The sequence below is a fragment of the Arvicola amphibius genome, chromosome 10 (genome assembly GCF_903992535.2).
Source record: "Arvicola amphibius chromosome 10, mArvAmp1.2, whole genome shotgun sequence".
Taxonomy (NCBI): domain Eukaryota; kingdom Metazoa; phylum Chordata; class Mammalia; order Rodentia; family Cricetidae; genus Arvicola; species Arvicola amphibius.
The window spans coordinates 18,764,031-18,836,119 of NC_052056.1; the positions used below are offsets into that span (position 1 = coordinate 18,764,031).

General features: G+C 38.5%; 1 pseudogene; it reads left to right on the forward strand.

Moving 5' to 3' along the window:
- Window positions 1–43,542: 43,542 nt before the first annotated feature.
- On the forward strand, window positions 43,543–44,737 carry LOC119824548 (annotated as a pseudogene).
- Window positions 44,738–72,089: the final 27,352 nt, after the last annotated feature.

Here is a 72,089-nt window from a genome sequence, read left to right on the forward strand (position 1 = left end):
CCAGGCAACTGAATAAATGGAGAAGCTGAACAAACAAAATGCAAAGAAGAAATCAGACCAGGAAGGAAAGCCACTTAATACTTACAGGGGTTAAGGCCTCTTGTGAGGACATAACCAAGGGCCTTCTGATTGTCACTAAGAACAAGAATCAAAGTACCTGTCTTTAAACTACCCAAACAGTTCCCATCACCATAACATATACACAATTACCTTTGCATATATATGTTAGAGAGATTGCACGTTTGTGGCAGAATGAATGCTTCCTTAGGTTCAACACCTAATTTTTAAGGCAAAACAAAAAAAAAATTTGCTTTGATTTGTTAAGTCGCATTGCTTGCAGTTGTTTTGATTTCTGCCATCAGCATCATTCATGGAAAAAAGGGATGAAGTGATAGCCTGTTGATCTCTTCGTTTTATTTTCTGATGGATTGCTGTATCTCTTTGATTCTTTTATTCTAGGCTTAGAGTAAATGTGCCAATTAATGGGCAGTAAATCAGTACAAAAACAATCCTGTTATTTCCAGGCAGATAATGCAAAAAGCAAAAGAGATCATCTCCATAATAATGAAGATATTTTAGAAAAACAAAGAAACTGGCATGTAAAATTAGAATCCTTTGACTGAATTTACATGAAAAAGGTGGGATTGCATCAGAAACTTTTAAGCACTTGAATTGTATTAAAAAAGAAAACCATTACTTCTTCATCCCCTCTTCGGGCTCATAACATTCCCAGCTCAGCCTGACCTGGGCGCTGGGACGGGGTGGTGAGTGCAACCAGGCAGGCTGGAGTTTCTTTGTTTCAATAGCCTGCCTGCAGCAAGGTAGGCCCTTTGTCTGCGAAATCCCTGGCCAGCAAGGACACCTGATCTTAGTACCAGAAGATACATCCGAGATGGTGGGGCTGATCTAATCAGAGCTCACCAAGGCCAGCTGGACTGGGACTGAAAAAGCACAGGATAAAACCGGACTCCCTGAACATGGCAGACAATTGAGGGCTGCTGAGAAGCCAAGGACAATGGCACTGGATTTGGATCCTACTACATATACTGGCTTTAGGGGGGCCTAGCCTTTTTGGATGCTCACCTTCCTAGACCTGGATGGAGGTGGGAGGAACTTGGACTTCCCACAGGGCAGGGAACCCCTACTGCTCTTTGGACAGGAGAGGGAGGGGGAGTGGAGGGGGAGTGGAGTAAATGGGAGGCGGGGAGGAGGTGGAAATTTTTAATAATAATAAAAAAAGAAAATCATCAAAGCAGTTTAAGTACAAAAAGGAGCCATATTGGTGTAACCTTAAAAACACATTGTTAGAATTATAGCCTGAATTTATTGAAAGAACACCTATAATAGAAAAGCCACTAAAGCATAAATGATGTATCTATAAAAAGCAATGTCAGTCATTGAGGAAGATTTACAGTTTTAAAAAAGTGGGGGATGGGTGGAATGTGATACACCATGGAATATTGTGATTTTTTTTTCAGATGGTACTATGGAGGAGTTATCTAAATCATTGTTGTGTGGCTTTTTCTGGGGGGATTTGAACAAATGTCTGTTCGCACAAGATAGGACACCTGTGGCAGGCCATAGAAGCAATTCCATGCAAATCTTGCTGAATGAGCCAGGCAGATTACTGGAAATTACTTATAGGACCACAGGAGAAGTGTTACTCATAGGCACAGGTGATTCCAATCTCACCCCATCATAGGTCACAAAACCCGTGTCTCTGCAGCTATCTGCAGTTTTCAAGGAAGGGCAAATAGTAGGGGACTCTTCCTTGAAATTGTTGCAGGTTATGTAACCTTGGGGAGGGACTTTATGAATCCTGTGGCTTCTTGAGTCTTCTAAGATTTGGGTACTTTCTGGGCCTTGTATGTTTACTTACCTCTTGAATTTTATGAAGAAAATGTTTCAATTTGGAGGAAATCAGGCACACAACCGAGGTGTATTAGAAAAGGCTTATGCAGGTTGTAGAATTTTGAGGACTACACAGACTTTGGCTGACTGGAGGTGGGAAACAGCTTGCAAACTTGATGCATAAGTGTATGATGTAAAAGGAGGAAACAGATATTGAAAGAGTGTAGTCTCTTTTCTATCATAGTCTTTACAGACAGAACTGCTTTGAGTTTTATCTTGTCCATGTTGAAACCAAGGACTTGTAAGCCTATATTTTGCTTTGTTTCTATTTTTTTTGTTTCTTTTGAAAATTTTTTTATATGTATGCAATGCATTTCGATAATATCCATTTTCCCATTTTTCTCCTCCAATGGCCCAACCCAGTTACACTTGCCAAATTTTATGGTCTCTTTTCTCCTCCCCTTTGTTCCCACTGAATCCAATCAGTGCTGCCCATTTGTATCTAGGTATCCACTGGAGCCCAGATAACATGCCAGTCTCCACACATCCAAAGGAAAATGACTCATCTACCCATACCAAGGTCGTGATTTTTGATGTCTAGCTCTGTTGCTAGAAGTCAGTTGCTTCTCTTTTTCTACTGAGCTTCCATTTATGATGCTTAACTCTCCCCTACACACTTGTCCACTTTCCCCACTCTGCTGCAAATTGAAGTTCTAGACAATGTAATGTGAAGATTGTTTTCATAGGAAAGAAACTAAAGCAGGGCAGTGGTGGCACATGTCTTTAATCCCAGAAGCAGAGGCAGGCAGATCTCTGTGAGTTCAAGGCTAGCCTGGTCTATCTACAAGGCAAATTCCACAAAAGCCAGGCTTGTAACACAGAGAAACCTTTTTTTGAAAAACCAAAGTAAATAAATAAATACATAAATAAAAATAAAAGAGAGAGAACTATAATGTAGTATAAAAATATATTCAGTAAGACATCAGTGCAGTGTGCTACATACTTTAAATATATATCATCATTTTCTTAAAGATCAATGCAGAATTATTGCCTATCTTAGTCTAATTGTATAAAGACTAGGCCATTTAAATGGGCACATGTCCTTGTCCTCATGGTTCTGTGGGAGGGCCTTCCAAGATCGAGGACTTTTCTGGTCTGTTGAGGAGTCCCAATCTGCTTCCAAGATGGCAAGCTTAATTTCTGAATTCTGATATGTCATGCTACTTAAGGTCAAAACTTTGATCCACTAGAAGATAGGCTTCATGGATATTTGTCAAGTTAGTTTTCTCTTTTGCTCTTTCATATAAAAAGCCAGTCATGGATATTATTGCATGTATTTTTATTTTGTAATATAACATCTTGTTAGCAGCTTTGAAGGGCTAAAATTCTATGCTACTTGCAAGCCAAGATATTAGACACTTCTTTGGTAAATGTCATCTGAAGATGCAGACTGTTGGGTCAGAGAAAGGACATTTATTATTCACAGAGAATCAACAATATAACATATCTGAATAATTTTTGGGAGGCCAGGTTGAACCGGTTAATAAGGGGAAAATTTTCCAAAATTTATCGAAATCCTAGAAGAAAGGATGTTTTCTGCGGTATCTTTTGGTGCTCACTTTCTTCAAAAGGCCTTTGAAATAAACTGAATAAACAAATTGAATTTTACAAAAATGGAGAATGTCTTTCTTAAAGAATTTTGGTATTATCTTGGGCTGTGGAAAATAAGGTCATAGACTTACAAAACTTTGGAGCCTGGATTTTTGGTGAGCCTTTTAAAAATGAGGTCTAATTGGGAGTGGGAAATGTATACAATATAATAGTTTAGGAATAGTGGATACAGCAAGGTAAAGGTTTTGAAGTAAATGTTGAGAATTAACAACTTTTGGGAAGCAAGAATTTCATGCCTTTGAGCTTCTCATTTTTCTCAGGAGTAGCTACTTGCTTATGAGCTTTTGGGGGGATGAATTTAATAGCATGGAATTTCAGATTTTTGCAATTATTTTACTGGGTAAGTTTTCCTTATAATAGAAAGACCACATTCATGTTGACTGTCTTTGTTCTTGATCCCATTAATATTTAAATGCTTAGCTGTAGCTTATTTTGATTTCATAAAATGTTAATCTGAAGATTTCATTTTATTCATTAAATGGAAGAAATACCTGTGCAGGAAAGAGAGCGAAGTAACATGAAAAGTTGTGATATGGGCAAGGTACGGGAGGTAAACAAGGGTGCAAAGGCAGAATTACCAAGCTGTGAGATGAACAGCAAGAAAGACAGAGCTAATGGGATGAACATCAGATCTGGAGCAGATGGGCTAGTATACATAGTGGGCAACAGGTCAAGATGGAAACAGATTAATAGCTGATAAAAGGCCAGAGGACCAGTTGAGTACAAGTAGTTGAATAAAGAACTCATCTAGTCTTTTTTCTGGCTTCTTGGTATGAATTTCCTGAGTGGCAGGAATACCTTTGTTATAGTAATATGGTGGTTAACACCATGGCAGTTTTATAATTTTAAGAGAGCATTGCTCACAAGAACTCAAGGGAGAGCAGAGGGTTGGGGATTGATCTTTACCTAGCCACCAGTCACTAGATCAACCTTGCCTATGTAAGTGAATACTTTTTATCACTTTTCTTTCTTTCTTTCTTTCTTTCTTTCTTTCTTTCTTTCTTTCTTTCTTTCTCTCTCTCTCTCTTTCTCTCTCTCTCTCTCTCCCTCCCTCCCTCCCTTCTTTCCTTCTTTTTTTCCTTTCTTCTTTACTCCCTTCTTCCTTCCTTTTTTTCTTCCTTCTTCATTCCCTTCCTTTCTTACATTTTCTGAGTGTGTGCATGTGTGTGTGTGTGTGTGTGTGTGTGTGTGTGTCTGTGTGTCTGTGTGATGGGTGTGGGTGTAAGTGACATGGTGTTCGAGAGGAAATCAAGGGGATACATATAGGAAAAGAAGAAATTAAAATTGCTTCCTGGTAAACTGTCTCAGTGTTCTAACTTCCTTTCTAAGAAGGGCATTACACTGACTCCATGACAGAGAACACAAAGCTGAATTACCTGCTCTAAGTCTCTTAATTTGTCTGCTATGCCTATGTGTATCTCTTGTCATTAAGACTGCAAAAGTAAGTCTAGCACTTTCCTGCCTTTGGGATTTGTTCTAGTGTATACAGACTTGAAGGAGAAATGAGTCATTCTGGATGAGTGGTCGACTGTGTGGGTGGCCTGGGTACCCCTCGTTCTAATATTTGATTCTGGTTGCCAAGGAGAGCAACTTTGTGCCTCATTAGTCCCCAAACTCATGGAATTTAATGGTGACTTGATGTCATAACTGAATGGTAGCAAACCAACTAGCATTAGACTCCTGAGATAGAAACAGGGTATATTTATATAATATTCCATGGATAAAGAAGTAACTTACACAGTATAAAGAGGGGAAACAGTTCCAGCTGCCTTTGTTGGGAAGACATAAGAAGCAGGAACTGGCAAAAACATGGCAAATAAAGAAAAGATAAATCTAAACACTTAAAAAAATAGCTTTCTATTATAGATTAGGAAACAAAACCCAGCTGGGTATGTCAGTGCCTGCCTGTAATCTCAGCTCTTGCTTTAGAAGCAGAAAAGTCACAAGTTTAAGGTCATTCTAGGTCACAGGATGAGTTCAAAGAAAACCTGGGATATACTGAGATCATGTTACAAAAAGGAAACAAAACAAAACTAAAATAAACACACCAAAAGTTAGTGAATCTTTTCTTTCCTTCATAATTATTACAATATGTCAATCTAGAAACAGAGTGTGGTCTTGCTTTAAAAATGACCATTTCATTTCTTTCTCTCAATAATGCCTAGTGCAATGTTCCAGTAGTGTATAGCTTTAATTACAAAGCTAATACTAAGGATGGATTTTAAGGATAACAACAACACTCTATGATTTACATAATTCCCTCAGGCATTTGCCACTAATGGAGAGAGGAATGCTGGGAGCAAGTTCAATCACTGGAGGGATTCCGCTGCTCTTTGCACCTCGAGCTATAGAAAGCGGTATCTCCCTAGCTAATTGAAATAAAATAATACCGAAATTGCTAGAGGTGAAATGTCCAAATTGCACATTTAGCTGCTGAAATCATATCAGCAGTGTTTGAGTCTTCTTTCAAATTTGTTTTTGTTTCTATGAAACGGAGAAATACTATCTGTCAAGACAATAAAAAGAATAAAAGATGAATGTTAGCAACCTCTTTGCTTCCACACCATTTTAGAAGATATGTAGAAATTGTAGAACATTTTATACCCACTCTTGTCATTAGCACAAAAGCCCCAGGAAGCGCAGTATGAAAGCATCTTTGTCAACTCTTGTGCAATGAAAATGCACAAGAAAATGTTTTTCAAGCAGTCATCCAAGTTATTTTCCAGTAGACTAGGACTTGTCAGTGACTTCTTTTTCCTTGCTTTGCATCGTGGGAAGTCTTCTCTGGAAAGCACCACCATACTTTTATGATTTCACACGTTAATCAGAATTGCTGCCCATTTCTAGAGAAGTGTACCAAAGAAATAGTAGGGAGATAGGTGAGGGTAAGAAATGGCATAAAATAATTAGCTCAAGAAGGGTAATGGCTCTTAAAATGTTTGAAAAAGAAATACAAAATTGTTCTGTGACTTTTCTGGGGAAACGGGAACAAATACCTCTCCTAGGACCAGGCACCAATGACAGAGAAAGTATTTTGCCCAAGCCTAGCTTGTTTATCCAGTGAGGTTCCTGGGGTTACTCACAGGCAGCTACATCACTGAAAGGATCACCCCGGTATGGGGGACGACTCATGGAAGCTGCACCTCTCGACCTTCCTGCTCAACTGCCTGCAAGCAGCTCTGCTAGAGAGTGTCTAATTTCCTCAGACATTTCCACTGTTTTCAGAGCCTTGGATGTGGCCAAGCAGCAGAGCTTCGCAAGCTTCCTCACCCTGTTAGAATTAACTGTTTTTTGTTTTTTCGTTTGTTTGTTTTTTTTTTAGTTATACAGGCGTTTCCCCCTCCCTCCACGAGGAATATTTTAGTCCAGAAGAAAACAAAACAAAATGTCATTAAAACTTAGGTTTCACCAATTGCTGATTTTCCCCTAATACCGCTATTATATTAAAGGTGGAAAATGGCTACTTTATGATTATCCCTTCATTTTCTAATTGATATGGCAATCTTCTTTAGGGGAGGTCTTCTCCCTGCTCCAGCTTTTGTTTGTCTCTCCTGGCTAGATGAACTAGGGCTTTTAGTGTTATGATACATTACTGACATTATTTATTGTGGTATTGAAATTCTCAGTTGGTGCCTCAATTATTTCCACAAGGTCACTGTGATGTAATTGTCCATACCTTTGTAGTTTCAAACATGTTAATGACAATTGCTGCCCATTTCAAGAGACATGTGCCAGGTTGACTTCATGCAAAAGAAATGGGAGGGGGATATTTCTGGAAGGCGGCTAAGAAAGATTAAAACCAGGAGTGGTTTTTCTGTTATTGTATGTTACTGAATTGCATACATAGAATTACAGTATGCATTTGTCTTAATCTGGCTGATTATGCAGAATAATTGGAGATTCATCACTCTATAATCAATATCAATAGAACGGTCAGTTTTATTGATTACTAATCTGTTATTTGGCTATGTAAGTTTGTATATACATTGACAATAGTTGGCACTTTGGCTTTTTTTTTTTAAATTTTACCTGTTAACAATAAAGTTGCTAAGAACACTCTTGTGCAAGTCTTTGTGTGAACATATTTTTAAATGTCTTGGGCAAATATTTAGGATTAGAATGGCTTATATATATGTAGCTTGTTTATGAGGCTCTCCAGAGAAGTTTTACTATTCTACATCTGCGCCAGCTGCAGATGAAATCCCCTGTTTCACCATTATCGCATGCAGCACTTGGCCATTCATCTTAAATTTGACCTTTCTAATTGGTGTACAGTTGAATATTATTATGATATTCATTCACTTCTTTGGCTGGAGTCATCAAGTATATTTTAAATGTTCTTACTCCCTAGTGAAACTTCTTTGGTTAAATATCTATCCACGTTTCTTGTCTTTATCTCTTTATTGGGTTGTTTGTTTTCTTTTTATTGAGTTTTAGTGTTCTTTCTGTATTTCAGCACATATCTATTATCAGACATGTAATTTATAAGTGTTTCACTTTAGGATATGGATTGTCTTTTTATTCATTGAGTAGCATTTCTAAAGCTTTTATAGGTGTGTATGAATTGTACAAAGTAAGGACTTATGTCTTGGCACTTACATGCATGTAAATAGTTATTCTGATCATATCCATTTCATGTTTTATCTTTGCTAGCTTCCGAGGCTCTATTGCCCTTCGTCTTTAGGTTCCTCTCTGCCCCTGTCTTCATTTTCTTTCTCTTTTCTCTCCCTAGGTGGCAAATATGAAAGAATCATCTGACAATATGTTTCTTGGGCCTGGCCTATCTCACTTAACATGATGCTCTCTAGTTTTACTCATTTCTCACTAATGAGGTAAATTTATTTATTTATTTTCTGATGAATGATTCCATCGGAAGTACAATCAACACTCTCTTGATCCAGTCATCCATTGATGGGTATTTTGCTGATTCTGTATTTTTGTGATTGTAATAGGCGGGCAGGTATCCCTATAGTTAGCTGTCTTGGGTTCCATGCCCTGGAATATTATGACTGGATGATATAAAAATTATAATTTTTAATTTTTTGAGGTACCTTTGTACCTATATCCATAATGGCTGAATAAGTTGGCATTCTTACCAACACTGAATAAAGCCTCTTCCACCTCTATTTGCTTCACCACCTACCTTTGCCTGCGTTTTTGCAGCACTATTCTAAGGGAATGTAGTAGGACCTCTATAGCTTTGGTTTACATTTCCCTAATAGCTAAGGATGCTGAACATTTCTTATGCATTTATTGATGATTTGTGTGACTCCTTTTGAAAAATACTTGTTCAGTTTCATTGCTCACTGGTTGACTGGGTTATTTTCCTTTTGCCAACTTTTTTGAGATTTAACACATATATTCTGAATATGAATCCCCTGGCAAATCCTTCCCTCTCATCCTGTAGACAACCAATTTACTCTCTTAGTTGTTTTTCAGATATGTATGAGCCTTTAAATCTGATGGACTCCCACTTGTCAATTCTGGTTCTTATTTTCTGAGATGATTTCCATTCAGAAAACCCTTGCTTACACCTAGACCTTGAAGCGTTAGTTCTGTTTTCCTGTAGTATTTGCAAAGTTTCAGGTCTTACATTAAGGTCTTGGGTCTACTTTTGTTATTTTTGTTTTAATCTTGGATGAGAAGCATGGATTTAAGTTTATACAGGACCACTTTTTATGGAGGCTTTCCGCCCACTGATGTATGTTTTGGAATTTTTGTCAAGAATCAGATGACTGTAACTACTTGGACTTGATTTGGAATAGTTTATTTTATTTTTTCGGATACATGTCTCCTTTGTGCTAGTCTCATGGTGTTTCTGTTAATACAGCTTTGTAATTTAGTTTGATGTCAGGGAACTTCCAGAATTGCTGCATATTTTTCAGGATTGCTTAGGCTATTCTGGGTCATTTGTGTTTCCATATGAACTTGAAGATTCCTTGTCTGTTGATGTGAGGAATGCCACCGCGATCTTGATATTTCTCTCTTACTTTTGCCACCATGGCTCCTCTATAGGACTCTGTGGATCCATGAAAAAGGGTATATTTCCATCTACTGTTTCTTTTAACTTCTCTCTTCACTGATTTATAACTTTAATTGCAGAAGTCTTTAATACCCATGATTAAGGCACTTGTTGGGGATTTTGTTTATATATAGAGGCTGCTTTGTTTTTTCATAGTTTTAAGGATCTTGTAAGAATCACTTCTTAACAATGTTTTGAAGAGCATTTGCTTTATTTTGGTGAAGTAAAATCACGTTTCATATACTGGACTTTTCACTGTAGTATATAAGAGTGTTGCTTAATTCAAAGTTATGTATTTTTTTTTTAAAAAGTCTTGCTAGGGTATTTTATTCCTGTGGATTAATTGTAAGTTTCTGAACCATTTTAGTTTAGTTTTTGCATAAAGTAGAAGCTATAAATGACAGTTCATATCATGCATATAAACATTCCATTTTCTTAGCATCATTTTGAAAGACCTTTTACTTTTACATCTTTCTCAGAGCTTATTGCCCATGTAGATGAGTTCTTATACATGAACTCTTTTTATTTGTTCCATTGCTTTGTAGTCTCTGTTTCCATGATGAGATAGTATTATCTTGATTACTGTGGCTTTATAAATGATCTTTACTGTTCCACAAATTCTTGTTGGTCTTAATAATAAAAACCCAGAGTCAGATATAGGGGTTAATGCTGAAGATCAGAGAATCAGAGAGGCCAGCCACTGGAGTTCTTTTATGTCTACCAATGCTCAGACTGTCCTCAGACTGCATCTCCAGACTGCATCTGTCTCCACCAAAACTCAGACTGCAACTGTCTCCACCAAACCTCAGACTACACTGAGCTCCTATCTCCTTCTACCTTATATTCCTCTCTCTACCTGGTCATATCACGTCTGTGTCTACCTCCCTAATTCTGGGATTAAAGCCCAATTGTTGGACTTACCTTTGTGTGAGTTCTGTTTCTCCTTTAGACAGATTCAATCTTGTGTAGTCTAGGGTGGCCTTGAACTAACAGAGATCCTACTACCTCTAGTTTTACAGGTGGTTGTGAACTTCCTGAGCTCTAAGGTTAAAGGTGTTTGCCACCACTTCCTGGATTCTAGTGGCTTAGCTCTGTACTGATCTTGAGGCAAGCTTTATTTGTTAAAACATAAACAAAATATCACTACACATTGTTTTCTACATTGTACATTCAAAAATTGTGTTACTTAATTTATTTTAGTATTTTTTACGTTGTATAAATAGAAAAATTATAGATGCTTGCTGTGTGGTATATAATGTTCCAATGCATATGTATATTTCATGATATTTTCATAAACTTAAACATATTTATTTCCTCAGAAACTTTTCATATTTCAAAATTCACTCTCACTCTGTGTTGAAACATATAGTGCATCATTATTAGTCTAGCCCAAATACTGCGCAGTAGAAACTCCAGAACTTACTCTAACTGTAACTTCGTACCCATTGATTGATGATTTCTCTCCATCTCTCTGCTACTGCTGCCCTCAGCCTCTGATAATCACCATTCTTCTCTCAACGACAGGAGAGCCACATTTTTGCATTTCACATATGAGTGAGAAGTTGTAGCACTTGTCTTTTATGAATAGCTTACTTGGTTTATAATAGTGGTCTCTAGTTTCATTCATGTTGGTACAAGTGTCAGGATTTCATCCTTTACCATGGCTGAATAGCATCCTAGTTTCCATATATTTTAATGCGTCCATCAGGTTTCAGACCCTTAGGTTGCTTCAGTTTCTTAGCTGCTGTGAATAACGTGCAAAGAAATTCAGGCTTCTCTTTGATCTACCAATGCCATTTTCTTGTGGATTTCTTGTGGAGGGCAGTTGAATTTCTGAATCACATGGTAAATGTTTTAAAGAACCTCCATATAGTTTCTCACAACCTTAGTGCTAATTTTCATTCTTACTAGGATGCACTAGGGTTCTTTTTCTTCTGTATCCTCACCAAATCGTTATCTTTTGGCTTTTTTAAAGCTGCCATTCTTATTGGGGTGAGGTGATACTTTATTGTTGTTTTGATGTTCATTTTCCTTATTATTAGTGAATATGAAAATTAATTCATATACATGCTACCTATTTGTCTTCTTTTGGATAATGTCTCCTTAAGTCCATTGCCAATTCCATATTTTATTTATATGTAAACCTGTGTTTCTGTGTGTATGCCAAATGTGTGTGGACTTCTGGAGAGGCCAGAAGATGGCTTGGATTTTTTGTAGCTAGCTTTACAGGTGGTTGTGAACTTCCTGATGAGGGTGCTGGAAACTCAAGTAGGGTCTTCTAGAAGAACACCAGGCTTTCTTAAACACCAGACCTTCTTTCTAGTCACTACCATTACCAATGATTAAACTAGATTGCTCCTCATTTGTTTTTCTTCATTTCTATTTCTTTAATTTGCAATTTCTTGCATATTCAAGATATGAGCATCTTGTCTTATATATAGGAGACTAACATCTTCCATTTTGTAGATTATCTCTTCACTTGATTATTTTGTTTGCTGTGTAGAAATTTCTATATACTGATTAGTTTTGCTTTTGCTTCTTGTAGTTTTGAGGTCTTTTCCTTTATATTCATGCTCATTCCAGATGTGTAGTTATTTCCTCTAAAATGAAACACCCCTCCTGCAGGGAGAAGAGTGGTGTGGGAGGTCCTTCTGTCTTTGTGTTGCTTTTATTGGTTAATGAATAAAGAACTGGCTTGGCCTATAGCATGGGAGGAGGAAGTCAGAGTTAGAGAGAAGCCATGGAGTCACTGGAAATAGATGCTGGGAACTTTATCTGGTAAGCCTCTGTCACGTGGCAATACACAGATTAATAAAAATGGGTTAAATTAACATATAAGATTTAGCCAATAAGAAGCTAGAGCTAATGGGTCAAACAGTGATTTAATTAACACAGTTTCTGTGTGATTATTTCGGGTCTAAGATAGCTGGAAACCAACAAGCGGCGCCCTTCTCCAACAGGAAAGAAGCTTAAGTAAGGAAGTTCAAGAAACTTATGAAGCTCTTGAAGCTAAGATCACAAAATTTACAAGGCCTCTTCCCAGGATTGTAAGAGAACAATCCATAGAGAGGGAACTTTGGATGGATCTTCCTGCAAGGTACAAGATACAATTTTGTATATTGTCGCTCACTCTGGCAGTGGGGTTTTCAGGGGAAAAGCTGCCATTGCATCATTCATGCTCCTGTAAGCAGCTCCATGCACGTGTTGGCTCGCTAAGCTAGATTTGTGTGGAGTCATGCATTCTGTCTGTCATTGGTGACTTACCTAGGTTAACAGACCCTGGTTCCCACAGTTAGTCATATCCTGACTGTTTTACCTTCATTCCGTTTTGGTAATTTCTTGAATTTAGGTTGTACATTTGAGTTCTTTTTTTTTTTTTTTTTTTTTTTTTTGGTTTTTCGAGACAGGGTTTCTCTGCAGCTTTTTTAGAGCCTGTCCTGGAACTAGCTCTTGTAGACCAGGCTGGCCTCGAACTCACAGAGATCCACCTGCCTCTGCCTCCCGAGTTACATTTGAGTTCTTTAGGCCATTTTGAGGTGATTTCTATGACTGGTATTTGAGATAGAGATTTAGCTTTATTATTTCCCATGTGGGTATTTGCTTTGATTAACATAATTAAATCAGCATTTTCTCATAACTTTTGGAAGCAGTTTATAATTTCCCCCCAAACCTAAAATTTTTGTTAGTATTATTGAAATATATGTCTGTATTGAAATATAGATAAATTTGAGCAGAATTTTAATTTCAACTACATGGATTCTTCTGACTCAAGAACAGAATACACTTCTATTAAATTTTCATGGCATTTAAAAAATATAATCCTTCCATGAGTAAGTCATATTTTTGGTCACTATTATTTAAGCATTTCATGTATTGTGGTGTTATCATAAATAATATTTTCAAAGAGTTCAATTGCTGCTTGTTGTATTAGATTTTTCAAGATTGATTATAAGATGCATATGCCTGGCAACACTCCACTACTTGGCCACACCATTAATTTCTAAATATTACTTATTAGATATAGAAACTCAGTGTATGTATTTTAATAGATTTTCTACACAGAAGGTGAAGTTGTTAATAAACAGCTTTTCCTACTTCCCAATCTAGACAGCTTCTACACTTTTCTCTTAGCTAATTGGCACTTCCTAGACACTCCACTACAAGTATGAATAGCAGAAGGTACATTGGATGTTCTGGCTAGATTTTATTAACTTGACACAAATATAGACCCACCTGGGAAGAGGAAACCTTAACAGAGGAACAGAGAGACTGTTAGGCCACATGGTTCTTATAACTGATTTTGAGTGAGGTTGGACGTTTGTGCTAGGGAAGGCCCATAGTGCTCTAAGCCTTGCTCAATGGGGGATTTGAGTGGCATTTTGGGGGGCAGGAATGGTGATGGAAAAATAAACAGCAAAGTGACTTTGCAGATGGGAAAGCTCCATATAAATAAAGAAGCAGAGAAAGAAATCAGAGAAACATCACCCTTTACAATAATATAAAATGCCTTGGGGTAAATCTAATCAAACAAGTAAAAGACCTATATGACAAGAACATTCAGTCTTTGAAGAAAGAAACTGAAAAAGCTATCAGAAAATGGAAAGATCTCCCATGCTCTTGGATAGGTAGGATCAATGTAATAAAAATGACAATCTTACCAATAGCAAACTACAGATTCAATGCAATCCCCACCAAAGTCCCAGCACAATTCTTCACAGACCTTTAAAGAAGAACACTCAATTTCATATGGAAAAACAAAAAAAAAAACCCCAACAACTCAGGATAGACAAAACAATCCCGTAAAATAAAGGGATTCCAGAGGCATCACCATTTTTGACTTCAAGCTATTACTATAGGGCTATAGTAATAAAAAGAGTTTGGTATTGGCATAAAAACAGACACATGGGGCAATGGAATCAAAGACCCTGACATTAATCTCAACACATATGAACACCTGATTTTTAACAAAGAAACCAAAATTGTATGTTGCTGGAGGGGCCGCTTGTTTTTCCCTGCCACCAGGCTATCTCAGACCCTAAATAATCATACAGAAATTAATTATACTGGTATTAATTATACTGTATTAATTATACTGATTGGCCCATTAGTTCTAGCTTCTTATTGGTTAACCCATTTCTTTAATCTGTATATCGCGGCAGCGGCTTACTGGCAAAGATTGGGTATATTTGACTCTGGAGGCTCCATGGCGTCTCTCTCTGACTCTGCATTCTTCCCCTCTGCATTCTGTTTAGTTTTCCCCGCCTAGCTCTGTTCCCCTACAGCTCTGCTATAGGCCCAAAGCTGTTCATTTATTAACCAATGAAAGCAACACATAGACAGAAAAGCCTCCTACATCAATGGTACAATGGAAAAAAAAAAAGCCTCTTCAACAAATGGAGCTGGTATAAGTGGGATGTGGACGTGAAAAAGAATGCAAAGAGATCCATATCTATCCCCATGCACAAAACTCAAGGTCAAATGGATCAAATACCTCACCATAAATCCAGTTAGACAGAACCTGATAGAAGAGAAAGCGGGAAGCAGCCTTGGATGCATTGGCACAGGAGATCCCTTTCTAAATATAAGATTTTATTTATTTATTTATTTATTTATTTATTTATTTATTTATTTAGTTTTTGGTTTTTCGAGACAGGGTTTCCCTGTGGTTTCTAGAGCCTGTCCTGGAACTAGCTCTTGTAGAGATCCGCCTGCCTCTGCCTCCCGAGTGCTGGGATTAAAGGCGTGCGCCACCACCGCCCGGCCCTTTATTTTATTTTATTTTATTTTTTTAAAATTTTATTTATTTATTTTTTTTTTTAAGATTTATTTTAAAAGATAGATAGGATTCTAGGGTAGACAGACCAGAAGGGGGTTTCTAGGGAAGTGGTTTTTTTCCCAAGTCAGACACATGGGGGTGCTTAAAGGGTACTGCAACAATGCAAGAATGGGCCTGGTTACTGCATGAGCTGGAAACAGTTATTGGTTGGCATTTATGTGGATGGTGAGTTATATGGTAACTGAGTCATGTATCAAAATGTCTAAGAAGAGCTCATGGTCAGGTAATGTGTAGCAGGGTTGGGTTTCCCACAAGAGACCACGGACAAGGTGTTATATGCTATGTTTTATTATTGTCTTTGTTCAAATTTCCTTGCTGTACTTCAATACCTCCATTTAAATTTTAAACTTTTTCTTCTCTCATATATTAAATCATGACTCCATTTCCTCTCCCCATTCTTCCCAGTCCCTCTATCCACCTCCTCTCTCCACCAGATCAGCTTCTCCTGTTTCCCTTTAAAAGAAAAAAAAAAAAAAACAGGCCTCCACTGAACACAGACTAACAAGATAAGACTTCAGTACCTCCATTTTTAGTGGGACTATTTTGTGTGTACCATTGTATATTGGAAATATGTGATTTGTGTTTTATTTTGTAAGGGCTTACAAATAAGATATTACTTAGGGTCTCAATATATATGTTAGACTTAAACTTTTGAACAGTGCTGGAACTGTTAAGAGTCTCCGGGGAGCTTGGAGGACTAGAGGCAGAAGAAACTGTGGTCAGGATGTATTCTATGAGAGAAGAATCTATTTTCAATAAAAAGAAGTTAAAAGCCTATTCAGCTCACAAATTGCTAAATAATGAAGCCAGATTTCTGAAAAAAAAATAGTCTTAGAACTAGGAGCTGAATTGAATGTATTTTACATAATAAGATGGCATCAGCCTTTGCGGGTTAGAGTCAGAGTGTCTGGTTTAAATCTGAAATGTCTCCTGGATGCTCCTCGTTTGAATACCACCTCCCCAGCTGATGGCGCTATGCGAGGCTGCTGTGGAAGCTTGAGGAGGTAAGGCGTAACTCTCAGAAGTAGGTCAGCAAAAAAAGGCTCTTGAAGTTTATATCTACTCATAGTTCCCGCCTCACTCGTTACTCATTTATCTGCTGTGATGTGAACAGCCTACATAATGCACTCCTGTCTATGTCAAGTGAGCTGCTCTGCTACAGACTATCCCCACCCCGGCACCACTGTAAGGTTCTTTGACTCATTGACTCATGTTTTCCTTTCTTTCTTTCTTTCTTTCTTTCTTTCTTTCTTTCTTTCTTTCTTTCTTTCTTTCTTTCTTCCTTCCTTCCTTCCTTCCTTTCTTCCTTCTTTCCTTCCTTCCTTCCTTCTTTCCTTCCTTCCTTCCTTCTTTCCTTCCTTCCTCTCTTTCTTTCTTTCTCCATGCTGTGTCAGTTAGCATTTTCTAGAGGAACAAAATTATGTATGTATGTATGTATGTATGTATGTATGTATGTATGTATGTATCCATCCATCCATCCATCAGTCATCTATCCATCTGTATCTTCTATTTATTGACCTAAAAATATATAAAGAGAATTTATTAGAATGATATACAGGCTGTGGTTCAGCTAGTCCAACAATGGCTGTTTATTAACAGAAAGTCCAAGAATCCAGTAACTATTCAGCCATGAGGCTGGATCTTTCAGCTTGTCTTCAGAATATGCTGGAATCCTGAAGAAGCAGGCTCTAATGCCAGTGGAGAAATGGACCTGCTGTTAGGCTGAGAGCAAACAAGAAAGGGAAGCTGAGAGCAAACAAGAAAGGGAAAGCAAGCTTCCTCTTCTATGTCCTTTACATAGGCTGCCAGCAGGAGGTGTGACCCAGATTCAAGGTTGGTCTTCACACCTCAAAAAAGATCAGGATTAAGTGTAGCTCTTCCCACTTCAAACAATTAAGAAAAATCCCTCACAGGTGTACCTAGCCTCATGGATTTTAGTTAATCCCATACACAGTCAAACTAACAACTAAGAATAGCCACCATACAGGTCATTTGTTCTCTGTGTATATATAATGGCTTCTGGTTTTATGTTTTTGTAGAATACCTGTGGTTATGAATGTGTTTTTGTGTATATGTGTGTTTATTGATCTTTTTGTTTGTCTTTTTTTCTTTTGTCTTATTCTGACTTGTTTTTAATTTTCTTCTTTTATTTCTATTATTATTATTATGTTGATGATAGATGCCTGTTTATATTCTTATGACAGAGTGAAAGAAAGTGTGTAGTTTTGGGTGGGTGGAAAATTAGAGGACCTGGTAGTAACTGGGAGAGCGAAAGCTATAATCAGAATATATTATATGAAAGAAATCACTTTCCAACAAGAAGACTAAAAATGTAGAAATAAATTTGAATTTAATAGATAGTAATTCTTGAAACATCAGTCTGGTATTACCTGAACTTACTCCCTTTCTAGCTCTGTCAGTTTAATCCCGTTTCATTATAGGAAAAATATATTTAAAACTAGGAAGTGATTTTCTCCCTGCCATGTCTCAAATGCAAGCTTGAGGGTCTGCAGAGGTGTCTCAGAGGTTAGGAGCACTTGTGCTCATGAAGAGGACGCAAGTTTGGTTCTCACCATCTACTGTGGGTTACTCACAACCTTTCTTCACTTCCAGGCCCTCTTCTGGCTTCCATGTGCACCCTCACATACTTGCATGCACATACACAAAACAAGAGAAAACAAACAAACAGAATAAAATAAATCTTCAAATGTGAACTTGAAATGTTCCCTTTTTTCTTTTAGTATATCACTTTTGCTGGAATTTTTCATTTGAATAAGACTTATCTAATTGTTTTAACACAGATAAAACATTTGCATCATTACAATGTGGTATAGTTTATCTTTTCCAGTCCTATACTTGGACTTCCAAAGGGAGCTGCATGCCAATGGAGACTAGTTACATACTTTAAGTCTTCAGTCCTTATTATTCACTGTCTTGCTTGTAGCCCACCTGCCATATAGCAAGTCAAGAGTATTCTCAAATGCTAAACTATTAGAGTGGTGGGAATCCATCACTCTCAAAAACTGCATCAGTTTGAACTTAATTCTACAAGTTTGATCTTGCATAAAGTGTTTAAACCTTTCTTTGATGCAGTTTTTCATTAAAAATTTCCAGGCATGCACTGATAAGCCTAAGGATTTAGAACCTTGTCTTCTGGCAGCAATTTGGGTTCTTTTCACTGAAATGATACTAGCATCATTGTTACCATTGTGGACATTTTTATTAGCTTTTGTCAGGTACCAAAAGATACGTCCCCTTCAACATTTGTGATAATGTATTCTTACTGTGCAGGTGATCGCCCCCTCTAATCCTCACTCTAATTCTGGGGATTTAAACCTCTTTTGTTAAGTTATTATTGAGAGAAATAACTCATGAATTCTTTGTGAGCCTACTTATGGAAAAAGGAGATTTTATTTCTCCTTTTAATTAAAAAAAATACAACTGGTCTTTCAGAATGAATCTAATTTAATGTTGTAATAAAAAGGAGGTGCTATGGGGGGAAATTTTTATGTACGGTTCCTAAAATTATACTGAGAAACAGAAAGCAAATCTTATCTGGTCCTGATCCGGTGTTTAATGAAATGTTGTGAGGGTAAGAGGGAGCAGAGAGTCCAGACAAAGGAATACATGTGGGTGGAGTTGTTTCTTTAGAATGAAGAGTTTCTTGGCTTAGCTAGCAGGATAAGTCAAACCATAAACTGAAAGAAAAGAACATTGTAACCGGTAAGAAACAGCTCCGACAAGGGTGCATTTTAAGTTTGGGAGCAATTGTTGTTGCTCTGCCTGGAAAGTTACTGTTCACTTTTTCTTACTAAACCAGGGAACTGTACTGACATGCACTCAGATGTAGGCTTGCAGCCTTTCAAAGTGACTCTCCCTAATGCTGCAAATTCTTGGCCACTTTCCAGTCTAAGGAGAGGTTAGCCAAAGACTAAAGATTTACTCGGACCACCCAAATGATCAGGCTGCACCTTTCTTCTGAATCTCTGCCACCAGGGCACAAATAGAGAAAACTCAGGGCGGGAGGCGGGGGTTGATGTGGAAGGCAGATGGCAGGGAGAAAGAAGAAAGAGACAGAAAAGAAAACCCAACTTCTAATCAGAGGAAATTAAATTCTCCTTGCTTTCTTTCTGTTGCCCTGGAGTATGAAGATACAAAACAGCTACATCAATCACTCCTCAAAACAGATCTTTTTGTTTGCTGCTCTGAGCCAGAAGCACACACTGTGATTTTTCTGTAAACTGCAATGGGTATTTCTGCTTTGTTTCTCTTCAATTTCAGATGAAAGCTTTGTATACTAGCTCTGAGTTTGGAGAGTAACATTTTTCATAGCTGCGAACTATAAAAATGTATCTTATGGCATCTTAAAGTTTTATGGAAGATTCTCACATATTTAATAGAGCTGTTGTGTTTGGAGATTTTTGGATCAGGTCGCTAGGTCTTGCTGAGTTCTAACTGTTTTGAGATTCTTTAAAGACTTGCCCAGATGTTTCTGAGCATTTTTCATGACTCTCTGATTTCTGCAATCAAAATTTCTTTTTTAATTATTATTTTAATTGTACATATTTACAGGGTACAGTACAATAATTTGACAGATGTGTATATTACAGAATGATCAAATCAATGGTCAATTCTTTCATCTCTTTAAACATGAATAAAATGGAAACTAACATAGAATAGTTTTACAGTCTTCATTGTCTCTCTCCAGGTTGTGTGAACCTAAAGGTAATTGTAGGCACAACCCATCTTCAGGGGCACATCTCCTTTGTTGCTCCTTCTTGGAGGAACAACACACAGTACCTCTTCTCCTGTGGGTAATTTGGGGGTCAGGCACTTCATGATCAAAATGAATATAAACAAGGCAAGTTTAAGCCAGAATTTGGCTCAAACTAATTAAAGGCTGATCTGACCTTAAAGTGACCTGCCAATGGAAAGCCTGCATCTACTATCTCATGAGTATACATAACAGGTCTTACAGATGCTTAGAATTAAGGGATGTGTGACCCATGCATGAACAGATGGTCCAAAGTTAAGTAACAGCCCATCTGCCAATCAGGGTAAGGAATTAACCCTATACTCTACCCTAGGGATGAGCTGCTCTATCTCCTAAACTCATAAAAAGAGCCTGAAAAAGAACTTCGTGATGCTCAGAATGAGTTTTCTGCTCCTCTTCCAGCCTGAGGACTGAACTTCCACTTTTTCTCTCACTCGATAGAACTGTACTCTTATTGTTGCTTCTTGGTATCTTTCCTAATTGTTTGAGACAAGGAACCTGGCATGGCATGATGGAAAGCCCCCAAGACCCTCTCGGACAACAGATCCCACCTCAAATGTTTCTTCCAAGTTAGGTATGAATGGAACAGAGAGGAGGAATAGTTCCAAGTTCTGTGTAATAACTCAGAGTCCTTTTTATCATTAGCCAGAAATTACTGAATGTATACTGTTTGGCTGCATAGCATCAAACAATTGCAGAAGATCAAGGAAGATCGGTGCTAAAAGGAGATCAAACGAAGCAAGTGAGCAAGAGACGATGTGAAGAAAGGATGATGGGACTTGTGAATGAGAGGAATGATGGGAGGGCAGAAGCCAGTGTGTAGACTTGGGAACGTGAACTGGACTCATATGGCGATGGAAGGCCTGTGCTCTCCAGTGCTGCATGGTAGAGGAACAGCGACGTGGCAAGACTAATACAAGCAGGAAGAAGCGAGGCTTAGTGTCCTGCATATGGGTCTCCTGCAGTTCTCCTGTGTGCCCGGGCTGAGCATGTGCGTAGGATCTGGTTTATTCACTCCTCGTGACTATTGCTCATTTCATATAAACATTCTCTTAGTGGTTTAAAAATTTCTGGAAGCAATTATGTTTCTTAGAAGTAACTCTGTGCTTTCCAGTCAAGATGCCATGAAAAATGTTCCTATGCTTAAAGTTTAAACATCATTTATTATTACCTTTAAGTTTTCATGAAGAAATCGCCGTTAGTGACAGATGTCACTTGCATGCATGCAAATAACTTTTTACTTATATTTATACAAATACCTGCATGTGTACATTGTCAGCTCTTCAAAGGTTTGGATGCTCAAGTTTAACCATATTTAAATTGTTCAGTATGCCTTATGACACTCTCCATAAATTTGTTTTAATAGCCATAACTTGGAGAAAAATCGAGGAAAGGTTTGTTCTTTTCAAACACGACAGGTTTGAAGGATCCTCAATAAATAATGAGCTTTTCAGAAGTCCATAGAAAACCCCACTACTTTAGATACTTACCATTTTAAAAAGTTTCATCTTACAACTACACAGTTAAGTTCAAAATTTTAACACTCGATTCATTGACCATGTAAATTCTTTGCCAGCATTTTGAAGTCAAACAGGGTAAGAGGGCAGAGCCTTTCCATATTCCAGGTTTAATATCTAAGCACCAGATGGAAATAATTCTACAAAGAGAGAAAGAAATCTGTTAGGATAGTTTGGAGACCTGTTCAGTTAAGCAGTACGTCACTGGTTCCGGGGCCAGTTTCTCAGATGACTTATTTGAATTGCAGATACCCAAGTAGTACACTAATTTAACCCAGGAAATGCTGATTTTTAGGTTTATCTAAATTAAAAATTAGTGCAAGAACTTGGATAGTTATATTTCAGTATTTCCTTAGTTAAAAACATATACCGTTTGCTTTTGTGAGTAACTTTTTTTATATTTCTGATATAAGGAATTTTGAGTCAGATAAGTACAAAGGGAGGGTGCTATGTATTTCAAATTGGATAAATAAGAAAAGGTCACCTCGTCTATGAGCTGCTGGACCATGTGAAGGGGCTGGACCTGCAGATCCAAAATTTCAGGCTCTCCATGACACAAGGTAAAAACAGGATATCCTAGAGGAGTACCAGTGAGGGACCAGTATGGAGGCTGTAGTAAAAGCCACAGACCTTGAACCAGACCAATGGCTCATTGCAATGAACACTTACAAGAAAAGATGTATGGGCTATAGGGTATACTATGTGACCTACTGGCACAATCCAGCCTCCATACAAAGATTTTTGTTGGTTTTTGTTCTTTGTTTTATGTTTCCTTTAAATTTTACTTATTTTGCAGGGAAGGAGGTGGCAAGGGCAGAGGGCAGATATAAAGGGACAGGGTGAAGAAAGGAATTGGAATGCATGATGTGAAATCGGAAAGAATCAATAAAAAGTCAAAGAAAGTTACACTCAATATCTACTGTTAACATCTACAGTTCCGTTGTAAGAGAACTGTAAAATTATTAACAGGTATGTTGGCTGTGAAACTCCTTTGTTGGGAGCAGTTTATGGCATTTCATTTTTTTGACAGATTAGAATAAATTAACAATTAAGCAAGCTCACTAAGAAGTCTTTCAATGGGCGATTTTAAGTGAATTTGAACAGAAACAAAGGGCAATGAAATATGCTTGGAAACATTAAGTGGGTGGCGAGAGCTTTGACAATGAAAGACTGGGGACCAATGAGAGACTAAGCTGTAAATCCCAGAGGGGCCCTCTTTCATATCTATACCTGTGTTTTCTGGCAAAGTAAGTGTCAAAATTTTCAACTGTCTGACAGAAAAATTATGCATTCCATGGTGAGTTATAGATTTTGGCTGAACTCCAGCTCAGATGCTGTGGTAAGAACTTGACGTGATAAACAAAACACTTGCACTGCCACGCTTCAGCTTGTTACAGCTAGAGAGAAAGGAAAACAACAATAATACTGCCATTAAGAGAGACTGTCAGGATGTCCACCTTCCACTCTCCTACTGCTGAATGCTTTTAACGCAGAAATCGTGAGAGAATCTATTAGCAATTTGTTCTCCTGTCTGTGCAATCAGCAGAGAGATTTAAATAAACGAGGAAGGGTCTCATGGAAAACAGGAACGGCTTGTGTCTTTTTTCACATATCTGGGGTTGAAAGAATAAGTTCTCAGAGGAAACAAAAGGCATAAATTGCTCATCATTCAAATCCCTGACTTGGTCCCATCCTTTGTATTGTGTATTTGAGCAGAGAAAGCAAATGAAAGCTCAGGGACTTGGAAACGTGCTTAAAAGTGGCAAAGAGTAATAGAAAAAACCACAAAGACAGAGAGAACACTACTTCTAAGTCATTGTTCAGGTGAAGTTCTGGGCTCCTGGGAGGAAGAGCATTACCCAGGAGCTCTTGCCGGCATCTCAGGCTTTGAGGATTTGAAATCGCCAGTGTGTTTCTATACCATTAAATCAAGGTGTGGTCTGAGGGTAGCTGCAAAATATATTTCATAGTGATGCTGAGGGGAGTAAGTTAAACTTCATAAATCTCTCCCTGTGGCACACTCTTTGTGGAGTTAAAAAAAGTGTGTGTGTGTGTGTGTGTGTGTGTGTGTGTGAACTGATCTCACACAGTTCATAGTTGCTTTAAAGAAGTGGAATTGAGATTGCCAAGGAGACTGGATGAGGGTTCATGAATCAAAAAGCTGGCAAACAAATACCTGACTTCCGAGCAGTTGTATACACGACTCATGTCTGCCCGCATCTCACTTTGTCCAGTAGCTGTCTGTTCTATCAAATAGAGAGATTGGTTTCCATGCTCTATGAGATCCCTCCAGGCTCTGAAAAATGATTTGGAATTCCCCTCTGTATGCTGTGAATATCATTAGTTAGTAAAGAAACTGCTTTGGGCTTATAGGGGTACAGATCTAGGTGGGGAAAACTAAACTGAATGCTGGAGAAAGGGGACAGAGTTAGAGAGAAGCCATGTAAGAGAGATGGATGCTGGAACTTTACCTGATAAGCCAGAGCCATGTGTCGATACACAGATTAATGGAGATGGGTTAAATTAAGATGTAGGGATTATCCAATAGGAAGCTAAAGCTAATGGGCCAAGCAGTGATTTAAATAATATGTTTTCTGTGTGATTATTTCAAGGCTAAACAGCCAGGAACCCACAAGCGGCCTCCCTGCAAAAGAAAAATCCATGTTTCTGTGTTTGCTTTACTGCAGAAAGGTAAAATATTTGTTTTTATTCAGAGAACAGAGAGACATATTTAGATCCAGGCCCGCAGACATTTGAATACCTTCTGCTTCTCATTCTATTTCTTACCTCTGATCCATAGAATTGTTGAAATTGGTGCCTTACAAATTTCACGTTTGGAATGTTTCAGCTGGACAACTTAGTTGATATGATTTCACCAATTGATTTGATCACCAATCATAGTTCTTTTGAGTCCATAGTGATACTTTTATGAAGCAGGTCACAGAAGTGCTTGATAGACCGAGAAACTTTGTATTTTCAGCGAGTTAAAAGTGGAGTACCAGTGATTAAGGTAGGCATGCAGAAATGATATCCATCATGATGAGGTTTTATAACCAAATGCTTTCTGAGATCTACCTATTTAACTTCTCTGGGAGGCATGAACATGAAACTTAAAGTTTGAGGGAATTAGCTCATAATTCTGCTCAAACATAAAAGTACTTGTGTCCTATTCTTTAGAGTACTCACTGTACTAATTTGGCTTAAATTTATACAATCGTCATGCATGGTTATAAAATTGAAATATCTTGGGGATAGAATGTGCATTTTATTGTTTATCTTTTCCAACTTATACTTGAGAATAGCTAGAACACAGTAAAATGGTCATTAATCTTAGTTTTATGATGAAAAATGCATTCCCAGTTTCTTTTTTAAACAATTATTCTTTCACAGTTTTATACATATATTATGTATTTTAATCATATTTATCCTATTCTCTGATTCCCCTCTGATATCCTCTCTGATTCCCATTCTCCTCACACTGAATTCTTTCTTCTTCCACATGAGTCCCCAGCTCTTGTGTCTTTTTTTTTTTTTTTTGGTTTCCTTACTGCATTTGATTAAGGTTACTTGCATAAGCATGGTGTGTGTGTGTGTGTGTGTGTGTGTGTGTGTTTATGTACTTGAGCCTCAGCAACTTCATTCATAGGCAAGGAGACAATCATTTAATTCATAGTTTGGATCTTATCTGTCCTAGGCTACCTTCAAACTCACTGTCTAGTTAAGTTTGATCTTGCACTTTTGATTCTCCTGCTTCTATCTCCTGAGGAAATTGTTGGCATGTGCTTTAAATCAGGCCTGATAAAACTCAGGGCTTTCTGGTCTTCCCCTGATTAGTTTTTCCTAATCCATTGAATTTCTTTGGCACCCAATGGAAATCAATTAACCATAAATATTTCAGTGTTTATGCACTCCCAATTTGATTACACTGAATTCTATGTCTATAGCTCTGCCCAAGTGCATGCATTGATTTTTGGAACTTGTAGCAGATCTTGAAATCTGAACATTGCCTTCTTCCACAGGTTGTTTTGTCTGTTATAAATCCTTTACATCCATGTTAATCTAAAAATTGCTTTGAAAGTTCTTTTAAAATGGCAGCTGACAGACTTACTGAGAATATATTGAATTCATTGATAAAATTGAGAGTGTTCGTCTCTTTGCAATATTGCCCTCCAATCTATAAGCATTTTCCATGTATTCTTTTCTTAGATTATTTAAATAATGATTTATAGCCAACCTGTCTTGGGATTTTTTTGTTAAAGGTAATACTAGTAGTTTATTCTGTTATATATGTATGTATATATGTATATGCTTTCCTAACATCTTTTTCAGATTTTATATATCTAGTCTCTAGAGATATAATTAATTTTATGTTGAACTTTATATTGCAATCTCCATGTCCTTGCTTACTTTAATATATTTTTCTTCATCAATTTCCTAAAATTTCATAAATACTCTATCAGTAAATACAGATTGCTCATGGCAACACCAATCTACTTCAGAGAAGATGATGACCACTGAAGAAACTCCACATATAGTTTACTTTCTCTATGGCAAAAGTAAGCTATTGGGCAAGAAAATGCCCTTATCTCAACTGCTGACAGCATGCTGTAAAAATGGACAAGCAGGACATAGAAGAAAGGACTGTCAAACTTTGCCAAGACAAAGTAGGATAACCCTTCAGAATATCTTGCTTCACAGAAAAGTCTGTCCGACATGCTAGGCTAGTAGGCTGAAGATGGATGCCCCAACATTGCATAGGAAGTTTGGGTGACTGTCCAGGCAGTCAGCTCTTTCTGTCATTCCTCACATTTTTTGGAAGTCACTTGATTGTACTTCCTACATACTCAGGTAATATTATTTCCTTCTCAGGTAATGATGGAGTTGAAGACTTTATAGTTAATGCTTTCCTTGTTACCAGATTCAGAAAAGAAATTCACTAAAGAGGTTTAAAATATATTAGTTTGAGGCATTTAAAAGATGATTTTGATAATCTAAATTAGGATAGAAAGTGAATTAGGTTTAAGATTTTGGACTTACTAAGATAGGATAGATAATGGAATATTTACTCTGAATTTGTCAAATGCAAATGGACTAGACATTGTTGATGTATTTATTGCCTGTGTATATTATATTTAGTTATTATGTATAATTTTTCTTATATTAGATATAACCTTTTTTATTTTAGACAAAAGGGGGAGGTATGATGATATTTTATTTGTAATCTAACAAATGAAGCTTACCTGAAGATTAGAATGTGGAGCTAAGCCACTAGTTACCATAGAGACCAGGCAGTGGTGGCATGTACCTTTAATACCAGCACTTGGGAGACAGAGGCTGACAGATCTTCTTGAGTTCAACACCACCCTGGGCTATGTGAGGTTGAATCAGTCTAAAAGAGAAACAGAGGTAGTAGGCGATAGCTCACACCTTTAATCCCAGTACTTGGGAGTCACACACCTTTAATCCCAGGTCTACAAAAGTGGAGACAGAAAGTGATATGGCTGGGCAGAGAGAGGAATATAAGGCAGGAGGAAACAGGAACTCATGACATTCAGTCTGAGGATTCAGTGTGAGGATTCATGGAGACAGGATCTTCCCTACTTTGGTTTGAGGATTTCATAGAGTTAAGACCTAGTGGCTGACTTGCTCTGCTTCTCTGATCTTTCAGCTTGAAGCCCCTTATATCTGACTCTGGGTTTTTATTATAAAGACCCATTAGAATTTGTGCTACAATAGATTTTTTTATTTCTTCTATTTTAATATGAATGCTATTTATTTTATTTTGTTAAATTGAGGATATTATAATATTGTTTCTTATCTTAGTAGGGAGATAGTTTTTCCAGAGTTAAGAGTGTGAACAGTTTGTATTTTGTGGATAGCCTTGACTAGAAAGGTCTTTCTGTAGATATTTGAAATTTTATGGGTTTCATGAAATACTGTTCTTTCATGAATATGTTTTTAAGTGAAGACAGAGAGCTATAGATAGCTCACAGTTTTGGAGTTCCAAAATCAGTACCTGCACAGTCTCAGTTCTGGGAAGAACCTTCTTTCCTGTGTCACATGGTAGCAAATGGCAATGGTGTTTCATATGCAGCAAATAGAGAAAGGAGGGAGGAAATGTGGATGGGAATTCAGGCTCAAGGATGTTCTTTATTGTTTCAACATGGGATAGTACGTAAAAATTTTTCAAAACCAAATCTGTACCACTGAGATAAGTTTCATCCAACAACAGCATCTAATAACTTTTTAGAAAGTCACTGGATTTGGTTTTGTAGCATTTTTTGGGGGAAGAGGGTTGCTTTGCACTAATGCTCACAAGGGACTTGGTTTTTGGTTCTCCTTATTTGTGCTGTCTTTCGCTAAGTTTGGTAACACTAAAGAGAATGAATTGGAGAGTGTTCTCTTGTCTTCCATCTTTCAAGGGCTGTTTGTTAAAGATCAATGTTAACTTATTTTAAACATATAATACAATTAACTCTTCAAGCCACATAGGATCAGCTCTTTTTCTTTGTGGGTAAATTGTTCATTTAATCTTTGTGTTTGTTATTTGTCTATTAAGATGGTCTGTTTCCTTTAGAATCAATTTTCATACTTTGCATCTCTCCAGAAATGTGTTCATCTCCTCTACATGATCTAATTTGTATTTAGTTGTCTTACCATGTCCTTTTAATCTTTTGAAAATTTTTGTTGGTTTAGTAATGTGCCTTCTCTAATTTTTAAAATTAAACTTGACTCTTCTCTTTTCTCTCCATCAATTTAGCTAAATATCTGCCAACGTTGTTGATCATTTTAAATAAACAAATCTTGTGAGGTTGGCTTTTAAAAAATGAAGCAAGTTAATGCTGTTTTTGGATTCTGGTTTTGATATCTAATATTTCTGGACAAGTCTTGTAAAGGATACACATTCTTTTTACTGTTTTGTTTACTGACAATTTCAGTATATGATGCATTCTGGTTATACTATTTACTCCCCATACCTCCTTTTAAAATTTTTCTCTTATTTTTGTCAGCTCCTCTTCTATTCCATAAATGTTATTCTTAAACATTCATGCCTTTTTATTTTGTTTGGTGTTGAAACTATTCATTAGAACCTGTGGGATAGCCAGTGGATACTCAACTAGATACTAGTATCTGTTAGTTGCCAATAGTTCAACAGTAAGTGATAGGGTGCCATGAGTCCTTTCCATATCCATAGCTAACAGTTGGGTTGGCCCAACTTTTGTAGGCCTAGTGCCAGTAGACCTATCTCCTCTTAGCTCATGATTGCCAAGGCCATGTGGTGAATAGAAAATGATACGTTGAGGTCATTTTATTTCTGTCTTCTAGCTCTTAAATTCTTTCTGACCTTTCTTCTGCAATGGCTTTGAGCCTTAATGAGTGCTGAAAATGTCTTGTTTAGGGCTCAACATGTAACTGTCCCTTATCACATTCTGTATATTCATGGATCTAGACATTCACCCCTATTCACTACAGGGAGAGGTTTCTCTGATTAAGGCTGAGAGTAGCCTTTGTCTGTAGGTATAAGATGCTTACAGGGTAGTTTGATACTATGTCAATTTAACTAAGCAGTATGTCCTTCCCTAAGACCTCAGACCTTTGTAATCATGGGATTTTGACCAGGTTTGTAGTATGAAACGTAACTTCACTATTGTGGAGCATTCTTCAAATCCAGTTGGGGAGTGGTTTGTTAAACAATCATACTACTATGGTACCAGTGTGCACATCTTGCCTGGCAGGTTGGTGTTATCGTTAATAGAGTTCACAGCTGGCTAAGAGCGTAAATGCTTTTACTCTCCCAGTAGCCTGCATAGCACCATCTGGCTCTATGAACACTAGCCAGCAGGGAAGAAACTTCTAGTTCAATTCCAGCTAAATTTTCCTATAACTTAGATGCAAGGTGAAAACACACATTATGCATCTCTTTCCTTTCTTTTTCTATATAATATAAAGTTCAAATTAATTTTACTTTAGTGATTCCACAGGAAGTGTCCTGTTATAGATAAAATTGATTAATGAAGCTCAGACTTATCCATGGCAACAATCATAGGATAGGCTTTGCCTGCTTTTAGGGTCACTTGGCCTATCATCTTATAATTTCATTCATTATAGCTTTTTTCAGTAAGTTGGTAAAAGAAGGAAGTATTAGAACACTCTTTCATAGACACCATGCTACTCTCATTCTTTCGGGAACGCAGCCCGCCGCTTCCCACTACATTTCCCTTTACGTTCTAAAGTCTTTTCAGAGGTTCTCCTGTCACATATTAAAGACATGTGTATGACATGGAGATTAGCAGAGTGAAAAACTTACTTTGCACTCAGGAATGTTTTGTTTATTAACGGATGTTTTGTTGATTTTTCTTGTTACTTTATTATATATGTTGCAGTTGTTACAAATTCCTTCCTTTGATTGGTGTTAATTTAGTTACTATGAGCTCTTTTTTTCCATTCTACTTAAATCACAGACATTTATAACAATATTGTAGTAGTAGCATCCATATGTTTTGTGTTTATGTGTTTCAATAAATTTTGTTTTAAGTTATATCAAAGTATTTTTAAGTTTCTTCTGACATTTTTTGTTTGACATTTTTCAAAATGATATTGTTCAATTTTTACAGTTTTTGGCATCTCCTTAATTAGTACCATTATTGACTTCTAGCTTCATGTCATCCTGGCTTTATATATTTCAATCATTTTAAATTTATCAAAGCTCGGTCATAACAGTGGAGCATGTTCTATCAGAAATCTTTATGATTTGGTGTTAAGTGTTCCTGCAAATGACTTATATGAGTTGAAGGCTAGATTCCCAACTGGTGACATAATTAAGATGTGAATGGATCTTGAAGGGTGGGCTAACCCACTGAGTGAGCTCATAGCTGAGTGGACATTTAGGAATTCGCATAGTTGGAGTATATGGGTCAGAAGAGTTTGCTTCTGAGGAGTTCAAGTTGTCCTTATATCTCCTACTACTTCTCTTTTTCCTTTCTTACATTGATTTTCTGGCTATTCCTACTGAGTACCATGAGGTGAACCTCCTTCTTTTGCCATATCTGGCTAGCATGATGTTTATGCCCCCTGCAGCTCTAAATGGAGCCAGCAAACAATGAACTAAAACCCCTGAAACCTTGAACCCCAAGTATATGTGTTTCACTCAGCTATTTCAACAATAATGAAAGTCCACACTTAGATGTTGTTGTGGATAATGTTTGATACAGTTCTGCAGATTGAATTGTTTCATAGCATTCTTTAAGTTATTTACTTGCTGCTATCCTTTTAGGTTCTTCTAAAATCATTGAGAATGCATCATTGAAATTATTTACTACTTTGTTGAATAGTCCAGTTCTCCATTCAATATTATTATTTTTTTACTTCAAGATTCTTTTCTTCTAAAAGTTCGTGACTATTTGCAATCTTAGCAAATTGATTCTTTTATCACTGTGATATGACCTTTCTGACTGTAATGTCAGTTTTCCTCATGAAGTCTGTCATCTCATATGAATGTATGGACATTTTATATTTGGCTCCTATAAATCTCTTTTTCTAAACACTAACTATTCAGTTTGTACAGAGTCCTTGCACCTTTTCTTCTAATTGTTTTTAGATTTTTATTCTTATCAAAAGTGTCTATGTTTGGTATGAATGTAGAAAACTGAACTGGCATAAATACAATATAAATTAAGTAGTAGTAGATGGCACTCAGTAGATCTCACCACCATCCAACTCCATTTACAACAATACCTATAAGCAGTTTATGAAGATGCTTTCTTTTGTAATCTGTGAGTCTCTGTAATTATTCCTTACTTGTCTTTTCAAAATTTTTTTTTTTTCGAGACAGGGTTTCTCTGTAGCTTTGGAGCCTGTCCTGGAACTAGCTCTTGTAGACCAGGCTGGCCTCGAACTCACAGAGATCCGCCTGCCTCTGCCTCCCAAGTGCTGGGATTAAAGGCGTGCGCCACCGCCACCCGGCGTCTTTTTAAATTTTTAATTGATTTTATTGAACTATATATTTTTCTCTTCTTCCCACCTGCTCTCCCCTCCCCTTCTACCCTCTCCCATGGTTTCCATGCTCCCAGTTTACTCAGGAGATCTTGTCTTTTTCTACTTCCCATGTAGATTAGGTCCATGTATGTTTCTCTTAGTGTCCTCTTTGTTGTCTAGGTTCTCTGGGATTGTAAATTGTAGCCAGGTTTTTCCTTTGCTTTATGTCTAAAAGCCACTTATGAGTGAGTACATATGATATTTGTCTTTCTAGGTCTGAGTTACTTCACTCAACATGATATTTTCTAGATTATCCATTTGCCCACAAATTTCAAGATGTTATTAGTTTTTTTCTCCATTGTGTAAATATATCACATTTTCCTTATCCATTCTTTGGTTGAGGAGGATTTAAGTCTTTTCCAGGTTCTGTCTATGACAAACAATGCAGGTATGCACATAACTGAGCACATTTCCTTGTGGTGTGAATGAGCATTCTTTGGGTATGCACCCAAAAGTGGTATTGCTAGGTCTTGAGGAAGGTTGTTTCCTCATTATCTGAGAAACTGCCATACTGATATCAAAAGTGGCTGTACCAGTTTATACTCCCACCAGTAATGGAGACATGGTCCCTTTATTCCACATCCTCTCCAGGATATGTTCTCATAAGTGTTTTTGATTTTGGCCATTCAGGTGTAACATGGGATCTCAGAGTTGTTTTGATTTGCATTTCTCTGATGCCCAAAGATGTTGAGCAATTCTGAAAGTGTCTTTTAGCCATTTGAGATTCATCTGTTGAGGGTACTCTATTTTAGGTCTATACCCCATTTTTAAAAAATTGGATTGTTTGTTCTTTTGATGACCAATTTTGATGGGGGAAGCTTTGTTAACCAATTATCTTTAAGAGGTGGACCAAGTTAGAGTGTGGCTTTCTGGTACCTGGAGAATTATTTTTAAGAGGTGGGACCAAGTTAGGGTGTGGCTTTCTGGGACCTGGAGAAAAATGGGTGTTTGGCCCAGGTGCACTCTCTGTGTGGTTCCCATGCAGCACAGCTGAGCTTGGACTTCTTGTTCCTGTTTTGTGAGTTTTTACCTTGTAATAAATAAAAATATAATTGTTTTATCTTTTAGCTAGACTGGTTATTTCCCAAACTGAGTTAATTCAACACATTTTTTTGAGTGCTTTGCATATTTTGGAGATCAGTCCTTTGTCCAATGTGGGGTTGGTAAAGATCTTTTCCCATTCTGAAGGCTGCCATTTTGTCATGTTGACTATGTCCTTTGCTTTACAAAAGCTTCTCAATTCCAGGAGGTCCCATTTATTAGTGTCTGTGCTGCTGGGGTTATATATAGGAAGTGGTCTCCTGTGCCAATGCATTCAAGTGCACTTCCCACTTTAACTTCTATGAGGTTCAGTGTGGTTGGCTTTATGCTGAGCTCTTTGATCTATTTGGACTTGAGTTTTGTTCATGGAGATAGATATGGATCTATTTTCATTCTTCTACATGTTGATATCCAGTTATGTCAGCACCATTTGTCGAATATGCTTTCTTTTTTCCTTTTTATAGTTTTTGCTTTTTTGTCAATGATTAGGTGTTTGTAGATGTGTTGGTTGATATCTGGATCTTTGATTTGTTTCCATTGGTCCTCCTGTCTGTTTTTTTCTTTTTTCTTTTTCTTTTTTATTTTTTTTTGCCAATACCTAGCTGTTTTCAATACTATAGCTCTGTAGTAGATTTTGAAGTCAGGGATTGTGATGCCTCCAGAAGTTTCTTTATTGTACAGGGTTGTTTTGGCTATCATGTGTTTTTTGCTTTTCCATATGAAGTTGTGTATTGTTCTTCCAAGGTCTGTGAAGAATTTTCCTGAAATTTTGATGGGCATTGCATTGAATTTGTAGATTCTATTTTTATTATGTTAATTCTTTTTACTCAAAAACATAGGAGATCTTTCCATTTTCTGGTGTCTTTTTCAATTTCTTTCTTCAAAGATTTAAAGTTCTTGTCATACAGGTCTTCCACTTGTTTGGTTAGAGTTATTCTGAGATATTTATGCTATTTGTGATTATGAAAGGTGATGTTTCTCTGATTTCTGTCTCAACCCATTTATTATCTATGTAAAGGAGGGCTACTGATTTTTTTGAGTTAATCTTGTATTCTGCTACATTACTGAAAGTGTTTCTGAGTTGCAGAAATTCTTTGATAGTATTTATGGGGTTGTTTATGTAAACTATCATATCACCAGCAGTTAGAGTTTGACTTCTATATTGTAGATGGAGTGGCGGGGCTGCGTCCCACCACCCGGCTAGCTTTACACCCAAAATAATTACACAGAAACTGTATTCTTTTAAACACTGCCTGGCACATTAGTTTCAGCCTCTTGTTGGCTAATTTTCACATCTTGCTTTAACCCATATTTAGTAATCTGTGTAGCACCACGAGGTGGTCACTTAACAGGAGAGATCTTAACCTGCATCTGTCTTGGAGAGGAGAAGCATGGTGACTGACTATGGCAACTTCCTGAAGCGTCTGCCTTCTCTTTCCCAGAATTCTGTTCTGTCTACTCTACCTACCTAATTTTCTGTCCTATTAAAGGGCCAAGGCAGTTTCTTTATTAACCAATAAAAGTAACACATAGACAGATGACTCTCCTCCATCAGTATATCTTGGGATCTTAATGAAATTTCTATTTGATTGAGATAGAAATCTATTTTTCTCAATTTTATTTCTTGTCCTCTTTGAATGGCTGTTCTGTCTGTGTGTTGGTTCACATCCTCATTCTGAGGCATTCTCTTTCACTGCTTTCCACTTTTGCCTGCCACATTTCCATAACTGCCTTGTCATTTCCAGGCCCTTGCTCAAAATACAGCTCATGTCACTCAGTCTGAGACGTTGCTTCTCCTCTAAGATTGTGAGTGGATGAGTGGAACTTTTGAAATTGGGCATTGAACTGTCTGTAGTGCTCAAATGGAGAATTTAGGACAGAGCAATGTTGCAAGCAGCTGAGCCTTTTCATATGAGTTCCAAACATGGAATGTCTCTGGCTAAGCCAGGTGTCCCCCAACAGTCATCCCTAATATTTTCTTGAGGAATGATCCTCATGTAGAGGGAAGCTCTTCAACATGTCAGGGGTACAAATTCTTCACAAAAATAAAGTATTAGAAGATATAATATAAAATGAATATAACTTTAACTGAATTGATCTCCCATTGTCAATGCACTGTTCAAAATGTAAAATCAGAAACACCTTTACTATAGCTTTTGGTGATCTTTGGATGCTTTCTGGAATATTGTTTTTTCTACTCACTGATGATGGATAATCAGACATTTCCGAAGAAGCCTCATGTTCCCCTCAGTGGTGGACGTGACATCTGTTATATACTCAGGTGAAACGGAATTCAGACTTCAAATGCATTTATGTTTACACTCATTACATCACCTTTCAAGGAAATTTGACATAAAATGGAAGTTTTGAAAACCCCACTAAAATAGAAGATAAAAAGTATTTCCAAAAAAGAGGACTTACTCTGGTTTGAAATGGTGTCTTTAGGAACATCACTTTAAATTCATATTATTCTATTAACCTTTAAAGTAGCCAGTAAGATTTTATCAGGAACTTAGCCTTCTTAATTTACTCTCTGATTCCTCTTTACATGAATGTTTATAGAAATTGGAGATTTGCAAGAACAACACAGAGATTGTTTTCATGAGCACAGGCATTAGATACTTAAGCCTATCATTTTTATCACAATTATTAATGTTTAACTGCTCTGACATCTTGATGATTTTTCTAACAGCATTAAACTGAAAAATATTTATACCCAGTTTTCACGTTTAGACAAGGCCTACTGGGAGGTCTACTTTCCTTTTGTTTGAAAGTTTGGTGTTTATTTTCTTTAGATGTGAATATAGAGTGTTCATGATGTACCAGGTTTTTAACAATCACTCATAAAATGATTACAGCCCATGCATTTTAGAGTTTTCAATATAGTCTTTTTTACAGTGCTTCTAGCAGAAGTTTTTTAGCCTTTCTTTCAGTTACTTTTTGATATATTTATCAAAGAAAGGGTTCCTGGGTCCCCTCCCCTAATTGAGGTGCTTTGGGCACATGACGACTTCTGAAGGGAAAGAGTTGGGTTCTTTGTAAGGATGTGACCTCTAGTTGCTCAATTATACTTCTGCAGATGGCCCCATACCTGTGAGTATATGGGCCACACAAATTGTATTTGATGGGTTATTTAAAAAAAAGAAGAAACATGATGCTGGGGCTAGGGAGTAGAGTGGCCATGGGAGGAACTGGTGAAAGAGTATGGGATAATATGATCAAAATAAATTGTATGAAATTCTCAAAGAATTAACAAAATATTAAAAATATAGCAATATATCTACCTTAAGACCCAGCTATACCATTCTTAGTTATATACCCAAAGGAGACTTCATCCTACCACAAGAACACTTGATCAATGATATTCATAGCAGCTTTATTCATAATAACCAGAAACTTGCAACAACCTAGATGTCCCTCAACTGAGGAATGGATAAAGAAAATGTGGTACATTTAAACAATGGAGTATTACTCAGCTATTAAAAATAATGACATCATAAAATCTGTAGGCAAGTGGCTGGAACCAGAGAAAAATCAACCTGAGTGAGGTAATACAGATTCAGAAAGACAAACATGGTATGCACTCACTTATAAGTAGATGCAGGGCTCAAGGGGGATACATGGATCTTCCTGGGAAAAGGAAATATAATGAATTTTGCAAATGGACTGGAAGCAGGTGAGGATGGGAGCAGGAGCAATCAGGTAGAGGAAGAGAGTAATTTGAGAGACAGCTGGAACTGATGGGCATTGGGGGGTCATGTGGAAACCTCATGCAGTGGAGGAACTCCCCAGAACCTTTGAGAGTGATTCCCTACCAAAGATTTCTAATAATGGGAGAAACAGAGCCTGAACTAGCCATCTCCTGTAACCAGACAAAGCTTCCAGTGGTGGAAGTCAGAAACCAACCTTGCCACATAATGTTCTACCTACAATGTGTCCTGCCTGCAAAATGTGCTAGGATAATGGTGGTGCAGAACTTGTGGGGGTAGTCAGCCAAAGACTGGTCCAACTAGTGGCCCATACCATGAGAGGGAACCCACACTTGACACTGAGTGGATAGCCAGGAACCAGAATTTGGAAATTCCAGAGAATCTGGACAGAACCAAATAAAACTGGGAAAAAAATTCAGTGAAATGATTGCTAATGACATTCTGTTATACTCACAGGTAGACAGTTGCTTAGCCTAGCTGTCATCTGAGAGGTATCATCAGCAACTGATGGAAAGTAGATGCAGAGACTCACAGCCAAACACTAGGCAGAGCCAAGGGAATCCTGCAGAAGTGGGGAGGACGGCAGGAGCCACAGGGGTTGAGGACACCATGAGAATATGGCCCACAGAATAAACTAAGCATGACTTGTAGGGGATCACAGAGACTTTAGTATGAGTCTGAGCTAGGTCCTCTGCATATACCTTATGGTTGTATAGGCGAGTATTCTTATGGGGCTTCTAACTGTGGGAGTGGGGGTGTCTCTGACTCTTTTGCTCACTCTTGGGAGCCTTTTTTTCCTATTGGGTTGCCTTGTCCAGCCTTGATATGAGGCTTTGTGCCTAGTCTTACTGTGCCTGGCTATCCACTTGTTGTATCCTGTTTGGTTGATATCCCTGGGAGGTCTGCCCTTTTTTTTTCCTGAAAAGAAGTGGAGGAGTAGTGGATCCAGGGGAGAGAGAAGGTGGGGGGAGGCTGGGAGGGGTGGAGGGAGGGGAAACTGTGATTGGGATATAATGTATGAGAGAAGAATAAAAGAAAAAGAGACATTTCCCTCAGATTGAGTGGCTTAAAGCAGCTGACTTACTGCTCATACTCCAATGTCTTAGGAATTCAAGGAGAGTTCTTGGGGTGTGGTTTGCTTTTGGATGAGTGGGCCCTCTGATGTTAGAGGATCCAAGACAGCCTTCTAGATTTGGGTGATGATGTTTTGGTGGTATGTGCTACTAGGGTGTATCTTGCCTTCCGTCATGTGGTTTTTCCTCATTGAGTTGCCTCACCTGTGTTTCTTTACATTGAAGGTTAATTCTGCTGGAAAAAAAGGCCTAAATGCCTTTTAAAACATAGGCCCAAATTACACATAGTAATATTCTACTGGCCAAGTAAGTCACGATGATGTACTAGATTCAAGGAGAATAGATATAGAATACTCAGCCCCTTCATGGGGGGCAGAAGGAGTGACAGAATCCTATTGCAATGGGGAAAGGTGGGGTTGCTGCAGTCATTAGGTGAAAAACTATCACAGACAGACATGGATACCTCACATTTCTAAGGCTATTGTGTGAGCCTCTGTCCAAAAGGTAGCTCTCACTCCAGCAGATTACTTTCTGAAAGTCTACATGGAAACCCACAGAAACAGCTGACCTGATATAGTGGGAGCTCATGAACTCTGGATTGACAGCATGGGACCAAACTAGGCCCTCTGAAAGTGGGTGACCATTGTGTGGCTTGGTCTGTTTGTGTGGCCCCTGGCAGTTGGATCAGGATTTATCTCTGGTGTATGAACTGGCCTTTTAGAGCCCAGTCCCTATGGTGGGATATCTTCTCAGCCTAGATGCAGGGTAGGGGGATGCTTGGTCCTGCCTCAACTTGATATGCCAGGCTTTGTTGACTCTCTATGGGAGGTCTTACCCTTCTCTGAGCAGTGGATAGGGGATGAAGAGGAGAAGTGGGGAGAGCAAGAAGAGGAGATCTGGGGAAACTGTGGTTGGTATTTTAAATAAATACAAAATTTAAAATAAAAAAGAAAGTCTGTATCTTTGCACTCACATCTTTGTTTGTCAGCCAGTGAATGTGCCATTCAGTTGAAGTGAATGGTTCCTCATCCTTTCAGATCTTTGGCTGTTGGCTGTGGCTTAGAGTCTGCCTCTCCAAGTGGAGGAGTATTGATATACGCCTGGCAATAACAGGTAGAGTCATTTTCCAGACATGTCTTAAGTACAGATCCCCATAGGGTGTTGGGGAAAGATGAGTGGATGTTGTTTGGTCACAAAACTGGCTTCCAAAATGGCAGGAGTGTTCACAATGTCCTAAGATAAGAGCCCAGGTCTAAGCCAGAATAGATTCTTCCTGGGCAAGCAGAAGGATGGTTATTAGGTAGACAGTAAGTTAAACTTGGTGTTCCTTAGAAACCACACAATGTCGGTCTCTGTCAGGAAAACCACTATTTCCCTTACCTGCCTTGAGTAAATTACAACTAGCTCCTGATTAGCTTGAACAGCTTACAGCAGTTCAAAGCCCTCACACTTAACTCCTCACTCTTCTGGCCCTCATCCAACTCTAATTGCCGCTAGTCCCAATGAAACTGACAATGCCTTTCCCACTGGGTGCTGTCTCTACTCTCTGAGGCAGCCTTGCAGTTCATTTCCCCCAGTAAACTATTCTGTCTACCCACAGAGTAATCTAGTTGGGTGGTTTCACCATTCCTTACTTGTAGATTTTTTTTTTCAATTTAATGCCATGGTATTTGACTAAGTTACAACTCTTCAATCTTATTTGGCAGTTTTCATACCCATCCTCTTGTCCTAGCCTCACAGGAGTGAAGAACATTTCCATTCTTTTCTGAAGTTAAGTGTCTTCACATGTCTTGTATTGGAAAAAAAATGAGTTGATGGAGGAGGGTCATCTGTCTATGTGTTACTTTCATTGGTTAATAAAGAAACTGCCTTGGCCCTTTAATTGGACAGAAAATTAGGTAGGTGGAGTAGACAGAACAGAATTGTGGGAGAAAGAAAGCAGAGTCAGGCAGATGCCTCAGGCAGTCGTCATGCCTCTCCTCTCCGAGACAGACACAGGTTAAGATCTCTCCTGGTAAGCGACCACCTCATGGTGCTACACAGATTACTAAATATGGGTTAAAGCAAGATGTGAGAATTAGCCAATAAGAGGCTGAAACTAATGTGCCAGGCAGTGTTTAAATGAATATAGTTTCAGTGTAATTATTTCGGATAAAGCTAGCCGGGTGGCAGGAAGCAGCCCACTGCCAAACACTACAATGAGTTGAAACCATTGCATAGAATTTGTCTGGGCACCCTCTCCTCTATTGCTTAGGGTCTTAGCTGGGGTCATCCTTGTGGTTTCCTGGGAATTTCTTTAGTGACAGGTATCTTGCTAGCCCCATAATGGCTCCCTCAATCAAGACATCTCTTTTCATGCTCTCATCTCTGTCCTTCCTCCATCCCATCTATCCCATTCCCTCAAGTTCTCTTCCCCCTCTCCTTCTCCTCTTCTTTTCCTCTCCCACTCTCCCTTCTCCCCTTACTTCCATGTTCCCAAATTTTTTAGGTGTTCTTATCTATTTATATTTCCAGGTAGATCTATGCATGTTTTTCTTAGGGTTCGCCTTGTTCCTTAGCTTCTCTAGGAACATGGACTATAGGCTCAATACCCTTTGCTTTACAGTTAGTATGCCTTTATGAGTGTGTACATACTATGTTCATCTTTCTGGGTATGGGTTACCTCACTCAGGATGTTTTTTCTAGTTCCATCTATTTGCATGTAAATTTCAAGATGTCATTGTTTTTTTTCCACTGGGTAGAACTCCATTGTGTAAATGTACTACATTTTCTTTATTTATTCTTTGGTTGAGAGGCATCTAGGTTGTTTCTATGTTCTGGATATTACAAATAATGCTGCTGTGAACATAGTTGAACAAATGTCCTTGTAGTACAATTGAGCATCCTTTGGGTATACGCCAAAGAGTGGTATTGCTGGGTCCTGAGGAAGTGTGATTCCCTACTTTCTGAAAAGTCACCATACTGATTTCCAGAGTGGTTGTACAAGTTTGCCTTCCCCATTAGTAAGCATTCTCCTTACTCCACATTCTCTCCAGCATAAGCTATCATTGGTGTTTTTGATCTTATCCATTCTGACTGGTGTAAGATTGGTGTAGGAGTTCCTTCTGTCTTTGTGTTGCTTTTACTGGTTAATAAAGAAACTGCCTTGTCCTAGTTGATAGGGCAGAACTTAGGTAGGTGGGGAAGAGAGAAGTGAGTGCTGGAAGAATGGCTGAGTGAGGGGAGAGACTCCATGGAGCCACCAGAGGCAGACATGCTGAATTTTTCCAGGTAAGCCACTGCCACGTGGCGATATACATATTAATAGAAATGGGTTAAATCAAGATATGAGAGCCAATAAGAGGCTAGAGATCATGGGCCAAGCAGTTATTTAATTAATACAATTTCTGTGTAGTTATTTTGGGGCTAAGATAGCTGGATGGCTGGGACAAACAAATGACCTGGCCCTCCCCTTGCAACATAAGATGGTATCTCAGAGTCATTTTGATTTGCATTTCCCTGATGGCTTAGGATGTTGCACATTTTCTTAAGCGCCTTTCAGCCACTTGAGAATCTTCTGTTGAGAGTTCTCTGTCTAATTATGTACCCCATTTTTAAATTGGATTATTTAGAATTTTGATGTCTAATTTCTTGAGTTCTTTATACTGTAAGTAGAAACTAGGCCTGGTATATATATATATATATATATATATATATATATATATATATATATCCAAGTAAGGGGATGAGAGCAGTATGATGCACAATTGGTTATAAAACCAGCCAACATATATCAAACTATAAGTTGCTTTTGGGCATTTAAGGCTACCTGAAAAAAATGAACATTCTATTGTGTGTAGAAGTAGGATATAGAGGTACAGAACTAATCATGCTACAGTACAGTTTAGAGCACAATAGAGAGTACTGGACAAAGGCACCAATGGTACTGTTCACGTGATTGTATGGGTTTTAGTGAGGCAATGAGGAAGCGATTCTAGTAGGAGGGGTCACAAAACTGAAGCCTTTGAATAAAAAAGTGCATAAGAGAGTCACTATGGGGTTAGGGAGAAACCTGGTGCTAGGGAAATCCTCAAGAATCCACAAGGATGACCCCAGCTAAGACTCCTAGCAGTAGTAGAGGGGGTGCCCAAACTGGCCTTCTCCTATAATCAGATTGGTGAATACCCCAACTATCATTATAGAACCTTCAGCCAGTAACTCATGGAACTAGATGCAGAGATTCACAATCAAGTACCAGTTCAACCTTCAGGAATCCAACTGTAGAGGGGGAAGAGGGAATATATGAGCAATGGATGTCAAGATCATGATGAAGAAATCTACAGAGACAGCTGAACCAATTTCGTGGAAATTCATGAACTCTACACTGACAGCTGCGGAGCCACCATGCAACCAAACTAGGCCCTCCATATATGGGAGACAGTGGTGAAGCTTGGACTATCTGAAGGGTTCCTGGCAGTAGGACCAGAATCTATCACTGGTACATGAGCTATCTTGTTGGAGCTCATTCCCCATGGTGGGATGTCTTGTTCAACCTTAATGCAGTGGGGAGGAGCTTGGTCCTTAATGTGCCAAACTTTGTTGACTTCCTAACTTAGCTGTTGGGAGGAGTGGATAGGGTGTGGGCTGGAGGGGAGGGGCACTGCAGGAGAGGTGGGAGTGAGAACTATAGTTGGAATGTAAAATAAAGAAAAATAAAGGAAATATAAAAATGCATTCACTGAAATGTTTATATTATATTATTTTAAAAGTCACCTGGATTTAATTAGTTCTATAAGTATATGTTATTTTATTTTATACTTAATAGAAATTGTATGCACTAAAAGAGTTTACCAAGGAGGAGAGCAATAAGCTAAAAGCTCCAACATGATAAAAAAAAAGAAGCAGACAATACATATCAGTAGTTTATTGTTCTGGGTGAAGAAATGAATGGGACAGTCCTGCTGAACCAGGAAATGCAAATTTTAAACTGAGTTTTGCAATGCATTAAAATGGTGAGGCTTCTCAGTGCACACTACCCAGGATTGGCATGGAGGTCTTTGCTCATGGCAACTGTTTACAGCGCACACCATCCAGGATGGGCATGAAGGCCTTGGTTCAGGGAAATTGTTTAGCAGGTGAGCCCCAAAGCAGCTGAAAGGGACCCAGGCCATTTCACTGTTGCTGCCTTAACAAATGGGGAAATTGTATCTTCATCTAAGATTTCAGTTGCACAGCTGAAAAAGGCAGAGAGCCATCATGATTGACTGAAATTTAAAGGAAAATAATTCAGTTAACTGAATACTAAAAAAAGTAATATTAGACTTCATGGCATTGTATGGTCTTCCTTTCAAGGAGTTGTGCTTGTGCAGAAAGTTAACCAACCAAAGTTTGCTAGACAGCATTCTAAAGACATCTCAGTGGGGACGGATTTTTAGAAACACAGACAATAAGTATCTTTCTTAAGCCCTGCACTTAGGAAACACATTTATTTAAAGCAGGCCTTTACCTCCACACACATTTGAGTGGGGGATTCCCATTGTAACCTTGATTATAGAACTGAGAGAATATTTATCCTTTATTCCTAATTCAGACATTTGTTACTTTTCGGGCCCTGCCCTCTGTCAGCTATGAAAGCTTGGACGTGTTTCTAGAGCTTTCCGTACCTCAGTGACCCTATTGGTAAATAGGGAAGTGTTCTTCTTAGGTGATTAAGCAAGATCTTACAGGGAAAAGTGCCCAACTTGCTATGCAACATATGGCGAGCACCCAATACATGCTAGCTGTTTACTGTTATTTTCATATTAGCAGTGATGATATAATTACTAATTGCCATCACTGCTTAATCTTATAGTCAGAGAAACAGCTCCGATAGGGGACCTTGGCAACGATGTGTGCAGCAGCTTCAGAACTTGAAAAAGATTTTGGCCCCTCACTGTCATGCCCCTTTTCCATCTCGCTGGTTTTCAAGAAGCGTCCATGAAAGTCAAGAGAAATGCTGGAGGACGCGAGGGCGCAACTTTCAGAGGTCACACAATGCCTCTGCACAAGTATCCTGTGTACCTGTGGCAGAAGCTGCGGCTGCAGCAGGGCATTTATGCTCCCTTGCCCGCCCATTTCTTGAGCTGGCTGGAAGAACGAACACCGACCCGGACCTTTTGGAGTCAAATTAAAGATCAACCAGAAGAACCGGCAGCGCGAGCCAGTTGAGGAAGTACCCACTCTAATTCACTACTCTCCAGAGTCCCAGCAGGGGCTGTGGGGTGGAGAGGGCCTGATTTTGGGCTACAGATATGCCAACAACGACAAGCTCTCGGCAAGGTTGTAGAAGGTGTGGAAGCGGCCAAGCAATGATTCAAATAATACAGTTTCTGTGTGATTATTTTGGGAGTCTAGACAGCTCTGAAATGAAGAATCAGCTTCCTTCAATACAAACTAGTCCCTTGGAATGCAGGTGACAATTGTATGGCTGGAGCCAATTGTTAGGCCTCTGGTAACAACACCAGGATTTATTTTTACTGCTTGTACTGACTTTTCGGGAACCTGCTCTCTTTGGATGGATACCTTGCTCAGCCTAGCTATAGTAGAGAGGGCTTTGGACCTTCCCCAAAGCAAAGTGCCCCACCCTCTCTGAGGAGTGAATGGGGGGATGGGAGGAGGGGAAGGAGTGGGAACTGGGATTGGTATATAAAATGAAGAAAGATAGTTTGTTTTCTTTTAAAATAAAACAAAAGAAAAGAAATTATAAAAAAGAAAAGAAAAAAAAAGGTGCGGAAGCCTCAGCTGTTTACTCGGGAGCTTTATAGTGAAATCCTGAACAAGAAGTTCACCGTGACTGCGACCATGAGGACCCTGGATCTCATAGATGAGGCCTACGGGTTTGACTTCTATATTCTCAAGATTCCAAAGAAAGACCTGTGTTTCAAGTTTGGCATGGACCTAAAGCGAGGGATGCTGTTGAGGCTTGCTTGCCAGGACCCCCAGTTATACCCTGACGAACTCCAACGTTAGTAGCCAACTATGAGAAGTACAAGAGTTTTGTCATCCCGGAGACAGAGGCTGAGTGGGTTGGCCTGATGCTGGAGGAGGCTGTGGGGAAACAGAGGCTCCTGGAGGAAAAGGACCCTGTACCCTGTTCAAGGTCTACGTAGAGGAGCTGGTCCAGCGGCTTCAGGAGCAGGTTCTGTCCAGGCCAGCAGTGGTGCAGAAGAGAGCTGGTGACCATGCCTGAACACAGGGCTCAGCTATCCCTGTGGACTTTTAGCACGGTGGACACAGTTGGGGTGGGCACAAGGACCACCTGTGGGCAGTAGGTGAACCCTCATTTGTAGTGATGGGAAAAACCTAGCTTTACCGAAAATAACAACACACAAATTGTATTCTTTTAAACACTGCCTGGCCCATTATTTTCAGCCTCTTATTCCCATCTTGACTGACCCATATCTAATAATATATGTAACACCATGAGTGGTGTCTTACTGGGAAGTTTCTAGCGTACGTCCATCTTGTGCTGGAGCTTCATCGCATCTGGTTGCAGAGGCAGGGCAATTGTCTGAGCCATCTACCTCACTTCCTTCTTCCTGTTCTGTCTACTCCACCCACCTGTTTTCTAACCTATTAGGCCAAGCAGTTTTCTTTATTAATTAACCAATGAAATCAACAGATTGATAGAAGACCTGCCTCCATCACTCATTGGCATGTGCTGACCACACAGCTCCTGTAGTAGACTGTTCAGAGAATCCTCTGTGCCAGGACTTGGAGGCCTGGAGTGGAGCAGATGCCTGTCCAAGCTGGTCAAGTACTTACAGCATTGTAGTTCTTGGGCTTTGAATAAGTCTGGAGCAGTCTGAGCCACAGTAAAGTGTGCTGGTTTGCTTGGGGGGTGGGGGAGGCGGAGTAAGAGAGAGGTGCTGGAAATCAGATGCCCACAAGACTACTTTGAGCGGGAAACAGCCAGGCTTACTAAACACATGTATGGGAAGAGTGGCCAATCTGCTAAAAATGGCAAACAGAGGCATTTGAGGCAAACAATTGCATTAAGATAAATTTTGTTTTTCTTGCCAGTTTTCCACCTGAAACAGACTCAAAGCACGGAGTCAAATCGCAGTAAGTGTGGTGAGAAGTTTTCCCGTTTGCACATAAAATGTCCGTGTCGCTTACGCAGGAAGGCTGCTGCTGAGCTCAGAGAGCAGAGCTGACGACTCTTTCAGTCTCATCAAAACAACTGCACACAGCCTACTTCAGTTCCCTCACAAAGGGAGAATTAGAAAGGCCGAGCATTAAATCTTATCAAGGACTGCAATTTGATTTCATGTCGCCAGCAGGTCCACCGCAAAGAAGGGAAGGCTACGAAGCTGGCTTAACTGCTTCGATGCTGAGTAAAAAGTCAGCTCCATAAACGGCTCAGCTCCATGCTCCAAGGTGTGTGTGCCGGTGGAAGTTAAGAGCCACTTGTCAGCTTAACTATTTCATGGCATACCATTTTAAGGCGATTCATGTACTACTGGCCTCAATGAATTAACAGATTCTGGGTGGTAATAAGATAGAAAGATTGAATAACAGCTCTATTTGAACCTAATTCAGCAAGCTATATCTGAGCATAACCCCGGTTGAGTACTGTGATCTACAGCGAAGCCGAATTTGCCTTCTATTCCAGTTTGCAATTAATGAAAAGTCCTCAGGAAATCCCAATTTCTGATTAAAGAGAGTTGATTATGATTAATGCTCCTAAATTAACAAGCGAAATTGAAAGCACATCTTAGCAAAAGTCATTGCCGCTTCAGCCCCGGAGGCTGCACGGTGCCTTCCTCTCTCATCACTAATGATGCACTTTGGAGTCAAAATTTTGACTTTCGGCTAAGGAGACAATGACAGTCCTTTATTGTTGAATGTAGAAATTATTCAGGGTCTTAGGAACTTGCTTTTATCCCTTTCCAACTATCTGAAAAATTACCATAATGTTGCCATGAAGCCAGGACATGAGTGTGAAGTGTACTCGGTCCCTGTACCGTGCCCCAGCCCATGGCACTTAGATAAAATTTCAAAGTGGAAAGGCAGATGCCAAAACATATTTTTAGGAAGATAAGGCACATATGGCACAGAAATCACGCCTTTTCTTTTGCATTTTGGTTTCATATGTACTTAAAAAATTGTATGTATGTAGTTTTGTTCTATGATTATATTAATCGTAGATGACACTTTAAAATTGAACAATACATAACTGGATTAGTCTATAATAATTACATATCTTATTTATTCATTTTAGTGCTTGTAGAGTATTTTCTTGTATAAAATTATCAAACAGACAAACAGATTTTGTTTTTTTCCAATTATAACTGTAAAGGAAGTTATACTGCTAAGGTTTAATATAATTAACTAATGATTTCATTGGGATGCTTAAAAGTTGGAATTTCTTGGCCAAAAAAGTTTCTTTAAGACATTTGTAGCGAAAATTGCTTTAAAAGGATTTGCCAGTGTGTAGGACATGGGCCTGTATTTTAATTACTTATTAGTGATGGATTTTCAATAAGAATAAAAACATTAATTAGTTAAATGTCATATTATTATTCATTCACTTGTGGATTTGAAAATCTCGTTGATCATTTATATTTCTTCTGTAATTTTGTTTTTAGTTATGTTTCACATTATAATGTTTACCATTTTCTTCTTATGCTGTAAGAGACTGTCTCTTTGCCCTTTATCTCCCTTTACAAATAGCATAACTACCTTTGGAGTTTAATGTTCATTTTAACCATTGTTTCAGAGTATTGGAAAGTCCTTACACACTCAAACTTACTAAATGTGTATTTGTATACTTCATTTTTCCCCCAAAATGTAATTACAAACTCAATTCTATATGTTTTATTCCTAAACTCAGCTTTATCCCATGGTATAGAGCAGACAACTTGCAAATGTAGGGATCCAGAAAGACCATCAGGATCCCATGGCATAGAACAGGTAACTTACAAATGTAACGACCCAGAGAGACCATCTGTTACACGAGGAATGGACTGATGTGGGTGAGACAGCATGCAGGGAGCAGGCGCCACTGCATTGCTGTTGCCTGACACTTTACAGAACACTTCAGTTAAAGGTTAGGAAATCTGATTATGTTGGGACTCATGAGCTGATAAAAACTATAACTTTAGAGAGAATTCCATGTTTAACTTGAAAACTATAAAAAATGCCATTTGCATTACAGACTCTGATATCAGAAAGCAATCATTAAAAGTGGAAGTGGTGTAACATGCAGGCAACATGGCACCCCAAGGAGGAATACTGTGTGGAACAAACTGGAACAGAGGCCCAACGGAAACTGTAAAGTTAACTAGTCCTGGCAAGCATTTCACCAAATCCCTGAGGTAAATCCGAGAAAAAACTAACAGCAGGTCCAGACTATACGATTAATCTACTGTATTTTAATAACAACCAGTTCATAAACTACATTACTTTATTCCAGAACAAATATCCAGTGATTCTCAAGTGATTTTCTCTTCATAGCTCCTGGCTGAAAGAAAGCCCCCGAGGGTGGCTCCAGTGCAGATGCCTAGGAGGCAGAATCCAGCTATGATTCTGGGCCCCAGAGTTTGTTATATCAGTATGGAGAACCAATTATAGATGGTGACTTGGTAACATGTATTTCTTTCTGGGTGCCGTGCATGCAGCACAAAGACAAAAATTCAGCACCTCAGGAAGAAATGCAAACAATGTCTCATGTTTATTCGATTCTTCATTTTCCATATTTTCGTGATTTGGAGATTCATTGTTAAGATAATCTTTAAGGTGCTGAAGCCTGTGAGAAACAGCTAATGTATACCCTGAAGACATCCAATAAGACGCTTGCCAGTTCACTGTTCTGTCTCCAGAATGCCATTATTCAAAACAAAAAATTGTAGAAATCAATGTGAATGTCTCAAATAATGACAGTTATAAATAAATAAATAAATTATTCTACTACTAGAATTAATGAGATGGTAATGAGTAAGGGGGTAATTTAAAACTGTACTTTACAAAGCATTCAAATCAGTGTTATATCTGTTACTATAACAAGCTAGAAATGTCTGTATACTTAGCTACACATTTTTCTTTTCTATTCCTTATCTTGTTAGAAAAGGAAAGTGTCATTGAGGAAATATCTACAACCCTACTGGCAAGGTGACTATTGCTAGAATTTACTAAGGAGGAATCTCAGGGGACATTTTCCTGCATTAGTTTTTTTTTTTTTTCCACATGCAAAACTAGAATAAAGTATCAACAAACGTTAGTTCATATAATCATTAATGCTTTTAACCTGAATTCTTCATACAGCACATGTAAAAGGCCAGTAAGCTATTATTTAATTCTTGTGTCCAACCCAAGAAATCATACAAAAGTAAGAGAGTGGGGGAAGATGGAGAAGGAAGACAGAGACAATGACAGGTAGGAGTCTTTAACTCACTGTCCTCTGCTCCATGGACTGGTTTCTTATTGTGTCATGGCCACCTAAGAATTATACCTGCAGTAGAGCAGGTGGGGAGCACAGATTCATTGAATTCCATCATTGATTAGTTAGTTTTTCCCCAGAAAGGATTACTTCCTACGTACTTCCATTACATATAAGATATAGCCATCAAGCAGACTGCAATAGAATCCCATCCTAGGAAGCTCTGGCTAAGGAAGGAAGAGCACACCAGACTGAGTGGAGACAGGGTTTTATGGTGGGGGGTACATACTTGAATCTGGGCAGAGCTTATGTAGGACTGTTATTGAGCAGGAAGTAAAACAAGAGTTGAGGGAGGTTGAAGGAACTCACTGTGGTGCGTAAGAGATAGCTGACAGGTACCAGTAGGCACCTGTTAACTTCTAATTACCAGAGCCATTAAGAAAATACATATAAGTGTGTGTGTGTGTGTGTGTGTGTGTGTGCGTGCGTGCATGCACGTGTGCATGCATATGTGTTCATATGAACATGTGTATACCTATACCTGCTGGGAGATGAGTAACCAAATTGGGTAGGCCAGTTTTTAATGCCATCCTTAACAGAATAAATTGCTTTCAACCATGTGCATTTCCTTACTTTTCTACGCATTTGTATATTTTGCCAGCTCTCTTCCAACCTGTTCTTTCTCCTTAGGGCTGCCAGAGTGTACTTCAATCTATGATATCATGCCTCAAGCATTGACATTCTTTGCTCACAGTTCCACAGTGCCTTTGTTGGTTCCACATACCATCATTTGTTGCTTTCCTAAAACAAACAAGCAAGGAACCATCCCTGCCAAAGAAACCCTACCACTAGCAGCAGCAGCAGAAGCAGCAGCAACACAACAACAAAATAACAACAACCAAGAAGCAGAAACCAACCAAGCAAACAAAAGCGAAAAACTGAATTTCTATCCTGCTATTCTACTATTCCAAACATCACTTCCTGGTCTAGTTAGGGACTGTCTGTCATCTGTGTTTGATTCCTTGGTAATACTCCTCAGTTAAACACTATCCCCGAATGCTTTGTTTCATGTGCACTTTGAAGAAACCAGGTTAAATTTATTTAGCAATCAGAGTCATACAGATATATAGCATCCTTCTTGAAATCAGCAGAGAATGTTTATTGAGTGGTGGACCATTCTGACTGTCTTAGTAGTCTATTGCTGGATAACACCATGAGCAAGGCAACTTATAAAAGGAAGCATTTAACTGTGGGCTTGCTTCCAGTTTCAGAGGCTTATTCCATGGCCATCGTGGTGGGGAATGTGGTGGTGTGGTGCTGGCAGTATTTAAGAGCACACATCTTGACTCCAGGTGCAGGCAGAGAGGTGGACTGGGGGGTATGGGGGAACTACATTGATGACACATACACACCGACACACATAATACATACACAAACACACACTCATACAATACACTCATACACATGTGTACACAGACACATACACAGACACACAAAGAATGATAAAGAGAAACTGAGATGCACACACACAGAGAGAGAGAGAGAGAGAGAGAGAGAGAGAGAGAGAGAGAGAGAGAGAGAGAGAGAGAGGTATGACTTTTGAAACCTCAAAACCCACCTCCAGTGACACACCTACTCCAACAAGGTCACTCCTCCTAATTCTTTCTAAACCTTCTACCAGCTGAGAACCAAACATTCAAGCATAGGAGCCAATGGGAGCCATTTTTATTCAAACACCACCCGAGTAGACTTTTCTGAGCTAGACACTAGCTAAACTGATGGGTCTGTGCTATTCCAGTGAGTTAGGTAGGGATGGCTAATCTACAAGCATATTGTTGTTAATGTGACTTCTGTTTAGACCGCTTTGCAGTTTTCTGCTGTGTAAAGAGCTTAAGTACCTTCTAGAGAGAACACAACCAAGTTGAAAACTTTGCTGCTTGTGTAAGTTGATGCTTCTCCAAAATTTTTTATTTGCATTTCCAGTTGTCAGTGAAAAATATCTGAGCAAACACACACTCTGCAATGTAAGAGCAGTTATTTATTTCACCTGTGTCATATCCTGGGAGTTCAAGACTTCAATCGTCACGGTTTTATCATCAACTTTTGGGTAATAGTCATTAAGAGTTCTAATATGTTCTTTATTATTTCCATCATCCCTCTTGCCTTCTGGGATGTGTATATGACACTTTGAATCTAGCTGAAAGACAATTCTGGTAGACATTTTCCCCATGGACATCTTAGTGATTCATTTTTTATTCCAATATCATTTCTAATAATGAAGATAATCCCATGTAATGAAATTCTCCATTGATACGATTTCAGAGAAATTTCCAGAATCAAGAAGGAATTATATGGAGGGTTAGAATAAAATCATTCTGTGTTGCTTTAATATAAGCTTATGATTTTTCTCAAACAACTGGCAACCAATTGAAAATGGCAAAATATTTTCAAGGCCCACGCAGCATTGCAGGCTTCTGGCTTCTCTCAGCAGCATTTGCGGGTTCGGCATCCAGTTTTGCTTGATGGACAGATATTTGTGGTAGTGAGCAGTGGAAAATTCTCAGTTTAATGACTTTCAGAACAATAGTATCCATCATTTAATAACTCTAAAGAAAAGAAAGACACACAGCAGCGTAATTGCTACAACATGTGTCTCCTATGTGAAAGCCAGTTAGCTGCAAACCTCAGAGTTTCCTTTCTCATTCAGCACACACAGTAAAAATAGCACTTCATTCTGGGCAGGCCTTTCATACTTTATGAAGTACATAAATATTCATTGTTTCATTTATGTTTTATCTCCATCCTGTGGGCAGCCAGGAATGGGTGTCCTGCGTTTCTCGTTGGAAAGAGTTGAGAAAGAGCAGATGAGACAGATAGTGGAAAGGCCATACAGTGAGTCCGGGTAGCGCCCGCATGGGTTAGCACTTGGGTGCCCTGAGCTCACCTCTCTTTCAACTGTTTTTTTTGGGGGGGAGGGTTGGTGAATACATAATGATGTGTACGGTTTATTTGCATATTTAAATGAATAAGGCTTTCTTAATGTTAATTGTAATCCTGGAAATTTTTTGTAACATGCACTCTTCGTGACACAAGTAGAATGAGTATTAATTTTAAAAGTCTTTTGCCCCTTTGATGCTCTGTTCTGAGAACTGGAGAGTTAGAAGGAAAATCCTGCTGCTTTTCCTTGGCGTTCTCTCACGTATTCTATGACTCAGGCAGTGTCTCTTTGCCTATCTTGTGTCAAAACCCTCTTGGAATAAAAAAATAGCTATAAGACTTTTCTCAATATTGGTGTTGGCTTTTTAAGAAATAGATTGCAAAGTTAAACATACCAACTTAGTCAGATTTCTTAATTAGGTTGATATGGCATTATACAAAGTTAGTGTGAAATTAATAGCTCATGTCCCTGAAAACTCAGGATTAACCCTGTCACTCATCCTAACTGATCTGTCTTGGAAAAGATGGCTCTTCTATAGAATGACTTTGCTTGCTCATCAGCTGCCTAAAACACGGCTACCAGTGCCTTTGACCACTAGAAAAATTATATTGTTATGCACTTAGAATTGCTTTAATTTTTAAACTTTTCTTTATTTTTAGCCTGTAATTTTTGATATTATCATTCAGAATATTTATTGCTTGTATATGCTTTCCATTACTATAACAAGTTATATATATGAATATATAATATATGTCTGTGTGACTTACTACAGCTAAGAAAATAATTCATATATATTATTGCCAGAGATAGAAACCAGGACTGTTTACAAGCTAGATGGGAGCCTTACCCTGAGCTATATTCCCAGTACAAGTCGTTTAAAGTCTCCTTTTCTTGGTAGTTCTTGCAGGAAAGGCAATAAAACTGAGTAGTGTTTCCCGGAATGCATGAAATAGATATGTCCTATCAACTTAATGAGCTCCCATTTTGTATCCTGTGATGATATAAGTAACAAAAGTATACAGTAAATTCGGAAGTAGGAACTTATGTTTAACAGAGAGTATTGGGGTAAAAAATGATTTTGAAGCCAAATTTCAGCACACTTTTGAAAGATTGCCAGGATATTGTAAAATCAGGCTGACCAACACTGACTTTGGGTCAAAGCATGAAATGAGAAAGAATGGCTGAACCAGGCGTAAGTCGTTTCTCCCTTCCAAATTATTTTTAAATCTTTTAAAATGGGCCTCATGCTTCAATCCTAGATCAATTTTAGTTTCTAGGTACAGTTGCAAGCAGTTATTTTGTACTGTTTGCAGACTCTCCATTATGTGAGCTGTCACTTGTAATTCTCAAAGAGGAGAAAACATAAACTGGGTTTATTATTTATTTATTTATTTATTTATTTATTTATTTTTTTAAATAAGGAAGACTTCAAAACCCCACAAGCCTGTTCCTGGGGAAACGTTAAAACCACTCTCCTGGAAGAGAAGTTCCATGTTCTCCATGGTCTTCAGCAATGTTCATGCCACGACCTTGGAACTTCCAGGTCAATTGGTGACAAATATCAATGCATATGCTTTCAGATAAGGTCCTGTTCTCCACTTTGCAGGTGATTTTTCTGTATAGAATCTTACCACACTAAAGCTGTGTAGTTTCTTTTGTCAGACATTTCTGAATCTGTTGCCTACTATGTTATCCTTCCTTCTGACCGATGCTGTGAGTTTAAAATCATAAGCACATTTCCACTATTAAAAATGTAACGGAAACCAGATTTCTTGTCTGGATTTTATTGTGGGAAATGTGAAAACAACAGTTTTACAGTGTGCTGGTCCATGAGGTAGATGATCTGTTTCTGGGAGTTATTAAAGCTGGTCACAATGGGGGATGTTCAGGACACAGCTGAAACATTGTGGGAGCAGAGGGGTGGCTTTGAAATGGAGGTTTCCTTCCTGAGCCTAGACCTGGGGATTTTAGTGTTTATGGAGTTTGTAGTCCTGTATTTCTTTTCTTTTGGGATTTAAGCAACATGAGTAAGAGGAGATAGAATTGAAGACATAGATCAGTCATACCTATGTTTTCACTACAGCCACAGACTGCCTGGCCATAGACTGAAAAGAATTAAGGCTTTGAAAATGATGTTTTTCTTTATTTACTCTCTATCCTAAGCAGAGGCAGGCTGTTAAGACTGTTTTTTTTTTTTTTTTTTTTTTTTTTTTTTTTTTTTGTCTCACTTGCCAAATGTGGTCCATAAGTGGTAGCAAGCTTCACATGATTCTGAAGTGGATTCAGAGATTCAGAGTGTTTGTAGTCTCTGGTGAATTTTCTTCGAAAATGGCTTTCCATGAATCATGGTGCATCTTCATTTGGACTCATTGATGATGCTAAAAAATGTATGCTTGAGTAAGGAGGATGGTCAGGGAAACAACTAATGTAATTTGATTCTATTTTCCACACTTCAGCCTGGAGGTTGAGGGAAGCCTTGTTTAGTGTGGTATACTTTCCCTTCGGTTTGTAGCCCACATGTGAAGAATAGTGTACCCAATGGGCTTTTATGGTGGTCATTTAGGGTGTGTACAGTCCTGTTCTCAGAAGACTCCTGGTATGTTCCATTTAACCTGGTTTCTCTGCTTAGCAGATTTGTTCCTGCCAAGAGAAGCTCTGTTCCCAAAGCTAAGCAGGACCTCGATTTCCAAATCCAGTAGATGACACTTGGCAGCTGCTACCATGGTGAGCTCACTGTGGTCATTGCATGAGCTTGCTGGGCAAGCACTGTGATGGTTAAGGGCTGGTCTGGAAACAGGTATAAGGATGGCTGATTATGGTCCTGATCATAGATGTTCAGTAGCTTTGAAGTTCACTAAAAGCCTGTTTTTTTCCTTCACTGAAACAAGCTGGGTTAGAAGAGATGAACAAGATGCATGTGATTAATACCCAGAGAGCAAAACAGGTCAACGTACAAATCATTGTTGGCTTAATAAAAGCTCTGTATTTTTTTTTTTATAGCAGGCAAAAACTTTTTTCCACTTGGCAAATTATGTTCCTGTAAAAATAGCACAGACTCATGTGGTGCACATTGAGAGAAGGACCAGAGATGCCTTTAAACATCTCTCAGGGAGTTTTGTATGAGATTTCACCTCTGTGCTAAGTGTGAAATAAAGATGCATGAGTTGTTTATTTGACAGTAGAGCTTTTGCTTTGTGAAAAGTCATTGCACTTGCTTATTTTAAACTTTTTCTTAAAAAAGCCCTGCCTTACAGATTTTCTTTTGTGTGGATTTCTGGCAAGATATAACAGTTCCTCCATTTCATTGACTGCATCTCAGGAGGAACCATTTTTTTCTTCATAGAATAATGTTAATAAAAAGACTTTTATCAGCACAAAGTTGCCCCTTTTGGCCAGTTGTGCAATATTTTTATTATCACTGAGTCTTCAAATGATCATGAAAGTTAGCATTAATAGAGTTAAAAGAAACTTTTTCTTATGTGAGTCCTTGCCGTCCATGTGGAGAGTTCTCTCATGGTTACCGTTTCCGTTTCCAGTGTTTCCGTTTGCAGTGACTTCCGTTTCTCTCAAGTGAATCATTTTGAAATGATGATAAAATACAAAATGACTAGAAAGGGTTCCACTTATATGCAATTGCAATGTAATTATTGCATATAAAATATTAATCATATTTCCCCATTTTCATTTTTTGTTCTCTCTCTCTCTCATCTCTCTCTCTCTCTCTCTCTCTCTCTCTCTCTCTCTCTCTCTCTCTTTCTGTGTGTGTTTGCATGCGTAGAGGTGTGTGCCCATGTGGTCATGCATGTGGAAATCAAAGGCTGCTTTTGGGATCATTGGGAATTATTCTCTATTGCTTTTCTTCTGTTTTAATTGAGCCAGGATCTCTCCATCAAACCCTGAGGCAGCTGATCTGCAGGTCTTATTAACTGGTTGGCTCCGGGTATCCTGCTTCTACCTTTCCAGGCTGGAATTATAGGAGGGCTGTCACAGTCACCTGGCTCCCCAACTCCTGTCTATACTTGCAAGGCAAGTGCTTAGCCTCAGAGCCATCCCTTCAGTTCCTTGATTAGCTTCTTAATTCCACCAGTGTGTAAATCTTTCTCTTTTTTTCTGATATGAAGCCATTTTATTGACAGTGTAGTATCTTTTAAATCCAAAGTTCATTTCTATATCTCATAGGGTTTGATGTTAGTGTTGTAGTAGTTTGCTTTCCCCTCGATGACCACTTACTGGCACAGGGGATGGGTCATTTGAAGATAGACTGCTAATAAGAGATTCCCAGACAAAGCTGACAGATTTCTGCAAAACAGAAGATGCGCATGCCTCAACACCAGGCATACGGAGCATGTAAAGAAAAGCCACAGGAGTCCCGCAAGGACTATAGCTCCTTAACTACTATCTTCAAAGATACAGAAACAGATAAAGTAAAAGATAGGCATTTCAAAAGTTTATTAAAGAAAATGATTGATGACATTAAAAAACAAAACAATGAAGCAGATTAATGCACTCCAGGACTCAAAAAGGAATATCAGCAAATAATACAAAATCATCAGCGTGAAGGAGAAAGAAAAATAACATCCTGTGCAGAAAAATATAGCAAGGAAATTGAGGTGGGTGAAGAAATGTTGGAGGGGGGAAATTACGAGAGAAAAGGTCAAGAGGTTAGAAAAAAAATCCCCAAAAGGATTTCCTAATTGTAGAAGGAATGGCGGGTCACTTCCCACCACCCAGCTAGTTTTACCCAAAAAATTACACGGAAACTGTATTCTTTTAAACACTGCCTGGCCCATTAGTTTCAGCCTCTTATTAGCTAATTCTCACATCTTGCTTTAACCCATATTTAGTAATCTGTGTAGCACCACGAGGTGGTGTCTTACCAGGAGAGATCTTAACCTGGTCTGTCTCAAAGAGGAGAGTCATGGTGACTGAGTAACTTCCCTTCTTCCCAGCATTCTGTTCTGTCTACTCCATCTATCTAAATCCTGCCCTATCAAAAAGCCAAGGCAGTTTCTTTATTAACCAATGAGAGTTCTCCATCACCTAATAATGAAAAAAATCAAGATAAATTAGACAAATGTAGAAGGGGAATAAAAAATAAGTACATGATATTTTTAAAGAAAAATGATAAAATTAAAACTTATGCCAACATTATAGTAGAGAGAAAAAAGAAGGAACATAGGGTACATGAGAGAAAAGAAGAGAAAAAAAACATTGCCAATAATGAAAATATACAGTAACAAAATTAAATTAGTGTATTAAGAAAAAATATAATTCAAAAACATGACCCAGTAAATACAATGCTGTAAGTATAGTAAAAGCTAAGAAAAAAATCTCACCTATCTACCTATTTATCCATACACAAACAACTAATCAAACACTCAGCCAATCAAACAAACAGCAAAACAAAAGAGAAGCTGTGGTGTCTGGGTCCTCAGAAATTCTAGGCTGCTGTCTATGAATGGGCCTTAGGAAACCGGGCATTCCTGTCTGCCTTGTGCTTCCCTATTTGTGCTGAGTCCGTGTCAGACAAAGTTCTGGTGCATACCAATGCTGTCTTCATGTCCTTCTTTACAAGGAGGAGCCTTTCATGACCAGTTAGGTTTGCAGTCTTTGAGCTGGGCAGTTTCTCCCCAAATTGTGATTTAGCTGTGTGTGTGTGTGTGTGTGTGTGTGTGCGCGTGTGTGCGCGCGCACGCGTGTGTGTTCTTGTCTCTCAAGTGCATTGAAACTGTTGGAAACGTGCACAGCCTTGACATCTGTACAGCTGGAGGACCCATCACCTGTCTTTCAAGATGTCTTACGTACTAACCACCCAGCTGGAGGGGTGAGCATTAGAGCTCTCAACCTGCTCAGCAAAGAGCAGCAGGCCGTGCTAACAGGATTGATGTTGTGGTCTGTCTCCAGTCTCCCAGATTCTGCTGGTAGTCTCAGTGGATGAGATCTGCTTCCAGTCAGGGGTGGGTTTATACAGTTTGATGCTTGAACCTGCAGTGTGTACTTTGCAAACTCCTCAGTGTCCTCCTTCCCACTTTGCACAAATGCCTCCCAGAGTGCTGCCTCTGACCCTGCAGTCATGGCAGCTTCAATTCACCATCCCTGATGAGTGCTTTTAATTTGTTCTTGCACCCTCTGTAGTTCTGTCTGGAACAGTGGATTTCCTTCTTGTGGTGTCAGGTGGCCACTTCCCACCTGCAGCAAAGTAGGGACAAATTAGGATTCCCTGGCCACGGACGGCAGCTTGCCAAAGGATCTTTATGTCACTAAACTCACAAATGCATTTAAAGCTTTTGAGAGTGTGGCTTTACCCTGGAGTGGGACTGTTGTTCTCTTCCTACCAGGGTGGCCTGCCTTCTATTTTGGTTGAGGTTTGTCTTTCCCCTCTGCATACCATGGACTCATGTGGCTTGAGTTCAGGTTGGCCCATGCCTTTCTGGTGTATTACCATCATTGTGGAAGGGCACAGAGAGTCACTTTTCTGCTCTACTCTCACTGCCTTTGTGGAGTTACAAAGTTCTTTTTTATCACTGGCAGAGAATCTATTCTTGCTAGTATTGACTCTACAATGGGATCAAGTGGAGGTAGAGTTCAGTCTTGCAGCTCATCTAGAAATTGGAACCTGATTTTTTTTATCAATTTTTCTTCACGTATTGAATATAGATATAATAAAATTTCTAGGGTTTTTATTTTTGATATGAGAGATCTGAGAAAAATAAGACTCGATAACGACCGTGAGACTTGAGTCAGAGCTCTTAGAATGCTGACAATGATGAAGATTGCAGATGTGGTAAGTTCTGCAGAGGTGGGGTCGGAGTGGTATCTGGAATTTGATTTTTAACCTATTGACTTGGAGATATCTGTATAAGTCAAAATTCAAGCAAAGAATCAAAAAGCACATTGAAATCTGCCAAACAAACCCCTTCCTTTCTGTCTCTGTTTGTCTCTGTCTCCCAATCGGCTTGTGTCTGATGTGTGTGTATGTGTTTGTGCGTGTGTCTGGGTGTGCATATGTTTGTATGTGTGGAAGTCAGAGGTCAATTTCAGGAGCTTAGTTACTCTCCAACTTTCATTTTGACACTCTCGCACTGATGTGGCTCTTAGGATAGGCCTGTTTTAGCCCCAGCTCTAGGGTTATAGAGCTGCAACACTGCGCCAAGTTGTGCACATGTGAAAAGGCTTTTGAGAGTTCACTGTTTAGGCCTGTACCCCATTAAAAATAATGCATTATTTGTTCTTTTGATGACCAATTTCTTGAGGTTTTTGTATATTTTGGAGATCAGCCATTTGCCTGATTAGAGGTTGGTGAAGATCTTTTCCCATCCGGTAGGCTGTTGTTCTGTCTTGTTGACTGTGTCCTTTGTTTTACAGAAGCTTCTCAGTTTCAGGAGGTCCCATTTATTAATTGTTTCTCTCAGTGTCTGTGCTACTGGGGTTATATTTAGGAAGTGTTCTCCTGTGCCAATGCATTCAAGTACACTTTTCACTTTCTCTTCTATTAGGTTCAGGGTGGTTGGCTTTATGTTGAGGCCTTTGATCCATTTGGACTTGAGTTTTGTGCATGGTGATAGATATGGATCCATGTTTATTTTTCTACATAATGATATCTAGTTATGACAACAACATTTGTTGAAGATGCTTTCTTTTTTATTTTAAGTTTTTTGCTTTGCTGTCAAAAATCACATTGCTTAACCCATGCCCAGTATCTCAGGACACTTCTGGTTGCCTGCCAGTCAGGATGTAGGACACTTGATACTTCTCCACCACCATTCTATTTAACTACCTCCACCATGATGCACCTTGAAGACAATGAACTAACCCTCTGAAAGTGTAATCTATCCCAATTAAATATTTTTCTTTATTAAAAGTTGCTGTAGTCTCTTCACAGCCACAGAAACCCCACATAAGACTTTATGTTTCTGTATTTCTGTTTATGTTTATGCATTTTTAAAAGATTTATTTTGCCTTTAATTATATGTGTGCAGCTCTGTGTGGGTATGTGCACATGAATGCAGGTGTGTTCAGAGGCCATAAGCCTTGATTCTTCCTGGTGCTGGAGGTACAGGTAGTTGTAAGCTTTTTCATGTGGGTCCTAGAACCCAAACTCTGGTTCCTTGAAACAGCAGTATTATTTCTTAACAGCTGAGTCACTTCTCTAGACCCATAAGATGAAGGTCAGCCTCCCCTTGAACTCATGATTCCTTTGCCTCTGCTTCTTCAGCATATCTTATCAAACACGTATTGTTTTGTGCTGGACTTTGTTCTGTACCCTTTTTCTGTGGCCGAGACCGTGTGCTCTGGCTAGATACCACTGCAGTAGGCTGGTGACCACTTGACTCCTCATAGCTCTGCTGCAAGGATTCTTTGTCTTCTTGAATTCAAGCTCTAACTGGACATGCAGCTAGAATAAAGGAGAAAAAAATGGGCAAAAGGGATAGGGATAAACCATGACCATTCTCAGAATTTTGAGTGGGAAGTGGCATAATTCTTGCTTTTCTGTGTACCATTGGCTAAGTCAAACAGTATAGCTAAGCCCAATGGTTTCTGATTAGTGGGAGAAGAATAATTACTCTTTCTGAAAAAGGAACAGTGAACCACAGTCGTAAGATGGATAATCTTCCTAATGGGATAAACAGAAAAATTTGAATAGTAGCAATATTTATCCAGGCTAATACACTATATAATCAAAAGATTAAGACCTCCTAAGCTTTTGACCTGATAATTCTCTATCTCAGAACTTAAAGAATGAAAGCTAACAAGATATTTGAAAATGTGGAGCTCTATATTCTCCCAGTGCAAGAGGAACCCTATCTACAGGGAGTCCCTTTTGTGATGAAAATACTTCATAATGATAGATATCACTTAATCTGTTCAAATGTTATATAGAACATTTAAAGACAAAAGGAAATGTTCCCATTATTAAGTCGCTAAAAACTATATAAAAGCATGTAAAATTTATCTTATAGGTAAAATCATTATATAAGTACATGTATGGAAAATCAAGAAAATTACCCACCCATCACCTCAAAGCATTTATCATTTATCTGCTGTGCAATTAAAAAAATATTTCTTTTAGATATTTTGAAATGTGAGATGCCCTCTGACCTACTTTCATTCCCCTGTGCAATAGAATACCAAAACTCTAATTCTTCTTTAATTACATCTTGTGATCTTGGCAGTATCTCCATAACCTGTCCAGTCTGTGGTAACCACTGATATACTTTGGACCTCATAAAATACAGTTTGAAAAGTGATTTATTTTTATGGATATGTGTTTATTGCATTTTTGCCCACACACTCTGTGTGTGTGTGGTATCCATGGAGACCAGAAGAGGTTGTTAGATCCCCTGGAGCTTGAGTTACAGGCAGTTGTGAGCTGCCCATTGTGGGTGCTTGAATCTGAACTCAAGTCCTCTAAAAGAATTCTTAACCATTGAGCCTTCTTTCCATTCCCAAGATCATACAAAAGAAAAAAGTAAAAGATTCTCCAGGGGTTTTAATTTATAGGGTATATTAAGTGTCTTCATTTAGTATGAGGGGAGCATAAAAGGTTTAATTTTTTATAGGTCTACCAGTGGTGATCTCTTAAAAACCACTGTGAAATGAAGAAACAGGAAACTCTTCGTTTTTTTCTCTCTCTCTTTTGTCTTATAATGAGCAGGTAAGGTGATGGGAGAGGCTTGTTATTTTCTGTCTTCTTTTTCTTCATTTTTTGTAATGGTTTCTTCAAGAAAGCACTTGTGTGAAAACCCAATTTACTGCACAAGACTGGTATAGCTGGAGAAGAGGTTAGGAGCAAAGTCAAAAATGCTGGTATCCCTCATACATCCTTCTCTGGTGGTTCTTGATGTAACTTTGAGTTTTTACTGGGATCCCTCAGGACTTCTCCTAGTTTAAAACATAAAGCAACAAGTTTTCCCCTGAGAAGTAAGCCCATAGATCTTCTTGGCTAGTCCCAGCATTTAGAAAGGGCCCCACCATGACACAGTGAGCTTACAGCTGGCTCAGGAGTTTACAATTTCTATCAAGGCAATTTGATTTTAACACTCCCGGTAAAATGACTGGGCTATCATATTTTCACAGGGAAAATCTGTTGGAGCCAGTTTTAACACATCATTATCTGTAATTAAGGCCACAAAAGGTTTATTCAAGGGCGTTTAGAGAGGGTGCAGTACTCTGTACATACCAGCTTCTCATTTTTAAAGCGAGAAAGGGTAATTTACAGCTTGGTAACCCAGAGCCGGAGGTCATGGCATCCAGGTAATAGGAGGAATAGAGCACCTGAGCTCTTAGGTGGAGAACGGGTAAACCATCTAGAGTTTTAAGATCTTGCAGAACAAAGAAAGCTTTGAGACTTGCATGTTGAAGCAGACGTTTCAAACTAAGTTGTCTTCAAGAAAGGACATCAAGAATGTAATTGAATTCCTTTAAGGTTCTGATTTTAGTGCAACCCAATTCCAAACCAATTATCTCCTGTTTAGACCAATCAGTTGGTCGGTGTTCAGGGCCTTGATGTAATTTGTAAGTCCCAGTTTAAAATAAAACTGTGAGGCTTCTTGCTCTAGAAACAGAAAAAATATTCTGTGAATGGTGCTGAAATAGGAAAAAAAATTTTCATGTTTTTCTCTGAATTATCATAGAATTTATATTTCATATATTTCTAGGTGAAAATAATAAAGTTATAAAACATTAGTATGAATTTTTGAAGTCCTATTCAATGCTCCCACTAATACAAATTCATAACCATTTAATCCTTAGGTAGAATCACCAGGGTTACAGAATTTGTCTGTTGTAGCTCCTGTAAGGCTATGTGCTTTGTTCAAAGCCATGGAAGCCTCTTTTAGCGTTGTGATGTGCACACATCATATTAGTATGCTAGCTTACCTTTTCTTTCCTTTCATGCCATCATTTAGCTTACATGGCAAAGCAACGTGGCTGAGAAATGGTGACAGGCTTCCTTTCTCATTCCTGCTTCTGAGAATGCCATTGGCTCCTTTCTGTATCTGAGATGAGTTCTCATTCAAACGGAGACTCAGCATCCCTTGACCGAGAACTTTCACTCTTAGCTATAACAGGATTTGCTTGCTCTTTAGTCTAGGTTTGGCTGAGCTATCCCACATAATAGGTACCCAGAAGTCTCTCTCAGGAGTGTCTTGTAAAAAAAAAAAAAAAAAAAAAAAAAAAACCAAAATCCAAGCAATGTTCAGCTAAGTAATAAATTTTATTGTTGCTATTTGTTCATAGAATTCATTTACGTTGGCTGGCTATGCCATCAGATACCTCTCATCAAAAGCTTGTGTTGACTGAAGTTTCTGTCCTGCCCGGTCCCACAGTCATTCAGTCCCAAGGAAACACACAGAGGTCTACATGAATCAAACTGATTGGCCTATTAGCTCAGGCTTCTTATTATCTTTCTTACATCTTATATTATCTCATTATTTTATCTGTTTTAGCCACATGGCTTGGTACCTTTCATCACTGAGGCATTCTCATCTTACTTTCTCTCGAGGTGACAACTGCAGACTGCATCTTTCCTCTTCCCAGAATTCTCCTGTTCTCATTGCCACACCTCTACTTCCTGCCTGGTCACCCCACCTATATTTCTTGCCTGGCTGCTGGCCAATCAGTGTTTTATTAAAAATAATACAAGTAACAGGATAAAAGACCTTTGTCCTATAAAGGCTTGTCCATGTCATCTATTGCTCCTCTGCTCACTACTCCATGTCTGGTTTAGCATGCCTGCTGATTCTCATTCTGGCTGCCTTATTGGTCAAAGGAGTAAGTTTATCCAATGTGAGCAGATGACACGTGGGGAGAAAAGCAGCTTGCAGACACGTCCTGCTTTCTGTCGCCGATCCTTCTAGCTTCTCTTTTTGTGCTTGGGCATTTTTTCTTCTTAGCTGTACTTAGGACTCCCTGTCCTATCTTGAGCATATTCGCTTACCTGGAGAACGTGGGGATACTTTAGAAACAAGGCCCATCTAGTTAGTTTAAGCTTGATTTTCTTAATATTATAGTTTTACTCTCAAGCTTTTAACTTTTTCCATGCCAAGGATAGAACTCAGGGTTTCATACACATTAGGCTAATTTTCTTCATTGATCTGCATTGCCAGCTCCAACAGTTTTTTAAATTGACTTGCTGTGGTAGAGTGAACGATGTATTATGCACTAATTCTTGGAATCTGCTGCAAAGCAGGTCCTATTCTCACTGCTTACCACCTCAGCTGACAAGATCAAAAGAGCTTGCCTAAAATGAAAAAAGGCAAAGCTAGTTTGCAAAGAATAACACTTGGGCATGGGCCTGACTAGATATTAAAATGCAGCGACTTAGTGATAGTATTTAAAGTATCAGTTTGTGTTGTGATCTGATTGAGTGACAGATGGATGCAAATGTATACTAGAAATAGATTTGAGTAAGAAGAAAATATTAGCAAGGATGAAGGGAATATAAAGGATCAGCAGGAAGGGGGATGTTTTCAACCTATAATGCATCTTCCTTGTGAAACTGCTGAAGTTTTACAATAGTTAACTGCTAACCTTATAAAATCAATCTAGTGCATTATTCCCTTGTTACATAGGGCGAAAGTTGCATGTGAGTGTTTTAAAGCCGAAACTTGATTTTTCTTTTCCAAATTTGAATTGACTATTTTGTTTGCATTTCCAAGTTGTAGATGACAGATAATAGGACTTCCAGTCTCAAATTGCATCAGGTAGTTCCTTAGAAGTCTTTTTTTTGATGCATTTGGACTTGACCTCCACATAATGCCTGCCACACCGAGCCTTATAGACGAGAAAGTGGAAAGTACACTTGAACGTATTGTCATAGAAGACCATCTCCATCTCCTAAATATAACCCCAGGAGCACAGACAGTGAGAGAAATGATTAATAAAAGGGACCTCCTGAAACTGAAAAGCTTTTGTAAAGCAAAGGACACGGTCAACAAGAAAAAAAGACAGCTTATATAGAATGGGGAAAGATCTTCACTAACCCCACAGCAGACAGAGGTCTGATATCCAAAATATACAAAGAACTCAAGAAATTGATCACCAAAAGAATGAATAATCCAATAAAAAATGGAATACAGATCTTAACAGAGAACTCTCAACAGAGTAATCTAAAATGGCTGAAAGACACTTAAGGAAATATTCAACATCCTTAGTCATCAGAGAAATGCAAATCAAAACAACTCTGAGATTCTATCTTATACCTGTAAGAATGGCCAAGATAAGAAACTATGATGACAACTTATGCTGGAGAGGTTGTGGGGTAAAGGGAACACTGCTGCATTGCTGGTGGGAGTGAAAGCTCGTACAGCCCCTTTGGATGTAATATGGAGATTTCTCAGAAAATTAGGAAACAACCTTTCTCAAGACCCAGTCATACCACTTTTGGGTATATACTCAAAGGATGCTCAATCCTGCCACAAGGGCATGTGCTCAGTTCTGTTCAAAGCAGCATTGTTTTTCTTAGTTAGAATGTGAAAAGAACCTAAATGCCCTTTGACCAAAGAATATATAAGGAAAATGTGTAACATTTACAGAATGGAGTACTACAGAGTAGAAAAAAATAATGACATCTTGAAATTTGCAGGCAAATGGATCGAGCTAGAAAACATCATATTGAGTGAGGTAACCCAGACCCAGAAAGACAATTACCACATGTACTCACTTATAAGTGGTTTTTAAACATATAGCAAAGAAAATCAGCCCACAAATCACATTTCCAGAGAGCCTAGACAACAATGAGGACCCTAAGAGAGACATATATAGATCTAATCTACATGGGTAGTAGAAAAAGACAAGATCTCCTGAGTAAATTGGGAGCATGGGGATCTTAAGAGAGGGTTGAAAGGGAGGGGAGAGGCAGGAAGAGGAGCAGAGAAAAATGAAGAGCTCAATAAAAATCAATTAAAAAACTCAAAAAGAAGTCTTTTTTCTGTTTATATAAGCATATCCTATGGATTCAATTTCTTTGGTAACTCCGAGTAAACAGTCATCGAGATGCGTGGTAACTTATAACCATGAGAGGAAAACTCAGGCTTAAAGGAAAAGATTGGTAGATTTTCTTTTGTTTCAAATGTTTTGAGAAGAGATGGGAATGAGGGAATAGCATAGGGGAGGAGGAGAGGGAGTGGAAGGGAGGGGGGAGAGATACTACTGAAGGCAGCTAACCATATTTATAGTTCACCATAGATATTTGGGCTCTTTATTGTACTTTTATATCTAGATACCCATTTTTACCCAAGAATCATCTTTCTATGCCCAAATCTTGTATGTCTTATACTTCTGGACAGTCTTAGGACCATAAACGAAGCTGTCTTATAATCTTGTATTTTACTAGCCTAGTTTTGCTTCATTTGTTGTCTCATAAATAGCATTTAATGTCCTTTACAATGACACTGTTTTGTCAGTGGAAACATTTGTACACTTAAAAACATTTGCACATTTGAGAGCAGCATAGTTCTGCATCTCAAATGTACTTTGAATTGATTAGTGCTAACATGATCAGCAGTCACCTGTGTCTGCGCCTACTAGATTTGTATCATTTGAAGTATGTGTCCATGATTTAATAAAGGATCCAGTGAAAGAAATATGAATTGAGTTATTCAAGTTGTTAATATATCTTTAGCAGAGAATAAGAAAATCTTATAAAAATAACAAGCTTTTTCTGTTGATGGAGAGACATCCTTGCCATTCCCTCATAAAACCCTGTGTTTGTGTCTTAAAAATCTTTGTCTTCTAAAGTTGACATTTATTACATTTTTATATGATTGCTTATTTGCAACTCACTTTCAAATATTATACTTTGTTAAAGGTGAAAAGGCAGTCTTACTATGATTATTATGAACATAAAGAAATTGAAGTTTGACAAAGTTAACTGAGAGAAAAATGTTAAATGAGTCAGTCCAACATAAGGTTTGTCTACAGAAACACATTTTGACAATATTTAACACATATAAACATGTAATTACAGATTTCCTAATCCTTCTGAAATAGATGCTAAACAAGAAGTCAAATAGATACGCAATGGTCCTCTAAAAGCAAATACAGACATACTTTTCTTAGTACCTTTTAATTGGGGTTTCTTTTTTGAAAATAGCTAAAAATAACTGAGAGAGTATAATCTATAAAAACTTGAGGCAACCAGTTCAAACATATGTGCAATGTTTTAAACATCATATTCAATGTTTTTAAGTAAACGTGGTTAAGACATTTTCCCCATACTCTAGACTTTTTAAGTCCACATAGAAGCTTCACAATATTGCTCAACTAAATTTTTGCTTACAAAGTATTTCACCTTGTAAATCTGAACTGTCAGAACATCCTGCCAGGGTTGCAATAGTTCATTCCCTGCTACGGGATGGACTGTGTTCCTCATAAAATTTATAACTTTAAGTCCTAACCTACAGTACTTTGGAATGTAGCTACATTTTGTTGTATTGCCAGAAAAGAGATAATTAAGGTTCTATGAGGTCAGAATATTAACTCTAGTCCAGTACGGCTGATTTCTTTTTAAGAGGAACAGACAGTAGGTACTCATGTGCACAGGAACCAAACACCAATGAAGCCACAATGAAATGTGGCCCTTTCTAACGCAAGAAGAGAGAAACTAAAGCCTCTGAAGAAACAAAAATTGCTAACACTATGGTCATATGTACAGCCTCTAACGCTGTAGGAATGTATGTTCTTTAACCTACCTGCGTGTTTTGTTATTTCAGCCTCCGACCACTGATGCTTTCTCTAAAGACTGATGACTTCTGGATAGATATATCCTATAACATCAAGTCCCCAAGTTTTATAAATAAATCAGTGTCTTACTATGGTATTCTCTTAAGCCAAAGGGAAGGTTGAGTTTTTAGAATCTCTCTTGGATAGAGACCTTGGTTTTTAGATCTGGAGGGCTCAGTTGCTGACATAAGAGTCTCTAGAATGGACTCCCACCGCCCATATGCTTATCCTGACTGTGTACTGGATATATAGATGTTTATTCGGAGAAAGCCGTAAGATCTGGCGTCGGGGTGTCTGTTACCATAGCAAACTATAGTTTATCCTCTCAGATAAGATTGTGTGCTAAATTTCTTAAAACTGAATGACACCAAAGCAAAATTTTCTTGCAATTAAAGGAAACACACACACAAAAATAAGGCATCGGTACATGGATACAGGACCAGTCAAATGTTCCTCTTCTTTGTTTATGCAAATTGTTAGTGAATCCACAGATAATTTGATCATTTTCATTTATCTCTATGAAACAAGGTTAAAAATATTTTATCCATATCAAGGGAAGTATAGTTTGGTGATTAAAGACCTGGACTGGTAAATGTGGCTCTTCATTGTTTATAGAACAGGTTTGGCAAGAGTCCTAAACATCATCACCATTTATAAAATCATAAAACCCCTCGATTTAATATGAAACAAAGCCAAAGTTCGTTTGCACAGTTTGGCTGCGGTAATTGAAACCACTTAGGGATGTTTATTGTTCTAAGACCAGAAACAATAAAGGAAGCATAAACAAGAGACTGACCCAGTGTGATGTTATCTGATGAATCAAAGAAAAACAACCAAGTTTCTCCATCCACAGCTGAGCTCATTCCCTCCCTGACTGTGATCAGCATGCCAGCACACAGCTTTCTGCTGTCTCTATTTGAAACTGAGGATGAGGGAAAGGGTAAGTTCAGGGAGGCAATAAAGATAGTGCTGTCTCAGTGTGTCTCTCTTCCTCTCTTTTAAAGTTACATGCCACAATACACATATAACAAGGGAGAAAATAAAGGTTTCTCTGTCGTTCACAGAGAAGGGGTAAAACATTCTATTCTGTATTACAGACGAACCTTTGTCTAGGAACTGAATCTGTCTTACATAAAGACAATATGAATTAACAGCATAACAAGTTTTAAAAGTTAAAGTTAGTGCATTTACCCTCATCAGATGTTTTAGAAGATACTAGCAAATTGGAACAGGGCTTGCGAGTTGAGGAGAGAGTGAGGAAGCAAAGTGATTTTAGTCATTTTAAGAAGACTTCATTATGCTTTGTAGTATTCATTCTGGCAGGGCATGAGATTGAACCCTGTTGACACGTGTGGATGGGATTTAGGTACAGCAAGAGTTTTCTGAGGGCAATTCTGAAAGGGACCTGATGCCACCAAATGTGCTACTTTGATAAGCCATCAGCTACAGCCAAGCATAGGCAAACATTAGAAATCAGGCAGAAGACACCCACAGTGAGATTAAGGAGAGGTGGAGGGGTTTGCATGAAAATGTTTTGGGCAGTTGGTCCCAAACTAGTGGTGTATTTTGGGAAAGTTTAGGCAAGACAGTCTTTTTGGCCCAAGTACATCACTGCGGACAGGCTTTGAAAGTTACGTGTCTCACCTACTGTAGTTCATAGTCTCTGCTTCATGCTTTCAGTAAAGAATGCGAGCTTTCTGTAACTTGGTTTTTGCTGCCTTTTCTGCCCTTTGTTGCCACGCTTCCCTGCCATGATGAACACTTATCCCCCTGCAACCATAAGCCCAAGTTAATGTTTTCTTCTGCAAGTTGCCGTCATTAGGGTGTTTTCTTCCAACAACAAAAAGGTAACAGGTACAAGAGGAAGTAAGGTTTAGACAGCTACAATGGCAGATGGACCAGTAGTCCGTTGACCAAAGCTCTGAGCAGTATGGCACACAGCATCCCATGCAGGCAAAGCTGGCAGCAGTGGTGACAAGAACTCTTCCACATTTTAATGGGTAAACTTTTAAAATTTTGTTTTATGTTTGTGGACTGTGACTGGAGAAATTATGGGAAGATTAGAATCCAGAGAGAAAGTTTAGGCAAAAAAGAATTTTTCACTATTGGATGAGTTAAAACAATTCTTTCCATGCTGCTGCTGTTGTTGTTGATGATGATGGCAATGAAGTAATGCTCCCTTGATGCCCAGTGGAAGGTAGGTTCACTGATGACAGGTTCAAATTCATTATACAAGCCAAAGCAGCCATAAAATTGTGCCCAGTGTGTGCAGACCCAAAAGTGTGAGCCTGTTCCACCTGTTCTGAAGATCAGAGAGTTTAAACTTATTTTTGCTCTTTCAAAGTTGTTGACAATAGATGTGGCTACAAAACAAGATATCCTGACCTAAGGTGTGATTACTTGGTGTTTTGGACATGGGGGCCCATAGAGGTAGATCTGCTCCACCTTGACCAAAGGTCAGACAATTCAAACATACTTATGCTCCTTCTTTTAAAATAGAGGTTTGACTTAGGGAGTGGCTGCCTGCAGGAAACTTGGTCTAGGGTGGGTTCACTGCCCCAAATATCAAATACTTTTATCAGGAAATAATGGCTTGATGTCCCAAGTATTGAAGCAAGTAACTATTCCGGTTGTCTTTTGTATCATGTTAAAGCAGTCTTTACCTTCTTCCCCCCTTTTGTATTGGGGTATAAAAACATGTGCAAAATAAACATGGGCGAATTCAGTATTAAGTATTTGCTGAGTTGTCTTCCCATTACTATTCTATGTTTCTGAGTTTCTTTCTAATCTCTGTTCTGCCTACCTAGCATTTCCAGCCCTCACTCTCCTACCCTGGAATGTATGAACCCACCATGGCTAGGAGGGTGGTAGAAGTCACCCCAAAAAGGTGGCTCCCAACACCAATGGAATTTTAAAACTAAGAATGTTTTCACTTTTATACAGGTTTTTTTTTTGACATATATTCTTAACAGTACTTTGGGTCAGTCATTTTATTCATGAGAATTTTTATTGTTAACTTTGTAACATACAATTTATTATAGTGTGTTTGTAATTTGTATTACTCTAATTACTAAACATATATATGCTTACTGAGACTTAGTTTAAGATAAAAATAAGATATTTTCATTTGCCATTTGATGTGGGAGTCCCCTCTGTGTGCTGTGATTACCACTAATGAATTAAAAAAACACTGCCTTGACCTGTTGATAGAGCAAAACTTAGGTAGATGGGGAAAACTGGACTGAATACTGGGAGGAAGAAGGCAGAGTCAGGGAGATGCCATGGAGCCGCCCTCACCAGAGATAAACATGTTGAAACTTTGCTGTTAGGCCATGACCTTGTAGTGATGCACAGATTAATGGAGATGGGTTAAATTAAGATGTAAGAGTTAGACAAGAAGAAATTAGAGCTAATGGGCCAAGCAGTGATTTAATTAATACGGTTTCTGTGTGGTTATTTTGGTTCTAGGCAGCCGGGATGAACAAGTGGCCACTTCCTACAGCCATTTCCATGGAAATATAACCTATCTATAGGGATTCTATCAGAATTATGTATTTTATGGTCTTGTTTCAGTTTCGTTACTTCCATCTTGGGTAAAAAAAACATATTGGATTTATATTGACTTTGTTTCTCATCACCCTTAAATTTACCACACTTACCATTATTATTAGTTTTTTTTTGGGGGGGGGGCAGAGTTTCTCTGTGTATCCCTGGCTGTCCTGGATCTCACTCTTTGAAGCAGGATGGGCTGGAATTCAGAGATCCTCCTTTCTCTGCCTCCCTGGTGCTGCAATAAACGCATGCATCACTACTGCTTGGCAACCATACATTTCAATGCTTGCAGTAAGTATGATAAAAATTATGTAGATAAATGAACAAATAGGCAACTAATTAAAATATTATTGTGTATACATGATGTGTATATATTCCATGGTGTATATGTGGAAGTCAAAGGACAACTTTGTGGAGTTGTTCTCTTCTACCATCTTTATTTACATTCCAGGGATCCAAAACAGGTTGCCAGGCTTATAAGAAAGTATATGTACATATATAGAAAATTGTAAGCATATATATATGCAGTTGTAACTGTATGTATTCCTTAATATATAATTATAATTTGATTAGTCTATGTAATGTTATTTGTATGTATATGCAGACCAATTGGTGCGATTTCTTTTGGGGAAGACTATTCTCCCTTCTTGCTCTCAGCATTCTTTGGTGTCCTGTAGTTTTTTTCGTCTGTGGTTGATATCTCATGAGCATGTCTATTGGTGTCGTTCATTTTCAGGTTATATTTAGGCAGCCATGTTGATGAGACATTGTTCAGAATAATATATTAAAAAATAAAGAAAATGTTTTATATAGACTGATACATGATAAGCAAGGAAAAATAAAGAAAAATCCAAGTAACACATACATTAAAATCCAATTCATGCTGTCATCTACCTTTCATGTGTTTGTGCTGGTAGATGATGGATGGTTGATAAGGCTTAATTCCTA